General features: G+C 34.1%; 1 long non-coding RNA gene across 1 annotated transcript; it reads left to right on the forward strand.

Annotated features, from left to right (window-relative positions):
- Positions 1-31501: 31501 nt before the first annotated feature.
- On the forward strand, positions 31502-59300 carry LOC118762781. The gene is made up of 3 exons (XR_004998530.1): positions 31502-31545; positions 50360-50459; positions 59289-59300. It is a non-coding gene; the product is annotated as an uncharacterized LOC118762781 (long non-coding RNA).
- The last annotated feature ends 12789 nt before the right edge of the window (positions 59301-72089 follow it).

Here is a 72089-nt window from a genome sequence, read left to right on the forward strand (position 1 = left end):
GTTATTGTGAAATTGATTCCATTTCAGGATGAGAACAGTATAAGGATCTTTATCTATTTTGACCGACAGAGTTAAAAAATGATTTTTTGTAACTAAACACTTCGGACACTGGTAGAATGTGTCATATAAAACATCTTTTACTCTTAGCATTTTTGAGAAAAGCTTATATTTAGGAAGTTATTTCACGTTAAAGTTGTAGTATATCAGTAATTTCAACCAATCAATGACGTGTATTCAGCTGAATAAAATTACTGCTGTTGTTTGTCAACAAGAATTTATGGTGGTGTATATTTTGTTTGTCACTGTTATTTATGACAACCCTAACCCTAAAACCCTAACCCTAAAAACTTGAAGCTAAAACCAGTACAAACACACGAATGATGTCATAAATAACTGTGACAAACGAAAAATACACTGCCGATAGCAGTTGTTGACAAACAACAGCAGTAATTTTATTCAGCTGAATACATGTCATTGATTGGTTGAAATTACTGAAATATGACTACTTTAACGTGAAATAACTTCCTAAATATAAGCTTTTCTCAAAAACGCTAATAGTAAAAGATGATTTATATGACACATTCTACCAGTGTCCGAAGTTTGAAAGTGTTTAGTTACAAAAAATTATTTTAAAAATCTGTCGGTCACAAAGTAAAGATCCCAGTATAATTTTAATACTGTCCACTACTTCTGTCACAACAGACTGTTAGTGACAGCATACATTGACTGTAGAGCTGGAAGTAGATATATTGAAGTCATATATTTCAAGTCAAAAAGAAAATGTAAATTTCCATATTGTTGGTGTTGTCAAATCTTTAGAGGTCCAAACATCAGGTATACTTTAAATACCTTATGACCATATTTCTGCAAATATTCTGCCAAAATATTTTAGTTGATTTTTGCAATAATTTAAAATTTTGGGATGGAATTAATGAAATAAATAACTTTATTTTTCATTGTTAAGTTGGTGTTTGGAACAGAATAATAAAAAGTTCTCATTATCAAGTATCTTGGTTGTCTTCTACTATATCCCCTGACTGATCAAAGCCTTGGGAGTGAATTTAGAAGACTGAAACTAAAAGGAAAGCCCTTCACACACACACACACATACATCATGAGTCCACATTACCCCAAAAAGAGCATAGGGCTGGTTTCTCAGTTTCTCGTGTATACACGTTTCTCCCTGGATGGGGTGCCAGTCTGTCATAGGATTACTCATTTTTATCAGCTGAATGGAATGGAGCAACATGAAATGAAGTTTTTTCCTCAAGAACACAATGCATTGCCTGGTCCAAGAATTGAAACCACAATCTTATGATCATGAGTCCAACACTGTGTCCACATGAGTCATATACTTCCACTATATTTACACACACACACACACAAATAAATATATGTGTGTATGTGTATACATATGCATGTGTGAATGTAGCATGCTTGTATGTGTGTCTGTATGCATGTGTGTGTGTGTGTGTGTGTGTGTGTGTGTGTGTGTGTGAGCTTGTGTGTAAATGCACGTTCATGTATTTGTATGTTTGTCTACTTCTGCTTTTCATTTCATAACTTTGAAGCTGTGTGGAATAAGATATCTGTTGCCTGAGAAAAGCAGAGAAGGTTTAACATTAGGAAGGGTATCCAACTATAAAACAATGTCTCAATGACATGTTTCTCAAACCCATGCTTGCATTGAAAAACAGATGTGAATTGAACAAATTACTGAATGATAGTTGAAGGGTTAATGTCATCTGTTCTAGAGTCAAACCAAGTGACTTTCTGTCATTCTATAACTAATTTTTTATTACACAGTGTGACAGTTATCATAGAAGTTACACCTTGTTTTGTATCCATTCATATATAGCATATCTAACACAGCATTTAAACTGGCCATATCCAACCCAAATATTCTACCTGGTTATGTTCATACTGGCCTGCTATGGCCCCTCACACCTACCCTATAATGTCTTTGTAAAAATAAACAATCACAACATTGAAATCTCAAATCTATGAGATAATGCATGATGAATTCAAAACAATGTGAATAAATAAGCATTACATTTGCTAGAATAATCTGAGTGCTAAAGGGTTAAAAATGTGTACATGCTGTATGTTCTGAATATATTCTTAGAGCTGCTCCAGCATGGCCTCAGTCAAATGACAGAAACAAGTAAAAGAATAAAAGAATAGTGTTTTATCATAAATATGAAACTTGTCTTTCAGTAAACTAAGCTAAATTATTAATACATCCCACAAAATGTTTGATACATTAATTCTTCAAGTGTAATTAAATAATTCAAAGGCAAATTAACATTTGAACAAAATATCAAACTATTGCAGGGTCTATATGAAAAAAAATTATATAGAAGTATATTATTTCAAGTTTTTTTTAAAGGATTTTTACAGTCAAGTTGTTTTCAGAACTCTGAATGCTTTCAAAGAAATTGTTGCTTCAAGTCACAAATATTAAATTTAAACCTCAGAACTCTCATTACTAACCCATTTAGGTTTTTAATACAATTAATTTTTTGTGAAGTATAAAAGCATACCATATTGAAATGTTAGCTCTTAAATAATGCATGTGCGTGTGTATTTGTATGGGTATGTATATATGCATGCATAAATATGTGTGTGTGTGTGTGTATATATATATATATGTATACTCATCTGTATATAGATGTGTTTTGTGTATATATATATATATATATATATGTGTGTGTGCATATACACATATGTGTATATGCAAAAGAATCATGTGTTCACAACAAACAAGTCTGAATTTGTTTTCAAGAAACACGCAAAAAATAAACAATCAGAAGTAAAATAAATTATTAACAAAAAGATGATTAAATATTTGGTGTGTTTCTACATAATAAATAGTTATGAAATTAAGGTTAACATAATTAGCAAATGTTTTATCTAGCAGAATCTACTGCATTTTTAGTGATTATATAATGTTCATTAAACTAATTTCTCAGTAATCAGTAATGCAACAATCATCACCTAAACGTGTTTTCAAAAGAAAAATTTAGTTTCTAAATGTCTAGAGATGCTCTCCTTTAATAAAATAAAGACTTTCAACTTCATTATTATCCTTTATTACTAACTTCTTGATTTCTGCCATCAACATAATGATGATGATGATGATGGTGGTGTTTGTAGTAGTGGTGGTGATGGTGGTGGCAGTGGTGGTGGTGAGGATGGTGACAATTATGATGATGATGATAATGATGTCTCAATGCTCAGGTGATCTGAACAGGTTTACAAAAGCAGCATCTCCTTGTGTGTCATCTATGTTGTCATTGGCATTGCTTAATATCCTCAATTCTCTTAATAACCTTTACCAAAACCTTTCTCTAATGCAAATATTTGCTAGCATATAACATCTTAACTATTATATTTCATAGCTATATCTTCTATATATATATCAATTGATGATACTGATAATCAATGTTCACAAATTTGTTTGGGTATTTTCTACTAGATCTGAACTGTGAAAGTTTTACATAAAAATCCTGGTGTATCTAAACACTTGCTGTATTTTATATTCAGTCATATCATTAGCACAGTGATTTATTTGGCCTCAACTAATTTGCATTTTAACCTAGGCAGTGTTAACTTTTAGAACATTAAGTCAAGTAGATATTTTTAAGATTTTAATTTTAATTTTTTTCTTATAATTCTCCTACAGATTTTAGGGTTTAAATTAGATCCCCTGGACATCCAGCTTTGAATTTCTTTGAAGAGAAAGCAGTTATTGATAAACCCTTTATTGAATTTGTAGCTCTATCTTAAATTATTCTCTTTGTTCACCATAAATCAGATACCAACTTTTAAATCACTCATAAAACTTAGATACAACAAAACATTTTTCCACACTTAGGTTTCTCATCGCCCCACCAGTATGAAATGCTATGAAAACTTTATTTCAATCAAAAAAAAAAAAGAAATTGTTATTTGAGAAATACATTTCTTGTAGTTATCATAACACGAATTTGATAACTGTCTAATTTCATGATGCAACATAAGAGAACTTATCCTTGTGGAAGTTCATTTTTTTTTTAATCAAGGTTTGTTTATCATTTGTTAATGATAATTCATGTTATGAAATTTTACAACCAAAATCCTCAATTTCAAACTAATGATATGAACACTTGAAGATGTCCAAATGTTAGCAGAAATACTGCCAATAATCTGTTATCATGCTTGGTTTCATTACAAACATAACACTATCATCAAAATTTCCTTCATAACTTGATAAAATTAGGCAAATGATATATTGTAATTCCTCTGGTAGGAAACACACTCCAAAAATAATATTTCACATGAAAGCAATCCTATGAGTGTAATAAATATTATTGTTTCTTGACTTTCTTGATCTAACTCAATTTGATGAAAAAAACTCATTTTATATCTAATTTTGGAAAAGAAAAATTATTCTCAGTTTCAACAATCATTTGATCAATTGATGCAATTTGATGTCTGACATGCATGCTTCACAATTATATTTGGCTTAGTTTTATCTAAAGGATGCAACAAATCATTGTCTTGTTTTGTTTGATGGATAGCAACATTAGCACTGACCTATTTGAATAGTTGAAAGATTGGTTCAACAATTTACATTTCCAACAATTCATTTATAGTCTATCTGGATTTATTCCTTTGTGACTAGAAAACAATATTATCATTAAATGACTTAAGAACAGAAGACTCAAAGTGAGCTGTAAGTGAGAATACTGTAAACATCCTATGCCTAATTCTAATGCTAGAAGCTCATAGTTTACCATATTTCTGAAATGCTGTGTTTTTGTACATATTTTTTATTAATGTACTTCAAAGATTCTATGCAGACTAAAATAAATGAGTGTCAGTATGTTTAATGTATGGAACATTAATAAGCTGAAATATATTCAAATATGTAGTAGGAAATAGTAGTTGTTATTATAATTAAAATATTTTCTTGGCAAACACAAGAGAAAGCTCTGGACAGGCCTTTGTCTTATTTTAGCATACTCAGTGTCTTAATTAACAAAAGAGTAGAAAACAAATTCTTAAGTAAATATACAGGTATATATATTTGTCTGAGTGCAGGCGTGGTTGTGTGGTAAGAAGTGTTCTTCCCAACCATATGGTTCTGGGTTCAGTTCTACTGTGTTACAACTTGAGCAGGTGTCTTTAACTATAGCTCTTGGTTGACCAAAGCCATTTAAAAACACACAAAAGCCGTTGGATTCACTTCAAAATTTAATTTAACAGAATATTTTCATCACTTTGCTAGCACAGAATTTTGTCAATGAACAGGTCATGGTCTCAAAGCGACGAAAATATTTTGTCAAATTAAATTTAAATGTTGAAGTGAATCTAACGGTTTTTGTGTGTTTTTAAATAGCTTATAAACACTTTCAATGCTACAGTTGTTTAATTTCTATATATTTTCTTGAAATTCATGAGCTACAACTTTGGCAAGTTATAGTACTATACATAATTAAGAAAGGGAGAAAAAGGTTGAAATGTTTCCAAAATTGCCTCTCAGACTTGCCAGAAAAATAATACCAGTCAGTGATTGATATGTTTTTATGCTGATTTTATTTTTGCTTTTTAATACTTCCAAACACTAAATAAGTTGACACCTACTTACCTACTGCTTATCAAATGAATGGTATGGTATCTAAAAACCATTCTATCATAGACTGAACTTTTGAAATGATTTCATGTTTCTAGCAATGCCACTCTTTAATGAATTGGAATTATTAATAAGTAATTTAATAAGTAAAATAAGTAATTTAAGCACAATACCACCTAGTCTATAATTCATTCTGTATTAATTAATTAATTAATTCTTTGGAATTATATATTCATAAGAATCAAACTATTAGGTTTATCAGTTGACTTAAAAATTACCTCAGTCTTTATTCAAAAGCAAATTTAAAAAATGTCAAGCCATTTTATATATTTAACTTTCAGCTAATTTGGCAACTGATTATATCAGTCGCATTTAAACTCTAACTGTTCTTCCAATAAATTTATGTTTTTGCCATAATAAAAAATGTTAGAACATTTATTTTGTCACTAGGTACAAAAGTTTTGCTTCTTTAAATGATTTGGCTTAACTTAAAATTAATGTTTAATGTTTACTTTCTAAAATGCTTATTTGTAAATTTGGATAAAGACACCTTTCAACAATATGATTCAGAGAGTAACCTCTTCTTCATCAAGAACTTTGCAAAAATTGGCTTGTCGTTTAAACATGTACAATTTTGATTAAAACATCTGAAAATATATCTACTTCTGTTTTAAAGTCATTAATTTCTCTTTTGTTTTTCCATTTCATTTTAATAGTTTGTTGAAAATAACAAAATCTAATACAGTACTCAAGAAGATATATAAAGGCAGCATATGTGTGTGTATACATATACAGATATATATTTACATATATATATAGATCTCTCTCTCTCTCTCTCTCTCCCTATATATATATATATATATATATATATATATATATATATGGGTTTTATCTAAAAGATCAGTAAAACCTTTTCTTTTGTAGTTGTCAAAATTTATTCTCAAGAGAATTACTGCATTATTTTTATAATAATTATCTCAAATGCACAGATTTGTTTTAAACTTTTACAAAAGAAGTAATGAGTTGAGAATGAACAAAATGTCACTTGCTACAAAAATATAACACAAAAAGCAATATAAAGCCATTCAAATTTCCAGATATAAAAAAACATTGAAGAAACTAATAAAAAATGCAATATATTTCAATATTTAATTTCTAAATTTTCCGTTACAGTACCACCACAGTGAATGTACTGTACTTCATCTCTCACAGGTGAATAAAGAAACTGTTATTAAAATAGAGGTAATACTTATCCTCACTTAAACATGGATGTTCTATTAGAACATCCATTCTTTTATTTGTTTCAGTAATTTGACTGTGGCCATACTGGAACATCACCTTTAGTCAAACAAATCAACCCCAGTAATTATTCTTTGTAAGACTAGTACTTATTCTAACAGTTACTTTTGCCAAACTGCTAAGTTACAGGCACGTAAACACACCAACATTGGTTGTCAAGTGATGGTGGAGGGGAGACAAACACAGACACACAAACACACACATATATATATATATATACACACACACACACATATATATATATATATATATATATATACGAGGGGCTTCTTTCAGTTTCAATCTACCAAATCCACTCACAAGGCTTTTGTCAGCCTGAGGCTATAGTAGAAGACACTTGCCCAAGGCATCATGCAGTGGGACTGAACCCGGAACCATGTAGTTCATAAGCAAGCTACTTACCACACGGCCACTCTTGCATCTATGTTTAAATGGAATAACTGTCACCTCCTTGTATAAATACTGCCTCTGTTTGCTGTCATAATGTAAAAGAAAGTATGCTTTTTTTTTTAATTTCATTTAGTTTAGCGTAGGGCAAATTCTATAAATAAACAGGTGTTTCTTTTCTTTTCATCATTAAAAACACATTGGTTTTCTTTTTGGTTCTACAACTAATGTCTTAGTTATTTATTTCTTATTCATTTCATATTCATAAGATACACTGTTTTTCATGACTGTTTAATATATATTATAAATACTTGACAATATACTATCTATATATTAGATACTACAAATATAACAATATCTGTATATCTATGAATCTACCTATTTTTCTGTCTGCCTGACTGCTTTTTTGCCTGTTTATCTAACTATCTATCTATCTATCTATCTATCTTTATATATATTCGTGTATGTGTGTAATTAGCTTATTTGAGCATTTAATCTGTATATATATGTGAGAGTATGCTAAAAAGTTTGCTTTCCAATTACATGGTTCCTGGTTCAGTTCCACTGCGTGGCATCTGAGGCAAGTGTTTTCTTTTATAGACCCAGGATGACCAATTCTTTGAGAAACTGAAAGAAGCCCTTCACCTGTATATGTGTGTGTGTGTGTGAGTGTATGTGTTTGTGTTTATCTCCCATCACTGCTTGTCAACCAATGTTGGGTTGTTTATGATCCCCATAACTCAGTGGTTTGACAGAAGAGACTGATAGAATAAATACATGGGTTAAAAAGTAATTACCAGAGTCAATTTGTTTGACTCAAACAAGTAAAAGATATTATATATAAGTAATAATAATAATAATAATAATAATAATAATAATAATAATAATAATAATTATTATTATTATTATTACTATTATTATTATAACATATAGATACATAGGTATACACATACACACACACACACTAATCAAGTAGGAAGACAAACACATCACACACTCTTTCAGGTAGGTAGCCCTGTTCGATCTGTAGAAAAGGTGTAGGTAGAAACTCCATAAAATGTACCCAGTGTAAGCTATGGACACATAAGGGGTGCAGCAACATCAAAGGAAGATTAACCGAGAAGATAGCTTTTGTATGTGGCAGATGCACAGGGGCAATAAACACCACAGATGCTCAGAAAACAGATTCCATCACATGCCAGGGGGAGAAACTAGTAGTTGATAGCTTCTGCTACCTGGATGACCAAGTCTATAGTGGGGGGTGGATGCTCAGAGTGTATTACCACTAGAATAAGAATAGCCTGGGCAAAATTCAGAAATCTTCTAACCCTAGTGGTGACAAAGGGCCTCTCGCTCAGAATGAAAGGTAGATTGTGCGATGCATGTGTGCAAACTACCATGTTCATGACAGTGAAACATGGGCCGTGACTGCTGTAGACATGCGTAGGCTCAAAAGAAATGAAGCTAGTATGATCTGCTGGATGTGTAATGTCAGTATGCACACATGACAGAGTGTAAGCACCCTGAGAGAAATGTTGGACATAAGAAGCATCGGATGTGGCATGCAAGAGAGACATTTGCTTTGGTATGGTCATGTACTACGGATGGATGAGGAGAGCTGTGTGAAGAAGTGCCACTCCCAATCAGTGGATGGAATCTGGGGTCGAGGGAGACCCAGGAAGACTTGGGATGAGGTGGTGAAGCATGACCTTCGAACGTTGGTCCTCACAGAAGCAATGACAAAAGACCAAGACCTCTGGAGATATGCTGTGACTGAGAAGATCCTTCAAATAAAGTGAGTTCACAGCTGTAACCTACACCAGTTTTGCATAACCAGCCCACTCAAAAGTACCTTGGATTGTAGGGCGACATGCTGTGCTTGAGGAGACCTATTGGGTCAAGTACATCAACATCAAAATCAAATCATAATCAAATGGAATCTCTGGTTGTGATCTCCATGCTGGTGGCATGTAAAAAGTACCATCCGAATGTGGCCAATGCCAGCACTACCTTGACTGGCTTTCGTGCTGCTGGCACATAAAAAGCACAATCTGATAGTGGTCGATGCCAGCCCCCTCTGGTCCCTATACCAGTGGCACATAACAAAGCACCCACTACACTCTCGGAGTGGTTGGTGCTTGGAAGGGCATCCAGCTTTAGAAACACTGTCAGATCAGACTGGAGCCTGGTGCAGCCTCCTGGCATCCAAGACCTCAGTCGAACCGTCCAACCCATGCCAGCATGGAAAACAGACGTTAAATGATGATGATGATATATGTGTGTGTCTATACATACATACATGTGTATATATATATATATAATATATATATATATATATATATATATACATATATATATATATACATATAAATATACATATACATATATACATATACATATATACATATATACATATATACATATATATATATACATATATACATACATACATATATATATACATATATACATACATATATACATATACACATATACATATACATATATATATAAATATATATATACATATATACATATACATACACATATATATATACATATATACATACATATATACATATACACATATACATATACATATATATATAAATATATATATACATATATACATATACATACACATATATATATAAATATATATATACATATACATATATACATATACATACATATATATATATATATATATATATTTGCACAAGCATGGCTGTGTAGTAATAGTGCTCAGTTAATCACTATACATATAAATCATTTTCTGTTAAAATGTCTTATTGACGAGTTTTACTTCTTCATTTCCCTGAAGAGAAGATTACATTGTTTTACACCATTTTATTCCTTTGAAATAATACCAATGACATCTTCAAAACATGTGTCGGAAGTAAAAGAATTTGAATAACACCTGCGTTTAACTCCATTTATTTATTTATATATATATATATGTGTGTGTGTGTGTATATATATATTTACATATGTGTGTATGTGTGTATGAGTGTGTGTGTATACATGTATATGTGTAAGTGCATGTATGTGTGTCTCTTTGATTTCGTATAGCTCAATAGTTGTAAAATGATTGGAATTGTCATACAGGCAGTATCATTCATTTACAAGGAGAGTATTGGCATCATGAAGGGTATTCAGCTGTGGAAAATCTGTCTGAATAAATGCTGTTCAACCCATGCAAGCATGGAAATGTGTTTGTTAAAATGATGATGATGATGATATATATTTGTGAAGGTTAATGAGAAAAATAGTTTTTAAGAATTGAGTTTAAATTCTCACTAAAAACAGTTTATATAATATAGCCTTTTGAATTACTACATTTTGGAGGTTACATTTTCCTAAATATGTAAACAAATATTCCTCCACCTCAAATTACCATTTCTGAATGTGCAACATTTTTTTATACATACCTACCTCAACTTATGTAATGTTTTTCTTTTATGCCTGTCAGCTGTTTCTAGATAAATACAGTGATAAGCATTTTTTAAGAATGTTCAAATTACCAGATTATTTGTTAAAAAAAATGTCTTAATTACTAGGATTCAAAATAATACATTTTGATTTTACATTTATCTTTTACACTTTAAAAGATTTTATTATTGTAGATAAATGTATTAACTTTACTGTTTCTATATTGATTTTTCTTTTATACCATCTAGATCTAATAATAAAACAGTACTTTCTCAAATAAAATTACATTACATTTTCTCTTACAAATTAATTCAACAACAAAATAAGAAAACACTAAGACAGAGCTTCCCTTTCTGAACATAGTTATCTGAGTGAATAATGTTTGAGGTTCCACATAACAATATTAAAACTTAATTCTCCCATAAAGGTGATTATAGCTTCAAAAAGTAAGGAAAGAATTGAATGAAATTGAGGAAACAGAATATCAACAAAACAAAATAAGAACTTGAGAAACAAAGAAGCTACTGATTAGAATCTAATTAGAATAATAAAAATATAAGAGAAAGATGAGTAAAGCAAAAGTTATTCTGCCAAAACACATAATGTACTTTATTTTTTTCAAATTTAATTTTTGATTTTATTTTCTGAATTCCATCTGGCAGACTGTAGCAGTGGCTAATATTGTAGGCTCAAAGCTTATCTTCCCCTATATTTCCAAGTATGCCTTTATAGCAAGATTCTGATTCCTCTGGGAAAATATTTTATATGTTGTACATTTTTAATTTTGGATTCCTTTTTAAAATCTGATTTCATATTTACTTTTAGCAACATATTAATAAAAACCTTTATTATTTCTGGTTTTGTTTTTGTAAACTTTCATTTCAGCACAATAAATCATTATTTTATTTTATGCCATACTATATACATAATATTTGCTTTAAAGTTAAGGAAAAGCATTTACATTTCTGATAAAATTTCAGTTGAATGAATTTTGGGAAATAGCATTTATTTTTTATCCATTATTAATTTCTTCTGTGTACATATGAATGTCTTACTGGGATCCTAATCTCTGTCTCCGTAAAATAATTTTGGTTCAAGGCAGTTTTTTAGTGTTATTTATACAATTGAAAACTTGATTTGCATTTTTTTAAAATACCAGGCAAAATGTTAGTTAACTCATTTGTTTCTAAAATGAGTGTGGTTTCAAAAATAAAAGATTAGTCATTACATTTCTGAATTGTAGAAATATATGGAAGAAAACTCTGTAAGCTGATTAACAAAAAAAGTTTTACATTGTGAGAAATTAATTTTAAAAGATTTAATGAATTTTATAAGAGAAAATACATAATAATTATTAGATATGACTTTTTATGAATATTTTTATCTTAATTTGAAACAAAAATAAGCTCTGAGTTTTGGTTCTTTTATTAGACCTAAAATTTTAAATATAATAATTTTCCTTAAGAATTATTTAATGTGTCATAATTTAAAAAGCTTCCCTTGAGAATTAGATTTTGTAATTTTTTTCCCTTGATGGTTGCTTGTAAAATTTTGATTTTATTATTTAATGCCTGAACTAATAATTATACAAATGAAAAAGTCAACCATGAACCTTTCCATTTCATTGGATTTATTTTGATTTCCCTTTTTTGAAATCAAATCTGATGAAATCAGGTATTAAAAATGGACATTGTAATGAACAAACATTATGTTTGTTCTTTGTTTTTCTACAGTTGCATGCTTTATCAAATTGGTATGCTTCATATTAAAAAAAAACTAACAAAGAATTATATGAGGTTCACTGACTCAATCAATTACCTCTGTTGAAAGAAGAAAAGAAATCAGTTGTTTTTTAAATGAGAATTCTTTTTTATATTTTTATTTAATTTAATTTGTTCATTAGTGCAAAATTTGGTGCATATTTCTAACTGAAATGTTTCAAATATTAGTCTAAAATGTAGCATTCTGCACAAAATAACAAAAATGTATATACTTTTGAGTTAAAATTAGTGAGTTGCTGTGATATTTATTTACATTTCTTGTTATTTAACCTCCATCTACAGTATATTTGATATTCCAATCTTTCAATTGAGGTATAAACTAATTCACTTAAACATGCACATTTTAACAATTTAGGAAACAATTAATTAAAAGAACCAATAGAACCATGACACTGTTGAGAAGGGCTTTTTTGTCATGTTTATTATGTATATATTATTTTAAGTTAATGTTTGTGTAATTTTGTAAGCATGTTTGTGCTTAAAGTCATAAGGAAAAAATCTTTCAGCAAAAGCTTATAGGAGGTGTCTGAAAGCTGTAAGCTGTGTTAAGCTCTATAGGTGAATGTAACATGTAAGCTAACGATGAGGATTGTAGGAACATAGATACCCAAAGCAAGTGGGATGGATAGGCGAAGTAAAATTACCTTGCAACTGAATAAAAGTTTGCTAATTAAAACCTTACCACAGATATTGCACAAAAGCATGTCCCTTTTTCACCTTAGTCAAGAATGTTTCTATATTGAATTAAGGTTTGAACCATCATCAACATCATCGTTTTGATATCCACATTTCCGTTCTTGCACGGTTTGGATAGGATTTTTGAGACAGATTTTCTGCAGAAAAATACCATTCCTGTCATCAACCCTCATCTGTTTTCAAGTGAGGTAATATTTCCCCGTGAACAGACATGTTTACATGGAAAACTGGAAATGAAGGACACTGCTTGCATGACAGTAACATTTATTCACACCCACCATGTGAAAAGTTAAGTAAAGAGACAGTAATACACACACACACGGTTACATATAACAGGCCTCCTTCAACCTCCTTTCACTATATCCACCCATAAACTTTTGTCTGGCCCAGGGTCTCAGTAGAAATGTCAGTGGGATAAAAATGTGAATGAAAAGTGTTGTAGAAGAATTAAAAAAGTAATGTGGTATCTGTTTTAAATCTTACTCAAAAAGACATATTTATATGGTTTTAATCTGTATAGTACTTTAATGGAGAAATAAATACTGTAATGCTTGCATCATTATAAAATTATCAACAGTATAAAGGTTTGTTGTATTTGAATGCTAGTATTAGTAATGATAATTTCCCCAGTTTTTTTTAGGATGAGAGATGTTTTAATTTAATTTAACTGCTACTGTTGAAAAGTTTTGTAATGCTTATTACAATCACCAAAATAGGCAATAGAATTGTTTTGTGCACTAGAACTGATTGCCAATGATTGTATAAAGCATCTGTTTAAAAAAAAAACAGATAATTTTTGTATTCAGTTTTTAGTGTGAAAGAAATATTAAAAAAATGTTTAAAAATTTTTTTATATATGTTTTTTTTTCTTTTTAGCTGTTTATTATTAACCAACCGTGCAGTCAGAAGCTAATTTTCATTGATTTTTATGATACAGTAAACATCCGAAATAACAAAAACTCAAGCTAACGGAACATTTGAAAATTGTCATTCTGTAGAGAAAATTACCGGTAATGTGCTAATTTGTTTACTTTCAGCTTACACTATTTTAAAAATGTTTTTTTTTTGTTTTTATTGTTTTTCCAATTGCTTACTGCAAATTTACCAGCTAATAAAGAAGTATTCATTAAAAACTATTCTTCCAGTATGAGAAAGCAAATATTTATAAGATGATTAAATTTCATCTTTATTGTGATGGTCTGTGCAAGGAAAGAAAGATCAATCTACAACCTCTTTAAGTTTTTCCATAGTAGGAAAATTTAAAAATTCAACAAAAAAGCTATTGTCCTTTGTTTCTCATCTTATATTATAAATCAAGTATGGGCAATCTTCTGCACTTTATGATGTTTTGTGAAGTATGAATAATCCCCTTTGCTAACATTCTGTATCATAATCTGAGTTTTGACTTAAATATTTTTCAATGATTTACTTAATGCAATATAAGGTGTATACTGTATGGCGTATTTTAAATTATTCATTTAATGTTGTCCCATTTATGACAAAGAATATCTCATAAAACCAGTTGATTTTATATATTATACCCAGCAGAAGTGGCTGTGTGGCAAGTAGCTTGCTTACCAACCACATGGTTCCGGATTCAGTCCCACTGTGTGGCATCTTGGGCAAGTGTCTTCTACTATAGCCTCGGGCCAACCAAAGCCTTGTGAGTAGATTTGGTAGGTGGAAACTGAAAGAAGCCCATCGTATATATGTATATATATATATATGTATGTGTGTGTATGTTTGTGTGTCTGTGTTTGTCCTCCCAACATTGCTTGACAACCAATGCTGGTGTGTTTATGTCCCTGTAACTTAGTGGTTTGGCAAAAGAAACTGATAGAATAAGTACTAGGCTTACAAAGAATAAGAATAGTGTAAGCTGAAGTAAACAAATTAGCACATTACCGGTAATTTTCTCTACAGAATGACAATTTTCAAATGTTCCGTTAGTTTGAGTTTTTGTTATTTCGGAAGTTTACTGTATCATAAAAATCATTTGCTTGACCAAAGGTGGTGCTCCAGCATGGCTGCAGTCAAATGACTGAAACAAGTAGAATAGTAGAAGAGTAAAAGAATTATAAACTCTGAAATTAAAAGGATACTACTGTTGGTGATCTAAAAAATATGAGGTTCTATTACTTTTCTTTAACTCAACACAAATTTCAAAAATGGGGTGTATAAATTAGTTTAGACTCCCCTACTTTCTTCCTTCCATGAATGAAACTTAGGATTAAAATAGGTTTTTTTTATCTATTTCTGCCTTGGTTTTAGACTATAAACTTAATTCCTCATATAGTTATTGATTAATTCTGTTATTTATTGATGTGATGGGTTACACAAATCCACACAACAGATTTGCAAAAAGCTTTAAGTTTTAATATATCTTTCAAAGATCTGAAAAGACAGTGTACATAACAAATACATTTGAAATCATCATTATCATTCTTTCTTATCGTGTCATCCTCATTGTCATCCTTATCATCCTCATTTAAAGTCCATTTTCCATGCTGACATGGGTTAAATGGTTTTATAGGAATCAAAGTGTCCAAGGACCACATCAAGCTCCAATGTCTGCTTTGGCATGATTTTTACCACTGGATGCACTTCTTAACATCAACTACTTTACAGTGTAGACTGGGTGCTCTTGTCGTGCCAGCTATTGAGGTTGCCACACAATTCCTAGGACTATAAGCACTGGGGAAGTTGGGGGAATCAGCTTCGATAAGGGAATTACTATGAGAGGGGGGCAAGAGGTTCCTGAAGAGGGATCTGTGTGGCTAGTCACATCTTGTATGGAAACAAAAAATATTATTAGATAACATAAAAAGAATATAATATTAGTGAGAAGAATAAATATTTCCATTTTAAATCATTTTAACTTATGATAGGTAAATTTTTATAATCTTATTTAATGTCCTTGTTAAACGTCTTTGTTAACTTGTCTCTCTGTTATTATGAAGCAGGTACTTTCACATTTGTTACACATCATCCCTTTACATAAGCAGTCCATAATATATTCCTCTATTTTGAATACTCAGTGAATATTGCTAATTTTTCTGTCGTTTTCTTATCCCATTTCTGTAAGATTGTTTGGTAATTTCAATTCAGGTCTTGTATTTGTATTGCTTAGATTTTATTAACTCATTAGATTTTCATTATATTTCTGACACTTGTATTATATGACCTACCTCTAAGAAATAATCCTTTGTCACCACCAGACAATAATTCCATGCATTTTCTCACTTGGTTCATATACTAAAACTGATTCCATGTCTAATATAATTAGGTTATCTAAAATCCAATATTATTAGTTGTTAGCTCTTCGCTGTATTAGGCACACCATCACATGTGACACACTTAAAGTGTCAGCTCCATATAATAACTGTAAGCCAAAGCTGAAGCCTCTATGTGGTTACTCAACAGCTAGAAATACCAGACAAAGTCTCTCAGATGCACCACATCCTTTAAAGAGAAGCACATTTAATAGACAGTGAAGTCTCTAATATACACAATGATGAGATGGCCATAACTGGAATGTCTTTCAGCAAGGGTCTTTTCAGTCAGAGCTGATGTATGATTAAACAATAACTTTTTGACATCACACATTCCTGGTAAGAAAATTATTTCTTCTAGTCTAACTAAATGATAGTAGGTTAAAAGTCAAGGAACGAAGTGTGACAGTAATGAATTAGGCCTTAATTCAGATGTTGGCCTCAATCATTTTTGTTTTGTATGTATGTTTGTTGATATTCTCTCTGCTATTGCTACCATTTCTGAAACTGTATAATTAATACCATCTCTATTAGTGACAATTGATTAATAGATAATGTAAACTAATTAGCAATCTCAAAGTTATATAGTTATATACACATTGATTTCTCATTATAGTGTAAAAAAAATAGGAGAAAAGCCAGTTTGTGAATGGAAATTTGTGAAGATCCATAATTATCAAAGTCTGAACATGAGAAGTATCAAAAGTAACAAAGTGAAGGGAGAGTTTAGAAGGGACCCACTACACCTTGGGTGGAGAACCATTTTAAAGCCAAGGTTGAATTTGTGATGAGGAAATTAATCTTTTCATTTTATGAATTTATTGGTTTCTAGCTTATATTTAATTACTGCTTTGGTGTTAAACCTTAAAATGTTTTTTTTCTTTCCTGTTTCAAGTTGGTTTTTAGAGAATTTTGTGAGCATGTAGATCCAAAATTGAAATCAGGCAAAACTCCTCTTACAAAGGAAGAGTTTTTCACACTTGTGGGAAACCCCTCCTCTGCAAATGAAATTTTGCATTGTTGTTCACATCCAGCCATCTAAACCAACGAAAAGCACATTAGATAAAGAGTTGTGGATACCCTGTACCAGAAACAAAAGACATAATGTTTGCAACTATATTGTATTTGATCATTCCTTTGCTCAATTACAGTTCATCTGGGGCTAAAAAACCCCACAACTATGTAAATGTAACATTATTCCAAAAGCAGGTATAAGGCAACAACATGATGTGTCTGGTTATTAGCTAAATTTTTAGTGAGAATATATTACTCCCTGACGAAAGACAATGATCAGATAGATATGTTTGAATCTGCTAAAACATATTGAGAATGTGTGCCCCTTATGAATTATTGTCTGATTGGCAGATATCAGCTCACATCAGCAAATAATTAAGGATTTTTACAGCAGAGAGCTCATAAAACTGTGTGATTAATAGAGTGAAAAGCCCTGGTGAATGATAGAATCAGAAACAAACACAAAGACACTACTGCATCCAAATTCACAGACCTTCCTGAACTGACTGGGGACATCAAAACAGAGTGAAGATTGTTTAATTTAGTAGTTTTTTCTTTGGCTGTACTATACTGTGAAATGAGGCAGTTCAGTGTGAATCCAGGTGGTAAAAGAAACTCTCAGTTTTATCAGGAAGTTAAAGATGCTATCTGAGCAAAAAAGGCTTACAAAGTTGGATTTGGAAACAAGTCTCCCTTTTTGCTTATGCAGTATACTGAGGCACAAAAAGTTGCAGCAGAAACTGTAAAAATGTTTAAGGTTAAATTATGGGAGGATTTTGGAACTGAGATAGACTCTGACTTTAGTTTGACCAATAAAATATTCTGGTAGGCCATCTGCTGAGTTCTTAACAAGAAGCCCTCTTCCACACCTGCCATTAAGAACTTGGGCTAGGGCTCTTCTCTCTACTGAGAGGTAGTAAGAATACTTTGTTAAGATCCTAAATCCAGTCACAATAAAATCCTTTGGTAGAAAAGAGATGCATATAGGAGTGAAGACTAACCTTACAACAGCTGAAGCCACCTGGGTGATTAAAGTGATCGTATGTGACAAGGCCTCTGGGGAGGATGAAACTTGGTCAAGGATATTAAAAGCTTTAAAAAGAGGAAGTATTCTTTGGCCAATTTGTGTATGCTCGATAGCTTGGACATCTGGAAAGACACCAAAGCAGTGGAAAGTTGGAGTGATAATAACAAGGGAAACAAGAAAGGCTGCTTTAATTATAGAGAAATCTTCTTGTTGAGTCTCCTCAGGAAAGTCTATGCTAAGTGTCTGGAAAAGAGATGGAGGAAAATTGTTGAGTCCAAGATAGCCTAACAGTGTGGTTTCCATCTTAGCTACAGCACAGCTGACCAGATATTCACTCTAAAGCAGATCTTTGAGAAATCATGGAAATATTGAGATGTTCACTTCCTTTGTGGAACTTGAAAAGACATATGACCACGTGCCACAGGGATTACTATGGAGAACTTTGCAGAAGTTTGAGATTAATGAGCAGATTATTCATATAAAAGATGGAAAGCGAAGTTCTCAAAATGTAGTTCAAGAGAACATAAGCCAAGTATATTATTGAAGATATATGTTATGGTACATTGAAACAGTAGAATTTGCTACTGTTGGTACCAAAAGCATTATATAAACAGCAATTTGTTTGTTGATGGAAATGCAAAGTTCAAATACTTTTATGGATATAACTGCAGTGAAACTAGCTTTTCCAGCATATTGAACCTTAAATTTGCTACATAATGAGGTCTCAATGGATTATAAAGTTCACCATACTTTGGTAAAGTTGAGTTTTGCAGGAACTAAAATTATTTTATGGCAGTGGTATTAATTGATTTCAAATTTTGGTACAAAGTCAGTAATTTCAGGGGAGAGTGCATTGACTCTTCATCTCATCTCTTGGTATAGAGTTGCCCCCTTCTTTGAGGTTTATAGTCTTGCAAGCTGTATATTGATGGTGCTAGTGCAGTTGGAATATATAAAAATCACAGGAAAGTGTTTAAGATTAGAAAGGGCATCCAGCTGTAGAAACCATGTGAAAGCAGACACCAGAGAACAATACAGTCCTTGGGCCCATCAAATCTTGTTAAACTGTTCAACCCATGCCAGCATGGAACTTGGATGTTAAATGATGATGATGATAATGACATCCATCATAACTTCCAATTTAAAATGTTATCTGTATTATACAAATTAATTCTTGCAACCTCTTACCACTCTTGTCTAGTCTGTTATTCTTCTCCAATACCAATCCTTTTAACATCAACATGTCTGAGATCCCTTCTGGTTCTAGAATTATACTGCCTCTCATTTTTAAGTATTCATAATGAAGTTAAAACATTCCATCATAATTTCATGAAAGACATTTTTGCAGATAACATGTTCCAAACATCACCTTAGCAATAACAAAGTTAGTTATTTGATTAAGTCTCTCTAAATTCTTGATAATTTCCAAATTTTAATAAAAGTCATGGACAGTGCATTTTATTAGACATACTTTCACAAAAGAGTTAAATAAGCCTTGATTCTAGTTAAGGTTTTTATATGGTTCTTTCTCCCTCATGCATATAAATTATTTATCTTCTTGATTAGTAAACTGTTCTTTTCTGTTAATCTTTAGACACAGCCTAACCTATATCATGCCATTTTATTTTCTTGGAAATAGCAAAAAATACGAGAAGCTTATATCAAATTATTATCTGTTCATTTTGATATTTTACATAAATAAATTTTTTCTATGCTACGGGTGGAATGGCACATGCTTGAAATAGTTACTTTAAAGCTGGGTGCCCTACCTGTTGCTAAGCAGTCAACTATGCAATATGAAGAGAAACTCTTTTTTTCCATTCAGAAAATTTAGCTATTAGGTTTATAAGTTTTGCCCAAAAGTACATCAATAGCTGTGGTGGAAATATGGTAGCAGATCATATAGCTAAAAGTTCAGTATATTAAAGGTGTAATGTCAGCATCATTGTACCTTTAGAGTAAAATATGTAAGAACTATTACAAGAGTGCAAAGTAACATTCATTAAAAGCTGAAACTGAATCTACAGATTTTTAACTCTCCTGGTCAGAAAAATTTATTCTTTTATACCAGAGAAGAAAATATTATCAGGTATTCAACTTTTGAGTTCTAATATTGTTAGCATGATGTTAAATAGTTATTGTTCTGCATTCATTAGAATTTCTGTTTCAATCATAAAAGAAATAGAATGGTTTATTGGATTATTTCATGTTCCTTAGTACAATAATTATTCTGAATAAAAAAGTTAAAATTAAGCCAGCTTTCATTTTATGTAGAGATCAAAGTAGATTTCTTATAAACTTTACTATTACCAATTACATTCTGAGAATTACTCAATTGCATGTCATAATCAGGAAATCAGATTTTGTATTGAAATATTGCAAAAATAGAGTTTTTAAGGTTTTAGATATAATAATAAAGACTAGTATTCAAAGGTCAGCTGAAATACTTTGTACAATAACTGAAATGCAATTAATTTTGTTTCTTTTAGAACGATTGGAAAATAATACAAAAATCTTCAAAAGGGATTTAGAAGCACATAATAATCCAAGCATTAATTTATAGCATTTCCCTTTTATTTCATAAATATCCCTTAAATAAGCATTTCTCTTTCAAGTAAAACAGATTCTACTATCGTGCAGTAAAAACTGATGCTACAAAAATCAATCTGCCAAAGGTTTTCATAAGATAAGTGTTTGTTAAGCTGCATGTAGGTTTGTTAAGTTGTCATAAACTTTTAACAATAAACTTAAATATATATATTTAGTTTAAATTCCTTATGTTTATATATTTAATATAAATGTTTTAATTGAAAACAACAAGGGGACCTATGCATAGTTTCTTATCCTTCTGTAAACAAATGTTAAATCTCCCTCAAATTAAATCTCACTGTCTTACAAAAAAATGAAGGACACATGATATAATGTAGCAGCAGCAGTAGTAGTAGTAGTAGTAGACATCATTTTCATCATCGTTTTCCATGCTGGCATGAGTTAGATGGCTTGGCAGAAGCTGGCAAGCCAGAGAACTATGTCAAGCTCTATCATCTACTTTAGTATGGTTTTTATGACTAGATGCCCTTCCTTACACCAACAACATTACAGAGTGTACATGGTGCTTTTCATGTGGCACCAGCACCAGTGTGATTACCAAATAACTTGTAAGACCTCTCAGCTATGAGGTAGAGTAGTATTGAGGGCAATCAAATAATTTTGGCTGCAGTACCCTTTGATCAGAAATTTATTCAGAGTTGACCTGGTATTTAACAGCAAAATAATTCTTAATACTTTGTTCATATTAAGAGTAGCTTAGCTATTACAGGAGCAAGTTAACAAGGTTAGACTTTTATCTCTAGAATCACCACTTATATTGTTGGAGTTTCAAAATAGCTCACCTACACAAGTTGTAGTTTCTCAGCTTTTGCCAAGATACTAGCCTAATGTACCAAAAATTGCATCAAGTTTTTTTAAAAGATATGGAGAAGCAAATTCAGGGGTCTCATGAATGTGTAGGTATGCTATTGTTTATGCATCTCATAGATCTTGCATCCAATATTTGATTGCCTGGTTTTCTTTCAAATGAGTGGTGGTTGAGCATGGACTAGAAAACGAGTGTCCTTCATTTGTTCAAAAACTTATTGCTCTAACAATATTGGATTCATTTATTAAACTTCTTGTTACAATACTTAGATCTTGTTAAATATCTTTCAACTACTCAAAGGTTTTCAAATTTTCATTAGATTATTTTTTGAAAAAGCAGTTTTGATGTATTTTATGATGCCATCATAAACATAGCACTAAATATGTGTTTGTTATTGATACATATAATGAGTTTATGACTATGTATAATACATTTCCAGTCTAATTATGTATGAAAAAATGCAATACCACCAATACTACCAACTACATTATATAATGTGTTGTCCTCTCTGTTTTTCAGATATTATGGTGTAGTTTAAGGAAAGACCACTTAAAAGTTTCATCATTGTTGTTATATCTTTCCTGTCTTTGCTGATTTCCATGACAACAGACATTTCCAACTTACGATATGTCATGGGGGACATAAACAACTCAACACTGGTTGACAAGCAATGGTGCAGTGACAAACACACACACCACATGCACACACACATTCATATATGATGAGCTTTCACACAGTTTCCATCTATCAAATCCACTCACAAGGCTTTGGTTGACCAGGGGCTATAGTAGAAGACACTCATCGAAGGTGTTGCACAGGAGGACTGAATGCAAAACCAAGTGTTTGCAAAGCAAGCCTCTTCATCACACAGCTGTGCCTATACCTATACATATATACTGTATCACTGTATTGACCAGTAGATGGACAATTCATCAACAGACAACATATAGACAGGACAATTGTGCGGTATGGTGCAGAGTCCTGTTGCCAGACACAGGGTGTTCCAGCAGCCACCTTCTTGACCCAGGGCAGCACAACCTCCTCCAGACATTTGATGTAGGTCTCCGTGTTGAATCTGAGGCCATGTGGGAATTGTCTGTCGGCTAATTGTCTGTTGATGAATTGTCTGCACAAAGGTATTGACCAGAATATCATATATTGATGTTCATTGCTGGTCACAAAGAGCTTTCAATTCTTTCTTGATTATGCTGTTTTTTTTCCATCTTGTTCCAAATTGCTTAACTAAATCATCTTTCCTTATCATGGAAGGCTTCCCAGTGGCCTTTTCAAGCCTCTTGGAAATCACTCAGTAACTGTATGAGTCCATGTGTTGCTTGAAGACCTTGCAACATGTCCAGTCCAGTAGAACTTGTGCTCTCGATATTTTGTGATCACATTTTGTTCTGTTTTTGAATCATCTCATTTTGAATGTGCTCTTGTAATGATATGTCTATCATGGATCTTTCTATGGTGCTTTTGTGTCATAGTCAAGCAATGATCTTCCCCCTTCATAGTAGCTCACATCTCACTTGTGAATAAGACAGCAGGGAGAACAGATTTATTGAAGAATCTGGCATGTATGGTCTTGTCCAGCATTACTTTGAGCATATCCTTTATTGAGGTAAATGCTTTTCATCCTGCCCTTATTCTCTTCAAGATTTCAGCATCCATGTCTTGGAGCATATTCATTGTATGCCTTGTGTAGACGTACACCTTAACATCTTTGATTTCATTACTCCCCACCTCTGTTTGGTTTTGGGCTATGTTTTTGAACCATATGTATTTTGTTTTCATGCAGTTCATTTTAAGGCCTTTTGCTGAGCTATGGATGTCCAGCTCTGTCAGCATGGTCTGCAGCTGATCTGTGGTTTTGGCAATGAGTACAATGTCATCTGTGAATTGGAGGTGTGTTAGTAAGTTGCCATTGATGTTCACATCACCTGTCCAGTCAATGTCCCTGATGACCATTTCTAGACATGTGTTGAAGAGCTTTGGCGAGATGGTATCCCCTTGTATTGGAACACTTACTCGTGTCAATAGCAGACCTACATCTATAGTTTATCCAAAGTTTGCATCCTTGATCAGTTTGGTGTATTGTGCCTTGACACCTTGTATTTTCAGAGATTTCAGTACTGCATTCATCTCGACATTATTGAAAGCCTTAAAGAACAAGAAACAAATGAATATGAGCTGCCTCTATGCATCACTTTTGTTGATTACACATATTTTATATAAGTGAGAAACAATTACATTTACAGTAAAACATGACAGTCATTGATGTACAAAATGAAATTTTCAAGTAGTTTTCATTTGTCTAAATTTGCTTTGCTACCTGTACTTATGAAGATATATAGTATCACTAGTTCCACATTTTACCCTGAATTTCTTCTTGGTAAGCATCCATCATAGAGCAATAAGATAATTAAATGCAGTTTGCAAATTGAGGGTGATTTGACTGCTAATTCAAACACAATTATCCATCAGATTGCAAATTTTCAGTGAACATGAACTGTACATGTAAACATTGGGTTGTGAGGTGTGGTTTGAGGGAATATGACTCCTTGGTTGGTTCATGCACACATATATCTCCATAAAATGATAGTTTGTGAATATAAGGGAGCCTTAGCTACTCTTCCTAACGTGTCAAGCTACCCTGTAGATACTCTTTTGTGGATTCTTATGCATCTGTTTAAAAATTATATGTGTGTATGTAATAATCATACAAATAGAGAGACAGAAGAGATGGAATGTGTGTATGAGGCTGTGTGATAGAGACAAAATGAGAAAGTCAGAAAAATAAGGGATGAGAGAGGGAGAGAGAGAGAGAGAATGAGTGAAGGAGACCATCAGATACATAGTATACACACAAAACACTTGTTCACATCATGCATAGACACATATACACTTGTAACGAAAGAGTTATATGATCATATTTGCAACCATAGTGATATATGCAGCATATCGAACATCAAATGAAGAATCAATTTTGCTTTATTATAGAAATATCTCGAAAAAATTTTGAAATATTTCAATAGCAACAAACTTATATTTTATTCAAATACTCACCATGTTTATGGCTATATTCTCTTGACCTACGTATGACTATATGTTGAGTAACCATTATTTCATGCTTGAAATTTTTATTATTATACTAGTGCATGACCTGTTGTTTTATGCCTGGAATAAGTATGACTTTGCTTCATTGAAATATAGGTATGTATGCAAGAAAGAATTATATGTAAAAGAAAGTAAAACAATATTGAAGTAATAGAAATATTAAATACATCAAAATACATTTTAGTGTTTAACAGTTTTTAACTGGTTTTTGTTTCTGTATACAATAAACTGCAGTCAGGTAATTTTGACAATCAAACAATGTCTGAATATACAATATTTTTTTTAAAGAATTTAACATTTTCATAATTGAAATGTCCTTCAGATCCTCTTAGTGTAGTAAATTGACTTGGCACACAAAAATCTTTATGCATGATGGATTGCCAATTCTACTGAGAGCAACATATAACTGATTGTATGTGAACATGTTAGTAAGGAAATAAATTTCACATTTGGATTGACTTTGTCCTTGACTTTTGCATATTGACATTGTGAATGCAGGTCTGACAGGAAATCGATGCTGACGTAAAGTGAAGGGCAAATCCATATATACGATGGATGCAGGTTGGTGTGAGAAATAAACAAAGTATGTTCTGTATAAACACCAGTCATCTTACTGGCTTTGATGAAGTCAAAAGAACATATCCTATTCAAATGGCTGCATCTTTGATCAAGGTCTATCAACAAATTATGGGAGCTCCAATTCTAAATTTGATAATGTGAAGTGGCACGTTATCAATAATGAGAAGATTAAGAAATTCATGTGGATATAGAATAACTTAGTCATCATCAGCAATGAAATCAACACTTTTAAGAATAATAGTATCACCTTGAAGTTTGTTCATAATTTCACTGTTAAGTCTGTTAACTTATTCATTTTTTATCATTAAAATATCTCTTAAAGAGAGCCACAGGACATTGTGGAAATTATTTTGTAAGCGACTGTGTGGTAAGAAGTTTGCTTCTCAACCACATAGTACTAGGTTCGGTCCCACTACATGACATCTTGAGCAAGGCTACTATAGCCTTGAGCTGACCATAAGTAGATTTGGTAGACAGAAACGAAAAAAGCCTGAAGTATATATATATATATATATATATATGTATATATATATATATATATATATATATCATCATCATCATCATCATCATTTAACGTCCGCTTTCCATGCTAGCATGGGTTGGACGGTTCAACTGGGGTCTGGGGAGCCCGAAGGCTGCACCAGTCCAGTCAGATCTGGCAGTGTTTCTACAGCTGGATGCCCTTCCTAACGCCAACCACTCCGACAGTGTAGTGGGTGATTTTATGTGCCACCGACACAGGTGCCAGACGAGGCTGGCAAACGGCCACGCTCGGATGGTGTTTTTTATGTGCCACCGACACAGGTGCCAGACGAGGCTGGCAGACGGCCGCGCTCGGATGGTGTTTTTATGTGCCACCGACACAGGTGCCAGATGAGGCTGGCGAACGTCCACGATCGGATGGTGTTTGTTACGTGCCCACAGCACGGAGGCCAGTCGATGCAGTACTGGCTACGGCCACGTTCGGATGGTTTTCTTGTGTGCCACGTGCCACCGGCACTGGTACCACAAAGATACAAATTCCATTGATGTTCATCTATTTTGATTTGTTTTGATTTTCACTTGCCTCAACAGGTCTTCACAAGTGTCACAAGAAGGAAGGTAAGCACAGGTGGACTGACTACGTCCCAGGTAAGGCCACGGGTTATGGCCTGACTAGTCTTGCCGGGTCTTCGGATGGTGTTTTTATGTGCCACCGACATAGGTGCCAGATGAGGCTGGCGAACGGCCACGATCGGATGGTGTTTGTTACGCGCCCACAGCACAGAGGCCAGTCGATACGGTACTGGCTACGGCCACGTTCGGATGGTTTTCTTGTGTGCCACCGGCACTGGTACCACAAAGATACAAAGATATATATATATATATATATATATATATATATATATATATAAATTGCTGAAGAATGGTATCCTAAAGCCACTTGGTTATGCTGGTGTACATGCCAGGCTCTGTCTTCCTCATTTTCACCTTACACCCATCTATGGCACTACTTGGCTGCTGTACTTAACTATGAACAGAATCAGCACATATTACACCACCACCCTTCCGTGCCTTCAGTCACTGCTCTCTCTCGCTCTCCTTCCTCTGCTATACTCCATTCTAAACACCTCTCTTATCTGCCATCATTCTCAATATCCTCCCATATCTATCATCAGGATCCACCCACCTATTTACTATAGCCTCTTATGTATCCCTATATCTTCTTCACTTCAGCTCATACCATGCTGTTCCATTCTCCATCTTGAGCCATTCCTATATCTCCCTCACTTCATACTAGTATTTCCCATCATCTGCATCCCCATCCTTGCCCATCACTTACAGCATTAACCTCTACCTCGACCATCGTCTTTTTACTCCCATTTCCCACTCCTATGAAAGCATCCACACACTCCTTCATCCCCTCCCATAACCCACTGTCTGTATCCTCTCTTATGCTCACCTTCTTACTCCTTGAGAGTTTACTTTAGCATCCCATCACTACCTTCTTCTTGTCTCCTTTGGCCATGTATCTCCTCTAAAGCAAGACACTTGTGCTTGTCCTATCATAATTTAGCTTTTCAACACCAATTATAAAGCCACTCACCTCCATTTCCCCCTTTCAGATACTTCCTCTTAATAATGGATGCTTTTCCCTTTCCTTTTCCTCTGCTTTTATATGTCTTGCAAGTTTCATGGCAATGTCACTAGTGCCAGTGGCATGTAAGAAGCACCCAGTACACTCTATAAAGAAGTTGGCATTAAGAAGGGCCTACGGCCATAGAAATCCTGCCTTTCAAGCCCTTTGATTCCAGGTTTTGTTTTCACTCCAGAAATTTCTTTTCTAATTCTAATTCCAATTCTGATATGAGTGCAAGTAGTTCTCACGGGCAGCTAGTTTTAAATTTATTCAATCCACTGTTATGGTCTGGAGAACAATAATGAATAGGAAGGGGCTGAGGATTCCTGTACTCTAAATTCGTCACTGCATTTGTGAATAACTTTCACCTTACTTACAGTACCCTTGTACATGGCTTTTACAACTTTAATAAATCATTTGTCTATCTCTTGCTTCCTCAGAAACCACATCACAAAGCAAGGGACTCTGTCAAATGCTTTCTCTAGGTCAGTGAATGTTAGGTACAATAGTTTATTCTTAGCTAAATACTTCAGCAGTTGTCTCAGAAAACAATGTAAGCAGTACTTCTCACTGGCTCAAAACTGAACTGCATTTCATTCAGTCTAACACTGTTCCAAATTAATTGGGTTACAATCCTTTCTAACTTTCCTGACCTGGTCCAGGAATTTGATACCACTGTAATTACTTCTAGCTAAGGCATATCCTTTATCCTTGTTGCAGCTGACTATAATGAAATATCTGATTAACTACATGGGTGACAAGACTGTGTTCTACTCTGCCAGATATTTTAGTTATAATTCCTGATGTACTAGGCACTTGCCCTGTCTTCATATCCTTAATTGCCTTAACTATCATACTGCTGTCAAGTAGGATAGCTGGTCCCTGTTGGGTTCACATTTGGGAGACTCCTTTTTTCCCATTCATTCTCTGCAGTTAATAACCTTTCGTAATAGTACGTTCATGCCTCTTCCTTTTCAAAGTCAATAAGTGCAAGCATACCATTATCCATCTGTACTTACCTCCCACATCTCGATTCTCTCTGATATGCTGTCTAGCAATCCAGAACACCTAATGTCTCTGATATTCATGCTGTAAGACATTGATAAACTTCATCCTTTCTGTTTTTTCTCTTGCTAAATAAACCTGTCACCAAGCTTACCTTCTAGATATCTGATATTGCTTTTTGCTGCCTCCATTTTCCAGTCTTTCCAAGCCTGTCTCTTCATTTTTATGGCTCTGTCTACCTCACTATTCCACCACCAAGTCAACCCTCAGTCTGACTGAAACTTTGCTCAGCCACAGATTTGGTTTGTAGCTTTTTGTAGGTTGTCCCGTAAGACCTTCTAATTGCTCTTCATGTTATATGTCACTGCTTTCTCTTTCCTGTTAAATGCTTTAATCAGAACATTTTAAAATTTCTGATTGTTTAATATATCTTTATAATAATTGTAAATAGAAATAAGGTCTCAAATGTCAATCATTATAAGAATACTGACAACAAAAAGGGAAAAAATATAAATAACTGTGAATTGACAATTAAATGCATGACATTTAATGACAAAAAATATTACTACTATTAATAATAATAAATCAGTATCTTCAGCTAAAAATATCAAAAGAAAGTAAGATATGATGAAAACTAACAGCTATTATGATAATAAATTAGGATGTATAATGTGGTAAGAAGCTTGCTTCCCAACCACATGGTCCAGGTTCAGTTCCGCTGTGTGGCACCTTGGGCAAGTGTCTTCTGCTATAGCATCAGGCCAGCCAAAGCCTTGTGAGTGGATTTGGTAGACAGAAACTAAAAGACGCCCGTCATATATATATACATATATATATATATATATATACACACATATATATATATTTATATATGTGGAGGCGCAATGGCCTAGTGGTTGGAGCAGCGGACTCGCAGTCGTAGGATCGCGGTTTTGATTCCCAGACCGGGCGTTGTGAGTGTTTATTGAGCGAAAATACCTAAAGCTCCATGAGGCTCCAGCAGGGGGTGGTGGCGATCCCTGCTGTACTCTTTCGCCACAACTTTCTCTCACTCTTTCTTCTGTTGGCCTGCTCGCTTAGCCAGCGAGGTGGCATCATTTGAAGGCTAAAACAGTGCGAAGCGCATTGTGACCAGCGATGTGTAACAACATCTGATAGCCTGGTCGGTCACGGTGATCACAGTGATATATATATATATATATATATATATGTATATATTTGTGTGCATATGTGTCAGTGCTTGTCTCCATTACTTGACAACCAATATTGGTGAGTTTATGTCCCCTTAACTTAGCAGTTCAGCAAAAGACACTGATAGAATAAGTACCAGACTTACAGAGAATAAGTCCAGGGATTGATTTCTTTGACTAAAAGGTGGTGCTCCAGCATGGCTGCAGTCAAATGACTGACACAAGTAAAAGGATAAAAGAATAAAAGTATATCTATATATATATATATAAATGTGTGTGTGTGTGTGTGTATATATATATATATATATATATATAATATATAATATATATGTCTGTATGTCTATGTGTATACATAAAAGTATGTGTATGTATGACAATGTATAAAGTTATATACACTTATATATGATATATATATATATTATATATATATATATATATATACATATGAATGCTTATATGTCCTGTATATATATATATATATATATTAATTATAATAAAAAGTATGGAGACTTGCACATCCACAAGTTTATTTTATAGTTATATACAGCATATTATAATGACCTACATGTGTTTCAACTGCAGGGACTACTCACTGTTGCAAATGCAACTTTGCAATTAGTAAATAGTCACTACAGTGGAAACGTCTGTAGGTCATTATAATATGTTGTATATAACTATAAAATAAATTTTGTGGATGTACAAGTCTCTATACTCTTTATTATTATTAATATTAATATATACTCCAGACAAGTTTGACTGCCAGTGAAGAGTACATGGAATTACCTATTGAAAGCATTCATGGAATGACTAACAACTAATTGTAGTCACAGACATTTGATACTGATTGTTGTGGTTAGCTGTTAACTGGACCTTAACTGAGAGCTAATGTTGTACCTGCTCAGATAATATATCCCTCCAAACTCATATATACATATATATATATATATATATATATATATATTAGCGGTGTGCTTGCACACCCTGTTCTGGGCCCATGTATTGGGAAAATCCACTTTCTCTCAGACATTCTCTACATGTAATAGCCTTTCACAGTAGCTCTTCTATGTTTTCTTTATCAATCACTAAGTGCAAGCATACTATTACCCATCAGCACACACTTCTCAACTACATCATCTCGATTTCTCTGATAAAATGTCTCACAATCTGAAACACCTGATTCCTCTGATCTTCATGCGGTAAAATATTAGAAAATATCCTTGTTTCTACTTCTATTTTTGTTATGAAAATGTGACACCTTGCTGCTCTTGCTGCCTAGTATATTTCTCTGATAGCTCCATTCTTACAATCCTTCCAGACTTGTCTTGTCACATTTAAAGCTCTGTCAACTGCACTGTTCCACCACCATGTCATCCTCAGTCAAGCAAAGGACTTTGTGTCAGCCACAGATCTGGTCTGTAGTTCCCATAGGAACTTCCAGTTGTTGTCTATGCTATATGTCTTTAACTCTTTCGTCACTCTATTTATTTTGAGATGCTTTGTGTTTCTTTCAATTACTTTAAATATAACAAAGAATTTAGTAAAATAAGGTAGTTATCATTCAGCTAGTGTTAGAAACATAAATTGTGACTAAGGTTTAGTGGAAGATTTTAATTCAAACCTTATGGAAATAAGACATTTATAATCAGAGCCAGAACCAGTTTCAGCCAGGTTGGTAACGAAAGTGTTAATTCCTCCTTTTTGTCAAAAGCTTCAATCAGAATATCTCTAAATTTCTGCCTATTTGCTGATCCTCTGAGTTTCCACATTCTTCTTTTCTAGACTTCTTTGAGTTCTTTTAACTACTAACTTATCTTGGAGAATACATTCTTTACAAAGGAAATGAAAAAGACTGTGCTGCAAGGAAACAAATTGAAAATGATAGCATGTAGCAGTGAAAGCTAAAAAGCTTTAAATGAAACTGCAGGACAAGAGTTATGAACAAAGTTTGTGTGAGAGAGAATAGACAACTAAAGGGAGGAAAACAATGAGGAAAGAAAAGCAAATATCAATATACTACCTAACAATAAATGGGAATTTGATTTAAACAGAAAATAATCCAAGGCTTTCATTATTCAAAGGACTATGGTTAACACATTTGTCTATAACTAAATAAGCATTCTAAGTAATTTTGATGTGATAAATAGATATAGAGTAAAAATTTCCAAAAATATTCTGAAAGTATTTCAGAGAAAAACTTTGTAATCATTTATTTCTAATGAACACAATGGAATAGGCACACATAATCTCAAAGTACAGCTTTAAAATATCTGTATTTTGTAAAAGCATTTCTGAATTATTTACAGACAACAGAACTTATTAAAAGGGGTAAGTAAAAAAAATGATAGAAACAGTCAAATTGGAAAAAAAAAATTTTAATGTGAATTAGATACAAAAAATTTCGGATCTTGTTAAATTTCTCCCAACCACTAGAAGTTTTTCAGATTTCCACCCGATTATTTTTAAAATATTTTGTTTTGTTGTAATCTTGCATGCTGATGATGAAAATAACATTCATTTTTTTTTCTAGAAATTAGCATCAAAACAGTATTTTTTAAGACTTTATCTAGTGAAAATCTGAAAAACTTCAAGTGGTTGGAAGAAATTTAACAAGATCCACATTTTTTCTTCAAATGACATAAACACTTTATAGAACAGTAAAGAATTAAGGAAAAAAATGAAAGCAAAGACATTTCCGTGAATTTTTTCAGGCCTGATGCTGAACTAAAAAAAAAAAAATTCTTGCAATTTTGTAAAATATGAAAAGTTCTTACTTTTCATTGAGGAAAGAAAAGCAAACATCAATATACTACCTAATAATAAATGTGAATTGGATTTAAGCAGAAAATAATCCAAGGTTTTCATTATTCAAAGGACTATAGTTAACACATTTGTCTATAACTAAATAAGTCTTCTAAGTAATTTTGATGTGATAAATAGATATAGAGTAAAAATGTTCAAAAATATTCTGAAAGTATTTCAGAGAAAAACTTTGTAATCATTTATTTCTAATGAACACAATGGGATAGGCACACATAATCATATGTAAATTTCAAATGGTAAGAAATTGTGTTTTGACCATAGCCAGTAGCAAATATTTAAATTTGAATTAAACACAAGAAATTTTCTTTTCAAAAAGCATGAAATAAAAGTACTTTATAGAAAAGTAAAGAATTAAGACAAATAACAAAATCAAAGACTATTTCAATGAATTTCCTTGAAGACTTCATTCGTATTAGAAAAAAAAAGGTAAATGTCTGCAAATATTATAAAATATGCAGAAATTCTTACCTCAAGGTATTGTGTTTTAACCAATACCAACAGCATAAAACTTCAAAAACAACCTAGTACTCCTAGGTTAAACACAGTTTAGATTCTTGACAAAATCAGAGTAAATGAATAAAAAGAAATGAAAGTATATTGACTGGAAGCTGTGACTGTGACGTCCCATAATTCAGTGTATGTTTATTAAGGAGATTTTTAAGAAATTCCTTTCCCCCTTGTAATTCATGATTAGCATTTTTGAGTACAGCTTAATACAGTAGTAATATTAAGAAAACCTCTATTAGATGTTGTTCCTTCAGTGCTGCCTGCCCAAAAGAATTTGCACCTATGTTCTTTGTCTATCAGAAATATAGTTAGCTAACAATCGTCAGATTTACAATTATTCCAACACATCTTCAGGTTCTATTTCAAAATATTATATATCTAATTATACATCCCTTTAAAAATAAGCAATACAATTAAGCATTAAAGATTAAAAATTACGAATTAAAAATTAAGAATAAAAATTATACTTTGTTATATTAAGAATTAAAATTTATAAATTATACATTATAAATATGAATTAGTATATATATCAATCATGTAAAAACAAGTATATAAGTATATGTCAAATACAGAATGTGAGATATAAGATTAAACATCAGAATAAAAATGTCCCTGTTTAAATGTGATATATAACAAGAAAAATTCAAATACATATCTTTTTTTTTTTTTGCTGGTTCTGAAATGGTGATTTGAAGAAGATAATGGAACTATGGGTGATTAATACCAAGGAGAGTAATTACACTATATATGTGTATATATATGGGTATACAGTTTTGTATATGTATATATATATATATATATATTGTAATCCTCCAATACTGAAACACGTGTAGTTCCTTCACATTTAATAAATATAAGTATTAACTAAAGTATGATATAACTAATGAAGTATATTATATACCCAGCTGGTAATTTTGGTTATATCCTTTCAGTATTATTTCGTGATGTGCAAACTGATGCTATGAGTTTACTGTCAGATATACTCATTAGGTTATTTTTGTATTATCTGAAATAGAATACCCGCATATCGATTAATCCCCAAAAATTGAATATTGACTTTTATCAGATACTTTGTATATTTATAGATAAATATATAAATATACGATAAATAAGACCTTAAAGTATGATATGTAGATGCATATAATGCTGTAGGTTGCACCTGATTGATTTGGAAATTTGTTTTCCCAAATTATATATATGTGTGTGTGTGTGTGTGTGTGTGTGTGTGTATACACACACACATGCAGGGTGTGGTGAATGTATTGTCTAAATTATGCAAAAACGAAAATATCTCTGACATCTCATTTTAACAGATATATTTACCAAAATTACAAAAAAATATCTTGAAATACTAAAGAGTAACTTTATTTCATAAAATCGCCATTGGCTTCAAGCATGGTCTCCAGACGACTTTGGAATCTCCTGCAACTGTTCTGGATGGTCTCCTTGTTTAAGTTAGTGAATCCTGCCATAATCCTTGCCTTCAATTCAGTTTTGCTGTTACAAGGAGTTTTGTTGGTCTCTTGTTCAACTGTGCTTCACACATGATAATCAAGGGGGTTGCATTCCGGGGAGTTAGGTGGTCAGATGTTAGGGGTGATGTGGTCACAGAAATTGTTACAGCCATGACTGGGTTCTCCTGCTTGTGTGGCTTGGTGCACAGTTCTGTTGCTAGACATAGGGTCTTCCAGCAGCCACCTTCTTGTCCCAGTACAGCACTACTTCCTCCAGATACTTGATGTAGGTCTGTGTGGGGATATGAATCGTGGCATAACGTCGCCATCACTAGTGATCACTCCAAACACCATGATATTGACTGGGTGTTTGATTTTTATCACTCTTGATACATGTTTTGGGGACATGGCAAGCCAACAGTTGTTCTGCGTGTTCACCATCTGTTCGTATTGGAGCTTCCGGCATGAATGCCAAACACTATAGCTTGTCATTTTAAAATTTTTGGCAGAGTGAATTGTGTCAAGGTGCTGTTTTTCTGACAGATGGTGCCCTACTGACCCTACTGTATTGTGTACAGACTCAAGAGCTGAAAGCTTCATGTGTTGATACTTGAGTCATTCTGTTGCTTTTGCTAAATATTATTAAAAATATACATATACTCATATTTTGAGTTCTATTTTTCTTGTTTGCATCATCCTACCTGTATATGAATGTATATATAAATCTATGTATGTATGTGTGTGAGAGAGAGAGAGAGAGAGAGAGAGAGAGAGAGAGAGAGAGAGAGAGAGAGAGAGAGAGAGAGAGAGTGTACTACATCAAAAGATGCACCGAAAGGCATGACAACTTGCCAGATGGTATGAGCATTGTAGATCAGTTCTGCCCTCAACTCCTAGCTCTAATGTAGTTAGACATTATAGCTCCAGAAAGATTAGAATGTGGAGTTCATGCACTACATATAGAAAGGGAACACAGAAATTGTAGTTTGCATTGATGCTTTTTATAATGTTTCATGAAATTGGCAGAATCAATTATGTGAACATAAAACTCAGTTACATGAGCAAATGCTGCCAGTCTCATTCATTGCAATTTATATATACATACATACATACATGTGTGCATAATCTTATGTATACACAACTGTGTGTGTGTGTATATATATATATATGTGCGTGTGTATGTGTGTAATGTTTTTCACTACTTCCATACTTTTATGTTTTAATGTTTATTAATAAACTGAATTAATTTTATTAAGGCTTTCAATAATAACAATGGCAGTAACAACACCACCACCAACAACAACAACAATATTTGTACACATTGTCTCTGAGTGAGACTTGTACAAATACAAAGCAAAAGCCAAACATAATGATAATAATAATAATAATGATAATAATGATAATAATAATAATGATAATAATAATAATAATATTAATAATAATAATAATAATAATAATAATAATGATGCTTTCTACTATAAGCACAAGGCCTGAAATTTTGGGGTAGAGGGATAGTCGATTACTTTGAACCAAGTGCTCAACTGGTACTTTATTTATCGATCCCAAAAGAATGAAAGGCAAAGTCGATCATGATAGAATTTGAACTCAGAACATAAAGACAGACGAAATACTGCTAACCATTTTGCCCAGCATGCTAACGATTCTGCCAGCTCATCACCTTTATAATTAATAATAATAATCTTTTCTACTCTAGGTACAAAGCCTGAAATTTTTGGAGAGGGAGGGCCCAGTCAATTAGGTCAACTCCAGTATGCAACTGGTACTTAATTTATCGACCCCTCCTCCGAAAGGATGAAAGGCAAAGTTGACCTCAGCAGAATTTGAATTCAGAACATAAAGACAAATGAAATACCACCAAATGGCAGTGCCCCAGCATGGCCACAGCTTGTGAGCTGAAACTAGATAAAGATAAAAGATAAAGATAAAGCATTTCGCCTGGTGTGCTAACATTTCTGCTAGCTCACCGCTTCATAATAATAATAATAATAATGATAATAATAATAATAATAACAACAACACAATTTGCTAATAAATGTTAATGCTCTTCATCAACAGCATCTTTACTGAATTTTCTAAAGTCCTAGATTTTCAAAGTAAGTCAAAGAAAGCAATCTTTCAGTTGCCCAAATTCAAGTTTATGAACGAGTTTCTTTCCAAGGGAAATATCCCTATAGAAATGGATTGTTCAGTCAAACATTGAGAATATATTTTTGCTGGTCTCTAGTATACTTTTTAATAAAAGAATTAGCATACATTTTTGTCTATTTTTTTTTTCCTTTTTAAATTACAAACTAAGATTTATTGTTACCTTTCAAATAAGCATTTCAGGATCTTTGCTGTTGTTCAAGTTGTTAATATAATTGAATATATTCAATATTCATATAAATCAGAGAGAGAGAGTTAATGTGAAATCATTATGAACATGATGATGACATTCATCATCACCACCAATTCCATGACCGTTACCACTATTACACATCAGAATTAGCATCGTCATCACCATTATCATCATAATCATCATCACCATCATTATTATTACCCAACCCAACCCTCATAACCGTTAACATCATCACCATTATTGTTACCTTCACCATCATCCCCACATCAAAATTAAATCACCACCAACCAACTCCACCCCACCACCACCACCACCACCAGCTGCAGCAGTAGCAGTAGCAGCCACAGCAGCATTATTTTATTTTATTATTTTTTTAATATATATTGAAAGTCTAATGATATAATGTCTGACATCGTTTGAAAGGCTATGCAAAACAACTATTGCATATGCCTATAATGAATTAATTTATTTTTTCAAAGGAATTTCAGCATAAAGCATTCTGATCAATATTTTCAATTGTTCAGTTGATAGCATGATATATTATTAGATTAGGATTATATTTAATAACATAGTGGTTGCCTTCAAGTTCTGCATCACTCAGCTTGCTTATTCACTCTCTACGGTATTCCAGCTGTTCTCCTCCCTGTCAGCCCTATTTCTCTGCTTCATGCAAAGATGCCAATAACTTCCTTATATTGAAAATCAAAAGCGACACTTACCAAAACCTGTATGCTGCTGACTTTTATATTTCTGAATTTAGAATGGTAATAAACAAATAATTTATTATTATTTTTTTTTAAAGATATTTATCTAAAAGAAATAAAATAAAAGAAAAGAAGGAGCTACTGAAGAAAGTTAGGCAAGTATTTAGAAGCATGTTGTAGTATTTGAACTACTGATCTTTTATTTTATATTAAATTCATCATCAAGGCACATAATGCAATCAGCCAACTATCAGTTTTTTATACTGTCTGCTGTGAGCCAATGGGAGAGCCTCAATGTGGTTGCTCAGTCAGCTAGAAATAGACAGCATCTTTTTCTTTCAGCTCAAATTCTATAGCCTTAAATAAAGGACACTTAAGACAGTGACATACTCAACGATGGATTGAACATGGTTAGACAGTCTTTGATCATAGGTCTCATCAATCAGTACTGACCCGATGGCTAAACATCATAATAATTATTTTTTGCATGATTGCAAAAACAGATTTCATTATATATCTAATGTCCTTTCCATCCCAAGATGATGGTGTATATTTTGATGGAGATTTGGCTACTATCTTTAGCATGACAAGTGATGCACATGTTCTCTTATTGGTTTGTTAAATGTATGTTGTAGTTGAACTAAAGGTTATTTAATAAAAGGTACACTGACTGTGAAGTTAGAATGCTCTCACTACTGGATGCATGGCTGTGAATTCAAACTTTAATCTTTATATTGTATCTTTAGACAAGGTGAGTAATGTCTCAATCTGCATCAGTTATATTATTGCACTTCAATGATAAAACGTATCACATTATGCTGTTTGTCATCAAGCAATAAAAAAATATTTTGGCCCATCAATCAAAAGAAGCTATTCCACCCATGAAGAAAATGGGCGTTTAACAATAAGTTATCAAGGAGGAAAACATAAAAATTGTTATTATCATTAACAATCTAAATTTGTAACAATCTAAAATTGATCACCTCAGGTTTTACTCAAATATTTGGTTTTACAGCTGGTGGTACTATGGGGGAAACTAAACACTGGTTGTTGTACTTCTGCATCTCCATTGTTAGTCTTTCTCTCTTTGCTGTTAAACCAAGAGACTTCTTTTTTAAATTTTCAAAAATCTTTTATTCAGAAGAGGTTAGAGTTCATGAGCTGTTACTGGGTCTCTGAGGTTGCTGAAAAGGAAAACGGCACCATTAGACTGGGGCCTGGTTCAATGTCTTGAGACAGAATGAACTCTGCTAAAGGTACCCAAGGGTGAGGTAATGATGTTAAGCTGAACAATGGATTATGTCTATCACCCAAGAAGATATTGTAAAGGAGAGAAAATATAATTGAAATAACCTAGAAAAAATAGATATTGTTTATGTTGCTTCCATAATATCTTTAAATCATCTCCAGACTAATGCCTGAGTTGGCAGTCATTTAAATAAATATCCTTTTGAGCCCTACATGGTTGCTTGACCTGCAAGAAATAACAATCAAAACTCCTTTATTTCATGTCTTACTATCTTAGAAAAGAAAGATACATCAGACAATGTGATTCTGAATGCATGATGAGATGGAGAATACAGAATGGACACCACCTGAATGTTATTAATCATAGGTCGACATGATGAAAGTCAGTTTCATGCTAAACTATGACAACTTGCATTATCTATATTTGAAGAGCTTACTTTCAAAGCCATCGGAATGGCTTTTGAGTAATTGTTTAAAACAACAACTTGAATATATCTGATTTTGATTGGAAGATTAAGATTCACCTACTGTCTGTATGGCATCTATCCCAAAGCCAGCAAGTCTTTAAATTACATCTGGTAGTGGGGCTCTGGTTTAGGAATCCAGGGTTTTGAGGAGTGTGGAACCATCTCTTAGCCACCTGGCCCCAGAGCAGTAACACCTGTCTGGGTCCCACTTATTGGTTAATTAGCATGTCACAGAACTACCTTTGGAGGGCCCTTTCAGCTCATTAAATGGATGCTCAGCTAAGAGAAAGTAACTCCATATGAGGGAGTGCTGGAAAGTTCCTGGCTTAAAGGGTATCATGAGGGTCTGGTTGGGGGCCCAGCCTTCCAAGTTCTTTTACAGGGATTAGAAAAACTGAAGGACTGCTGCAAAAAATTTCATGTGCATGAAACCAACAGCTTGTAGATCGTGTTTTAATCAATATTATGAAATCAACCAAACATGCACTTATACAGGTTTTGAAAATAAGCTCCTCACTTAATGTCCTTAATGTGTACATGATTATTCTTTATTAATCAGAGAAATAAAGTGAGTACTATTCTATGGTTTACTTGTTCCAATCATTGGACTGCAGCCATGTTGGTGCACTGCCTTGAAAAATTTTAGTTGAATGAATTTACCCTAGTATGTTCTTTTTTCTTTTCAAGCCTGGTACTTATTTTATCTGCTCCTTTTGCTGACCTGCTAAGTTTGGGGGACATAATCAAACACACACTGGTTGGGGGACAAACACAGACACAAAGATACATGCATGCTACTTATTTATTCCCTCCCGCTCATCCCTGTGGAGGCACATGGCCTAGTGGTTAGAGCAGTGGACTTACGGTCGAAGGATCATGGGTTCGAATCTCAGACTGGGTGATGTGTGTGTTTATGAGTGAAACGCCTAAGCTCTATGTGGCTCAGACAGAATGTAATGGTGAATTTCTGCTGACTCCTTCACCATGGCTTTCTCTCCCTCTTTCCTCCTGCATCTAGCAGTTCATTTGCGATGGACCAGTGTCCTGTCCAGGTGGGGAACCTATACACCAATGAAACTGGGAAACTGGCCCTTATGAACCAGGCATGGCTCGAGAAAGAACAAACAACAACAACGTGTCCCTGGTGACTGGTGAGAGAAAGAGAAGTTGTCTACAAACTGGAGATTCAACTTGAATGGTCACAACAGAGTGAACTCTAATAAAGCAACTCCAGGGCCAGGTTGAAGTGTTAAGTCTGTTGACAGAAGACACATTAACTCTGTCACCCAAGAACTCAGAATACAAAGAGCTGGAATAAATACTATAAAAGGTGTCTAACAATTTTGGCAATCCACTGCTTTGGATTGGTACTATTTTACAGTGATCTTGAAAAAGTGCAAAGTAAAGTTGGCTCAGTGTAAATTGAACTCAGTGTACTTGAATCCAGAACAAATTTAATGTTACTGATAACTTTAAGTAATACATCATCATCATTTAACTTCCGTTGGCATGTTGAAAGGCCACACCCAGACTCCAGTCTGATTTCGCATGGTTTTCTATAGCTAGATGCCCTTCCTAATGTCAACCACTCTGAGAGTGTAATGGGTGCTTTTACGTGTCATTGTCATGGGTGTCATCTGTGTGACACCAGTATCTACCAAAACTGCAATTTTGCTTGGCTTGATGGGTCTTCTCAAGCATGACATAATGCCAAAGATGTTGGTCATTGTCTCCGTGAAGCCCAATACTCGAAAGGAACTTGACCACTTTGCTTCCATGAGGCCCAGTGCTCAAAAGGAACTCAGCCACTCTGCCTCCATAAAGGTAGCATGCTGGGAGAATCATTAGCTTGCTGGGCAAAATGCTTAATGACATTTTGTTTGTCTTTATGTTCTGAGTTCAAATTTCACCAAGGCCAATTTTACCTTTCATCTTTAGGGTTCATAAAATAAGTACCAGTTAAGCACTGGGTTCAATGTAACTGACTTACCCCTCCTCAAAAATTGCTGGCTTTGTACCAAAATTTGAAATCAATATATGTGCTAATGTCGAATTTCCATAATGTATATATTTTGGTAGCATCATTCTGCAAGCTCAGGTTTTATAGTTTTCTAGTTTGTTTTAGATATCACGAACAAGGCTATACAGAAACACCACTTCAATATGAAATGAAAGTTCTGTATTTTACTAGAAACATTGTAATTAAACAGATAAGGAGAAAAAAGAAAAGAAAGAATTTGATTCAGCATACAGTATATTTATTAAAAAAGTGTATTCTACTATAATTCTGGGTTGATCAATACATTATTGTTGGTAGATGGAAAATGTTCAGAAGCTTGTCATATGTATGTAGGCCTCTCCCGCCCTCCCACTATCTCTCTTTCTTTCTTTCTTTCTCTACAGCAAGAGTGTCTTGTGGAGGAAAGTGGGTGAAGACCCACCTGTGCATTAGCCAAATCGACTACATCCTTGCCAGAAAAAGGGAAAGATGGCTGCTTATGAATGCCAAAACCTTCCCAGGCGAAGAATGTACCCCACAACATAGAATGGTAGTCAGTGACTTTAGGATCAGGACTAAGAGGACGACTAGAAGACGACCAACATGGAGAAGAAGGGTTGGAAGCTTAAAGATCCTGCTAATGGACAGAGATTTAGAGACATGTTACTTGAAGCCTTCGACGAAATAGAAGGGGGCATAGCTACACATGGGGTAGAAGATAACTGGGCGCTTCTAAGGGACAACCTGCTGAAAGCCACTGACCAGATCTGTGGCTGGTGCAAAGTCCCCACAAGACCCAAAATAACGTGGTGGTGGAACAATACTGTTGATAGGGCTATTAGACAAAAGAAACAGGCTTGGAAGGACTGGAAGAACGGTGGTAGCAGGGAAGTGTATCAGACTGCAAGAAGGGAAGCTAGGAGGCAGGTTTATTTAGCCAGAGGGGAAGCAGATAGGAAAAAATTTGCCAATGTCCTGCGCCGTGAGGATGAAAGACTTGAGGTATTTCGTATAGCAAGACAGTGTGTGAGAGAGAATCATGATGTGGTAGGAGAAAAATGTGTTCGCACGGATGACGGCTCACTTGCGCTAAATGAGGATGCAAAGAGAGAGGTTTGGAGAAGCCACTATGAAAGGTTGCTGAATGAGGAAAATGAATGGGATAAAGAGAGTCTGCCGAATGTTGACCCAACAGAGGGACCAGCAATCCGAGTTGACAGTTCCTTAGTAGATAAGGCAATTAAAAGCATGAAAACAGGGAAAGCCCCAGGCCCATCAGGAATTACTGCAGAGATGCTCAAAATATCTGGTAGTGTCGGCTATAGCCTAGTCACCCGTATAGTTAACCAGGTGATACACGAAGGAGTCATTCCCAATGACTGGTGTAGCAGCATAATAGTCAGCTGCTACAAAGGTAAAGGTGACGCCCTAGATACAAATAGCTACAGGGGTATCAAGCTGCTGGATCAGGTAATGAAGGTTACGGAGAGGGTTATAGCCCAACTAATTAGAGAGAGAGTTAGCCTAGATCAGATGCAGTTTGGGTTCGTGCCAGGGAAAAGTACTACTGATGCTATTTTCATGGTAAGACAGCTGCAAGAGAAATACCTAGCCAAAGACAAGCCCCTATACCTGGCTTTTGTTGATATGGAGAAAGCCTTCGACAGGGTCCCCCGATCCCTCATCTGGTGGTCAATGAGGAAACTAGGGATAGATGAATGGTTAGTGAAAGCTGTACAAGCCATGTACAGAGACGCTGCTAGTAAGGTGAGGGTTGGCACCGAGTACAGTGAAGAATTCAGGGTAGAGGTTGGGGTCCACCAAGGTTCAGTCCTCAGTCCCCTCCTATTTATCATAGTCCTCCAGGCAATAACGGAGGAATTCAAGACAGGATGCCCCTGGGAGCTCCTCTATGCTGATGACCTTGCTCTAATTGCTGAGTCTCTATCAGAACTAGAGGAGAAGTTTCAGGTATGGAAACAAGGTTTAGAATCGAAGGGCCTTAGAATCAACCTAGCCAAAACCAAAGTCCTAATAAGTAGGAAGGTAGACCAATCACAAACGCCTTCAGGTAGATGGCCCTGCTCGATCTGTAGAAAAGGTGTAGGTAGAAACTCTATAAGATGCACCAAGTGTAAGCTATGGACACATAAGAGGTGCAGCAATGTCAAAGGAAGGCTAACTAGGAAGATGGTTTTTGTATGTGGCAGATGCTCAGGAACAATTAACACTGAAGATGCTCTGAGACCAACTTCCGTCACTTTCCAGGGAGAAAAGCTAGAAGTAGTTGATAGTTTCCGTTACCTAGGTGACCAAGTCAGTAGCGGGGGCGGGTGCACTGAGAGTATAACTGCTAGAGTAAGAATAGCCTGGGCAAAGTTTAGAGAGCTCTTACCTCTGCTGGTGACAAAAGGCCTCTCGCTCAAAGTAAAAGGCAGACTGTATGATGCATGTGTACGTACAGCCATGCTACATGGTAGTGAAACTTGGGCTGTGACTGCTGAGGATTTGCGTAAGCTCGCAAGAAATGAAGCTAGTATGCTCCGATGGATGTGTAACGTCAGTGTTCATAATCGACAGAGTGTAAGTACCTTGAGAGAAAAGTTGAACCTAAGAAGTATCAGTTGTTGTGTGCAAGAGAGACGTATGTGCTGGTATGGTCATGTGATGAGAATGGCTGAAGATAGTTGTGTGCGAAAGTGCCACACCCTGGCAGTTGAGGGGACCTGTGGAAGAGGTAGACCCAGGAAAACCTGGGTCGAGGCGGTGAAGCACGACCTTCGAACTTTAGGTCTCACCAAGGAAATGACCAGTGACCGAGACCTTTGGAGGTATGCTGTGCGTGAGAAAACCCGGCAAGACCAGTGAGAACAGTCAAAATCAAGATCAAACCAAATTGAGGTCGATCAACATCAGGGCCCCCGTGCAGGTGACACGTAAAAGTACCATCCGTTCGTAGCCGTTCGCCAGCCCTGTCTGGCCCCCGTGTAGGTGGCACATAAAAGCACCATCCGTTCGTGTTCGTTGCCAGCCTGGCCTGGCCCCCGTGCCGGTGACACGTAAAAGTACCATCCGTTTGTGGCCGTTTGCCAGCTCTGTCTGGCCCCCGTGCCGGTGACACGTAAAAGCACCATCCGTTCGTGGCCGTTTGCCAGCTCTGTCTGGGCCCCGTGCCGGTGACACGTAAAAGCACCATCTGTTCGTGGCCGTTTGCCAGCCCTGTCTGGCCCCCATGTCGGTGACATGTAAAAGCACCATCCGTTCGTGTCCGTTGCCAGCCTCGCCTGGCCCCCGTGCTGGTGACACGTAAAAGCACCATCCGTTCGTGGCCGTTTGCCAGCCCTGTCTGGCCCCCATGTCGGTGGCATGTAAAAGCACCATCCGTTCGTGCCCGTTGCCAGCCTCGCCTGGCCCCCGTGCCGGTGACACGTAAAAGCACCATCCGTTCGTGGCCGTTTGCCAGCTCTGTCTGGCCCCGTGTTGGTGGCACGTAAAAGCACCATCCGTTCGTGTCCGTTGCCAGCCTCGCCTGGCCCCCGTGCCGGTGACACGTAAAAGCACCATCCGTTCGTGGCCGTTGCCAGCTCTGTCTGGCACCTGTGCAGGTGGCACGTTAAAAGCACCCACTACACTCACGGAGTGGTTGGCGTTAGGAAGGGCATCCAGCCGTAGAAACACTGCCAGATCTGACTGGGCCTGATGAAGCCTTCCAGCTTCACAGACCCCAGTTGAACCGTCCAACCCATGCTAGCATGGAGAACGGACGCTAAATGATGATGATGATGATGATATATATATATATATATAACCACTGGGCCGTGTGCCTGCACAAGGACGAGTGGGACGGAATAAATAAGTAGCATGCATGTATCTGTGTCTGTGTTTGTCCTCAAACCAGTGTGTGTTTGATTATGTCCCCCAAACTTAGCAGGTCAGCAAAAGGAGCAGATAAAATAAGTACCAGGCTTGAAAAGAAAAAAGAACATACTAGGGTAAATTCATTCAACTAAAATTTTTCAAGGCAGTGCACCAACATGGCTGCAGTCCTATGATTGGAACAAGTAAAACATAGAATAGTACTCACTTTATTTCTCTGATTAATAAAGAATAATCATGTACACATTAAGGACATTAAGTGAGGAGCTTATTTTCAAAACCGGTATAAGTGCATATTCAGTTGATTTCATATCGATTAAAACACGATCTACAAGCTGTTGGTTTCATGCATATGAAATTTTTTGCAGCAGTCCTTCAGTTTTTCTAAGCCCTGTAAAAGAACTTGGAAGGTGGGGCCCCCAACCAGACCTTTCATGATACCCTTTAAACCAGGAACTTTCCAGCACTCCCTCATATGGAGTTACTTTCTCTTAGCTGAGCATCCATTTAATGAGCTGAAAGGGCCCTCCAAGGGTAGTTCTGTGACATGCTAATTAACCAATAAGTGGGACCCAGACAGGTGTTACTGCTCTGGGGCCAGGTGGCTAAGAGATGGTTCCACACTCCTCAAAACCCTGGATTCCTAAACCAGAGCCCCACTACCAGATGTAATTTAAAGACTTGCTGGCTTATGAAGCTTGCATTTTCTGTTTGTCTGTTTGTGATTCTGCTATACCTCTTGTGTATCCATAGCTTACATTGAATACAGCATCTGGAGTTTATACCTACTCCTTTCCTGCATATAGAGCAAGGCCATCGCCTTGACAATACCAGTTTCCTGTCTTCTCTCCTACTTACTAATTTAACCTCAAGACTCTAGGATTAACTTTCAAGCTTAGAATTTTCTCTCTAATTCCCCTATAGAATCAGCTATAGAAACTAGATTATCAGCATTAAGGAAATCCTATAGACAGCCAGTCTTAAACTCCTCTGTAATGGCCTGGAGGATTATGATGAATAGGAGAGGAGTAGAGACTGGGCTTTGATGAACTCTACTCTCATGCTAAATTCTCTACTGAAATTTTTAACACTAACTTTACTCACTACATCTTTCAACATAGATTGTACAGCCCCAACAAACCTTTCATCTACATCTAGTTTCCTCAGGGACTATCAAATCACTGAACATGGTACCTAGTTAAATGCCTTCTCCAAGCCAGTGAACATCAGCAATAGTGGTTTACACTTAGCAAAGTATTTCTCCTGCACTTGCTGCTCTAGAAATATTGTGAATTTCTTCCAGGCATCATGCCAAACTGCATTTCATCTAGTTCTAGATGCTCTAACACCCATGTACATGCATGATATAATAATCCTCATCCAAATTTGCATTGTGTTTAACATTCATTTATTTAAGTTGGCTGATTCATTACATTAATCCTTTCGATACCAACCTGGCTGAAACTGCCTCTGGCTCTGTAGTACATATGCCTTGTTTCCATAAGTTCTGAATTAAAATCTTTCACCAAACCTTAGTCACAGTTTATGTTCTTAATGATAACCAAGTTATTTTACTAACTTCTTTATTATATTTAAAATTAATTGAAAGAAACATAGAGCATCTCAAAATAAATATGGTAATGAAAGGGTTAAGATGAAACTTAATGAGACAGTTTTGCTATGCACTTCCTGTCACCTACCTTCACCTGTTTTTCAAGTAAGGTATATCTTTTCTACTTGCCATTACATGGCAAAAACTGATGGGAATTTTGCTTACAGAAAAAAATAATAAACATTATCAAAAAAAATCACCATTTTTACTCAAACAATATTAATGAAGACACATGAAATCATGATTCACAGATGCATGCACATACACTCACACATAATGCACATATACACACATGCATGCATGCGCACACACATATCATATGTCCACACACTCACACACACACATACACGCTCACATGTTGATTATATCAAAAGTTAATACTTTGCTCTGAGTTTTATCATAGGGAGTTTATGACTGAAATGTATTATAAAATTTTCACAACTCATAACCTTTCTAATTATGTGTGTATGTGTGTGTGTGTGCATGAGCACACACACACACACAATGGTGGTGATGACTGCAAAGAAAGATTACTCCATACCTGAAGTGTTATTAGCTTGGTCAGAGTCATACACTATGTGTGGTACACACCACAAAATTTATCTCAGTCATTCAGCTTGCAATCTTTGAGATGGAAGTACTCTGAATTGGCTGTTTTCAAATGATGTACCATGGATTTAAAAGGCATATAACATATATATATATAGGTCCCAGAGTTTATTGTGGCATGTGTAAATGGGTCTGTGTGTTTTATATTTGGTATCTACCAATCAAAAACGGCCCACACACACAAACATATGTATATACACACACACACATAGAGATGTGCACAGAGACACACACACTCACACCATTCTGACCTTTGAGACCAGTCCCCAAAACCACTGAACCGTGACAGACTAACCCAGAAACCAAAAAATCCTTTTAATTCCATATTGCTCTTCCTTCCCCCACCCCAACCAACCTTCCACACTGTCCCTTAAAATAGCAAACAATCCTTAGCTACACACACGACAAAAAATGCCAGAAGATAGGTTGGTTCCTCTCGAATTCTTTGTAAACTCTTAAATGTATCTCCTTCTGTGTATATATATACTACCAAACAAACAGGATTTTTATTGAACTCCTAATACTTTTTGTTGAATATTTTCTTAAATACTTTCTTGTAAACTGTTTTTAACATTTTCTTATTATTATCAAAGAATGTATATCAGTATTTTGATACTTTTGTGACAACCAGTACTTAACACAACAAAGCTTTACATTTTACTTCTGACAATCTTTTTCTAAAAAAGTGAAACCGGTCAAGTGAATACACATCTCTAAAATTGCATTTTCAAACCTTCTTTCATATATATTTCCACTTGTGCAGTACCTTACAAGTTCACTTTGATATATATATATATGTGTGTGTGTATATATATATATATATGTATGTATGTATATATGTAGCAGCACATGCAGATGAAAATGAATTCAAAATATCATGTAGAGCGTAAACACTATTTTCCTCTAATGGAAAATTACATAAGAGACTAAAGAATTAAATGTATGTCATGAAATTCTAAGCCTTAGGGTCACAATAAATCCATCCATCCATCCATCCAGCTAGCCAGCTACCCACCTACCTACCCACCCACCTACCAACCTTTCTACCTATCTATTATCTATCTATCTAGCTGTTTGTCTGTCTGTCTGTGTATCTATCTACCTATACATTATATATATATATATACACTATGTATATATATATATACTTGGTGACCCTGCCAGTGCTGGTGCCACGTAAAAAGCATCCAGTCAACACTACAAAGTGGTTGGCATTTGGAAGGGCATCCAGCTGTAAAAACCATGTCAAAACTGACCTTGTTTGTGCACTAACTCCACTCTGTAGGGTGGTCAGTGTTAAGAAGAGCATTCAGCTGGGAAAACCATGCCAAACCAAGCCCAGAAATTTGTTCCAGTCTTCTGCCTGGTCAGCTTCTTTCAAACCATCTAACCCATGCCAGCATGGAAGGCAGATATTAAACAATAATGATGGGTGATGACGTAGGTTTATGTATTTGTTCTGTAAGATTTCTGGTGTGAAATTGCTTGTTGAAACAGGTATTGTTATATTTTGGGATGGTCATTTGTATTTTGTTATTTTTGCCAAATAAATGTACTATATATTTGTTTTTCACTTCAGATTTACTCTATTATTGTTCATATCCTATGTCCTTGGGAATACTTTCATCATACATCCTGTGACCTCCTGTTCTGTTTAGTCAATTCTCTATAAAGCGGGATGGAAAGTCTCTGAAGAGGTCACAGGATGTGTGCTGAAAGATTTCCAAAGGGCATAAAATATGAACAATAATAAAATAAATCTGATGCGAAGAACAAATATATAGTAGATTTATTTAGCAAAAAAAAAATGATTATCCCAAAATATAACAACACACATACACACACACACACACACACACATACATACATACATAGATATAGATATATATACATATATATAATTATCAAAGTTGGGAGATAAGTCCTGGTAGATATAAAGTACGTCTCAGAAGAGTACTGAAGAACATCTAGTATTTCCAACAGTTACTTTTGTCTTAATATATGATGTACATAGGTCCAGAGAATATAAAACAAAGTTAACAATGGAAAATTAGCATATTAATTAATTATTTATTTATTCTTATATCTATAAAATCCATAAAATATAGACATTAATAAATAAATAAAATATCTGATACATGTACCAGCTGATATAATTAATATACCAATTTTCCATTGTTAACTTTGGTTATTTATATATATATATAAATGTAAGATCCAGGGGTGTAGGAAGAAAGTTAGCTTGAAGTTATTCATAGTAAATATAAAAAAACAACTTGCAGGGTCAATAGTGGTTTATTTAGATATAAGGATGTGGTTTATTTTCATATCATCATATCAAAGAACAGTAAGCTGAAAAAAGTTCTTTTATATTCCACAGTAGGTGACCAGGGTTACCCGGTGTGTAAATAAGAATACAAGAGTTACAGAATGGAGTAGGAAAGATCCAAGCTACATATATTTCATAGTGAACAGAATCTCAGAAGTGGTAAAATCCAAGTGAGGTATATACTGCCAGCTACACTGCAGGCTAAGGATATTTTGATTAGATTAAAGGTTACATTGTCATAAGGAGGTACATGCTGATGCAAGGAAGATTCAGTCAGAATATGTAACCTTTAACCCTTTCGTTACTGAATTTATTTTGAGATGCTCTGTGTTTCTTTCAATTAATTTGAAATATAACAAAGAATTTAGTAAAATAACTTGGTTATCATTAAGCTAGTGTTAGGAACATAAATTATGACTAAGGTTTGGTGGAAGATTTTAATTCAAAACTTATGGAAACAAGACATTTGTACTCAGTACCAGAGCTGGTTTCAGCCGGGTTGGTAACGAAAGGGTTAATTCAGTTAAGATATCCTTGGCTTGAAGAGTAGCCGGCAATATACAATCACTTAGATTTTACCACTTTTGAGGTTACACTCACTATGAAACATATGTAACCTGGATGGATCTTTCCTATTCCATAACTCTTGAATATATATGCATATGTATGTGTGTGTATATATATATATATATATATATATAGTTATATTGTTATATTTGGGGATGGTCATCTATTGTCAATTAAACACATGTGCTATTTATCTTCATTTTAGCTTTATTATTATTATTATTAGTAGTAGTAGTTATTTGTCAGACTTCCTTCATCATTCTTTCTCTCCCTTGTGTCTCCTCTTGTCCTCTCTATTCTATTTTGACTTTCTGCAGTATGTATCCCTGTCTGCACATGTGTTTAAGTCTGTGTCTGTGTGTCTACATGATGTTTATAGATTTACGTGCATGTATGCATGTGAATGTGTGTATGTGTGTGTGTCTATGTGTCTCAGTGTTTAGTATGAGTATGTGTGTCTTTTGTACATATTTAATGGCTTGTATATTACACTGTTTGAATCTGTGTGTCTCTTATTTATTTGTTTATTTATTTATTTATCCCCCCACCCGCATTCGGTCTTTAGCTGTCAGGTTGCACTGTGTGGTGGAGTGGAAGGGGTTATTACTCCATTCACATTTTCTGTTGAGGCTGTCAAAAACCTTACAAACAAACATATATATGTGTGTGTGTGTGTGTGTGTGCATTTATATAAATAATATAGGTGCAGAAGTGGCTATGTGGTAAGGAGGTTGCTTCCCAACCACGTAGTTCCAGGTTCAGTCACACAGCAGTGCAGCTTGGGCAAGTGTCTTCTACTATAGCTTAAGGCCGACCAAAGCCTTGTGAATGGATTTGGTAGACTGAAACTGAAACAAGCCCATCGTGTGTATATATATATATAATATATATATATATATATATATATATATATGTATATGTATATATATATCTATGCATGTGTGTCTGTATTTGTCCTTCTACATCACTACTTGACAACTGGTGTTGGTGTGTTTATGTCCCTGTAACTTAGTTGTTCAGCAAAAGAAACCAATAGAAAAGAAACCAGGCTTAACATATAAGTACTGAGTTGATTCATTTGACTACAAATTCGAGGCAGTGCCCCACCTTGGCCACAGCCTAATGAATGAAACAGGTAAGAGATAAAATATATATATATATATATATATGTACACATTTATTATAACTGAAAGGCTCTGATTTCCAGTTCTCAGAGTTGCGCATTTCCAATCATCAGCTGGTGAGCTGAGCCTGTTTTTTTTTCCTGAATATCCATTGTCTGAATATTTTTTGAAATATGAAATGAAAGTTTGAAGGAAACACTTATCTTTATGTTCTTTCATTTAAAAATCATTTGTGAATGACACATGTGAAAATGACGGCATCAGGCTCACATGTTTGATTTCATTTCTGGTTTTTCTGCTAATATTGTTATAGATGTCAAAAACTCCATACAATCGTAGTCATGAAATTGTGTTCTTGCTTAAGCAGTGATCTAAAATAATACTTCTAGGTAATATTTTTAATTAATACTTTTGAAGGATGTTTTTAAAGACAATGAGTGTGTACACTGGTGTTCATTTTGTATACCCCTGTGCAGTAGTAGTTCTGCTTAGAAACAGAGCCTGGTTTTCTTTTCTACTGGTATTAAGTCCGGTAATTCATCACTTTAGGTGAATCAACAGATACACACATGTACATACATGCATGCACACACACATGTATACACACGCCCACTGTTTAATGACTGAAACCAATAAAAGAGTAAAAAGAGTATATATATATATTTTTTTTCTCTCTTTATTTTCTCTCCTTGTTTCTTTCTGTGTTCCTTTCTGTGGAAGAGCATAGGCTTGAAACGTTAAAGACTTTTTCACTTCCTGAGTGTTAAACTAATACATCTGTTTGTTGTTTACACCACCTGTCTTTTTGTTTTGTCTTTTTGTAAATTCTCCCTATATATATATATATATATATCATGATGGTAGCATGCAAAGACACCCATTACACTCTCAGTGTGGTTGGCATCAGGAAGGGCATCCAGCTATAGAAACTATGCCAAATCAGACTGGAGTCTCGCACATCCCCTCACCTTGCTAACCCTGGTGAAACTGTGCAACCCATGCCAGCATGGGCAACGGGCATTAAATGAGGATGATGATGATGATGAGGTCATTGCGAGTACCACCTGACTGGCCCCTGTGCCGGTGGCACGTAAAAAGCACCCACTACACTCTCGGAGTGGTTGGCGTTAGGAAGGGCATCCAGCTGTAGAAACTCTGCCAGATCAAGATTGCACCCCAATCATGTAGTTTCAGGTCCAGTCCCACTGCAAGGCCTCCTGGGCAAGTGTCTTTATCTATAGCCCTGGACTAACCAAAGCCTTGTGAGTGGAAATGGCAGCCAGAAACTGAAAGAAGCACATCGTATACACACACAGACACACACGTATGTATTTTTTTTTTTTTTGCTTGTTTCAGCTCAGAGCTGTGGCCATGCTGATGCACCATCGTTTGTATACATACTTATGTGTGTGTGTGTATACGATAGGCTTCTTTCAGTTTCTGTCTACCATTTATATATATAATATAAAATCCGTTCTGTCTGTCTGTGTGTGTGTCTTCTAGGATCTTAGACATCCTCCATCCGATTGTGCTCAAATTTGATGTGTAGATACTGACAGTATCAGGGTGTGTATAAGTCTTGAAAAAATTACAAAAATCGATTCCAGGTGAGAATGCGATCGATAAAGCTGTTTTTGTCCTGCTTTTCTTCCATCAACCTGTACATAACTGCACCTTCCATTTTTTGTGTTTTTATACTGGTTAAAGGCACGTTTCTCTCCTGCCAAGCTTACTGTTTAAACCATGTTTGTGTTCTCCTAGTCAACAGCTGGTACTTTAAACTCTTCGGTTGCATATTTGTATGAATAAAATCGTTTTTCTTTGGAATAGAAAAAAAGTATCTTTATTTCTTCTTTTGCTGGTGTCTCAAATTTAGGTTAAATCAGTGTTTCTCAAAGGGGAGGCTTATGGGACGGTCGGACAACTTGTTTTGAGAAAATTTTGTTTTAATAGTTAACAACTCAGCACTGTCCATTGGACGGGGGAGGGGCATTTTGCTCGTATATATATATATATCGAAGATCGAAATCGAATCGAAATCGAATTGAACCAGCCAGGACCCCTGGTCTGGTGGTACGTAAAAAGCACCATCCGACTCGTGGCCGATGCCAGCACCGCCTCGTCTGGCTTCCGTGCCGGTGGCACATAAAATACACCAATCCGACCGTGGCCGTTGCCAGCCTCGCCTGGCACCTGTGCAGGTGGCACGTAAAAAGCACCCACTACACTCACGGAGTGGTTGGCGTTAGGAAGGGCATCCAGCTGTAGAAACACTGCCAGATAAGACTGGAGCCTGGTGCAGCCTTCTGGCTTCCCAGATCCTCGGTCGAACCGTCCAACCCATGCTAGCATGGAGAACGGAGGTTAAACGATGATGATGATGATGATGATATATATATATATCTGTGTATGTGTCTTTGCATTTGTGTTTGTCCCCTTGACAACTGATTTGTTTATGTCCCTGTAACATTAGCAGTTTGACAAAAGAGACTGATAGAATAAGTCTCAGATTTTAAATTATACTAAGTATTAGCATTGATTCATTTGATTAAAACTTTTCAACATGGTGACCCAGCATGACTGCAGTCCAATGAGTGAAACAAATAAAACATAAAATATCAATCTATCTGTCTGTCTATCTCTACATATACATATACACTCATATATTATTGTTTTTATATTACAGTATACATGTGTGAGTGTGCTTATGTAATTTGGTATATATGTATATATTATTGTGTCTTTTATTCTTTCATTCTTTTGAGCCATTTGACTGTGGCCATGCTGGAGGACCACCTTTAGTTGGACAAATCGACCCCAGGGCTAATTCTTTGTAAGCCTAGTACTTATTCTATTGGTCTCTTTTGCTGAACCACTACGTTACAGGGACATAAACATACCAACACTGGTTGTCAAGCAATGGTGGAGGACCAAACACAGACACACAAATACATATATATATATATATACGTCAGGCTTCTTTCAGCTTCTATCTACCAAATCTACTCTCAAGGCTTTGGTTGGTCCGAGGCTATAGTAGGAGACACTTACCCAAGGTGCCATACAGTGGGACTGAACCCAGAACCATGTGGTTGGTAAGCAAGCTACTTACCACCCAGCCACTCCTGTGCCTATATATATATATATATATATATATATATATTTATATATATATATACACACACACACACATAAATCTATATCAAATTCTATAAATTAGATAAGATATACAAACTTAATGTAAAAGTTTGCAAAAGAATTACAAGTAATTGGACTTATTCTAGTTTCAAAATGGACATTACTATTATCTTACAACTTATAACTCTGCTGACCCAGTGCCTAGTCTAAACAACTTAGTAAACTGATGTGCATAGACTTAGGCATGTGTCTTGAATTCACAACAAAAAATCTGTAGCAGGCTTGAACTCTGAATGTATGAGTTAGTGGTTTAATACTTTTTCACTTGGCTATTTTGAGGTGTCAAACCTATATAAGACATAATATCCTATAAACTTTTCCATTCTTTTCATGGGTTATTCTGGCAAATATCTGATGCCAAACAAAACAGAATTGCCTTTTCCTCCTGAATAGTTCAATGACTTTGATTTTTCTTGACTAGCATGAGACCACTTTTTGCTTTGCTGCCAATTGAACGGGACAGGAAAATGTTGGTGTCTTTCTTTAAGATACAATGCAGTCTGTTATTAAAAACTGACGACATGTATTATGTTACATAAAGGGTGTGATATTATTTTCTGAGTTTTGGTTCGAAAACAAGGATTACAAAATGAATATATATATGCATGCAAATAAATAAAAATAACTTCTGTAAAAACTTAACTATATAAAGAATCTAATGAAAAAAGGGCCCCATTCTGTAGAAAAAAATAACGAATATCTTACTTTTATAAAATGTTACTTATAAAGGTAAATATGAAACCTGATATTTCTTTTTATACAAACAGGTTAGAAAAATGCACCACTTTTTAAAAAAAGGATTGACTTTTAGGATTAAATAAGTTTTTGTCATCAGTCTTGGATTAAATATAACAATTTTTTTTGTTTAAGAATCTTTTGTATAGTCACAAAAAATTGAAATAGACAAACTTATACCAGATAATGCTTGTCTGTCTCTCTTTCTGACATATATATATATATATATATATATATATATATATATATTATATATATATATATATATATAATATATATATATATATATATATAGATATAAGTATATATGTGTGTGTGTTGTGTATTCATGTATATATACATATACATAAATAAGTACATACATTCACACACACATCGATATATATATATACGAATATACATACATACACTCAATCATACACACATACATACACACACATACATGCACCCCCCTTCCAGTAACGATATATTCTATATCATTCATACACTCTCTCACACACACATGATAGAATAGAAATAAATTCACTTACAATCCTATTCTAGTCAAAAACACATCTACAAATATATAGATGAAAGAGTAAATGCATAATAAATGTATTCGTTTCCTCTCTTACAGATGAATGCATGAATCTCTCTCTCTCTCTCTTACTTTTCTTCCTTTCTACATACTTCTCAAACTAGAGCTCTCTTTTTTTTCCCACTTTGACTCTTTCACTCTCTCTATCTCTAACTCAGATATACACACACACACACACACACACACGCAAATGCATGTGTACACAAACACAGACACACACACACACATATACACACACACATACACACACACACATACATACAAATGCATGCACAGACATGCACACACATAAAAATTATAGTTGAAAAGCAAATATATATATATCTCTCTTTCTTTCTGTCTTTTTCAAATTCTACACATACACACACACACACAGACAAACACACACACGCACACATAACTGAGTGAGTGAATATGTTCTAACACACAATGTTTCTATTCCTCACTCATAACATGAGTGAGTAAATCTATGTATTCTTTCTCATATGAACAAAAACACATACATACAGATGAATAACTGCATGGCTTTTCCTCTCTCTCTCTCTCTCTCTCTCTCTCTGTGTTCTTCTCCTGTTCTCACATACACACACACAAATGCATATAAATATGCAAGTATGTATTCATAAAAAATATATATATTCATCCCTACAACATAGAAATATCTTTGCTTTCTTTCCCAAGGGATACATTTCTAATAGTAGCCATCCTCTTCCCACCAGTCGTTCCCTTACATTTGTATAAGCACATTTGTTTACTGCATGCTCTATGTATCTAATTCATGAATGACTACTTTGAATTTCATTTCTCTGTTTGCAAGTAAAATTCATTGAATTTTTCTGTTTAATGAATAATCAATATTTATTTCTTTATGGAATTTTTAGTCTTCACTGAAGTGCTACAGCTCATTTCCCTTTTTCCTATCCCTCAGAAATGTATAGGATGTCAGAATTATTTATTGGAAAGCTATAACAGTGGTGAAACCTGGGTTAATGTATCAAATCAAAATTTCCTGATATGAGATAAATCAATTCAAAGATTTTCATATTCTACAAAACAAAGATAATAGCACCATTTCAAGAGAGAAAATGAAATATATTCAAACATCAGCCAGCTTCTTTCTATTCTAAGTTGCAAACCCTTTTGTTTATGTTAACATCTTTATAAAAATTGACTGAATTTCTCTGCATCTTTTGGAAATAAAAATAATTTTAGACTATTGGTTCTTCAGGAAAATATTTAATATTTTTGTTATACAAAGAAAATCCTACAGTGGCAAACCGCGGAGACTTCCAACAGAAAACAACTTCCTCCTATTTTACAGGTAGATATTAATCAGCACAATTACATGAACCATAAATTTTCTTTTATAACTTAAATGTTCTACAAAAAAATAAATGAAATAATTCAATTGAAAATATATAAAATGTTTTACTTGGGCAAAAAGCCAATCTTTTGTCAAGGGAGTCAGTATTGATTGAGTAACCTACAGTATATCGGCTGTAATTTATTTTATTGATCTTAGCAGGATGAAGAGTAAAGCTTGAACTAAGAAAGCAGAGAGACAAAATTAAATACTGTAATACTCTTAAGTCTTTTGAAAGTATATTCAATTAAACTGACCCCAGTACTTGACTGGTACTTTATTTTATTGACCCCGGAAAAATGAAAATAAATTTGTTTGGTAAACAAAATTCTAATAAAGTAAATACATTTTATTTTCATTGTTTGACTTTTGAATTTTGTATGTAATTTTGATAGAGCTTTAGACAAAGTTTGCAGGCATGGCTATGTGGTAAAAAGCTTGCTTCCCAACCACACAGTTCTGAGTTCAGTTCCACTGTGTGGGCAAGTGTCTTCAAATATAACTTAGGGCTAACCAAAGCCTTGTGAGTGGATTTAGTAGACAGAAACTGAAAGAAGCCGGTCATATATATATATATGTTTATATCTATGTGTGTGTATTTGTGTCTGTGTTTGTCCTCCTATCACTGCTTGTTGTGTTTACATCACTGTAACTTAGCAGTTTATCAAAAGAGACTGAAAGAATAAGTACTATGCTTTAAAAAACATAAGTCCTGCGGTCAATTTGTTCGACGAAAACCCTTCAAGGCAATGCTCCAGCATGACTACTGTCAAATGACTAAAACAAGTAAAAAGAATAAAAAAAGAATATATATTTTTTATGCAAGATACTAATATACTTACAGGGTTTTGTTTTGTTTTGTTTTTAACTATGATGACTTGAGTATCCAAGCTCTACTTTTATTCTACAAATTGAGAGTTCCATGTGGATATAAGAAAATGTTTTGTCAAACAATCTGAAAAGCAGAATAATATTGATGTGAATTTCTGGTGAGTCAGGTTTATGATTCATGAAGATCACATATCTTCATTTTCTTTCTCCTTTAAAATCTTTTATGTTTTGTTCCTTTGAAGGAAAATTTTTGATGCGATAACTGAGTTCAAATTTTGTCAATTTATATGATTCTGATACCAGTAAAATAAGTTTCAATAAACAATGACAAATAAAGTTATCAATAATATAAATAAATATTTTTCGATCATTTTACTCTTGGGAAACCTTGAAATTATATTATATCTCTTAGGGAATCCCTGTGTGAAATTATTATATATGTTTATTAATCTATTTATTTCTCTTACATAAAGTCTGGTTTCATAAGAGATTAAACAAATCATAAAACTGTCTTTGAAAGCTACCACAAAGAAAATTTATGAAATTTTATCTTAATATCTTGTTTTAACTAAATTCCCTTACAAATCCTTAGTTGAGGTCATTTTGCCATAAGATTGTCTTACTACTTATAGATTCCAGTACTTTGAATATGTCATGCATGTATACTAGAATTACAAATACAGAAATAAACACAAAAAGATCCAAGGGTGCTTGTGTTTATTATGAGTCTATCACTGCTTCTTGCACAACCCTCTCACACAAAACCCAAGAGTTCCGGCCAAACTTGGGACATGCTGATATAAATAATGGTTTCAAATTGTAGCGCAAGGACAGCAGTTTTGTGGGGCGGGGAGAGACTAGGTCGTTTCTATTGACCCCAATGCTCAAACGGTACTTATTTCATTGACCCCAAAAGGATGAAAGGCAAAGTCAGCCTCAGTCGAATTTGAACTCAGCATTTTACCCAGTATGCTAATGATTCTACCAGCTGGCTACCTTTATGCTAATATAAATAATTCTGAAAGTTATGATGAAGCTGCATTCCTGCTGAAGAGCTTCAACTAAGGTGGACAAAAATAATATTGGTAATCAAATAATATGTTTATCTTACTACATATGAGAATGAAAATACTTTGGGTTATTAATGCTCTTTATTAAATTTGCTTTCAAACACTTAACTATTAATAATATTAATCCATTTTAATTAACCTATGTCTACTTGTTACATAGGTTAATGATTAGTATTTTAGTTAATCATTAGTATTTTAATTAACATTCTATTTTTTTTAATATTTGATGAATGAAGGAAGAGTAGATGACATGTCCCTTTATTTTTTTCAGGGTCTCCAAGATCCTTAGAATGGTCTTCACAACATTCATTAATGAGATTAAATCAGCATATTTGATCATTTTATGCAGTTGTTATTGTTATTTAACTCCAGAAAAACTTTGACTGAGCAGACATATGATAGAAGACATTCCAGCAATGACTATCTCATTCTTCTGTTATAAATTGCACATCTAGGTTTGCATTAATCTTATGTATCACCCTCTTTCCTAGATAGTCAGGTATAATTTAAGGGTGACTGGGTTGCTATTTCAAACTATTAACAATCATAAAAAGGCCCCTCTGTGCAACATTTCATGTTATAAACTCCCACTTTTTACCAAAAATCTCATCGAATTTTCTTTCTTATAATCATTTCCTTTTTAATTTTGTTTGCAGTTCACACAATTTTAGCACAGAATATTGATTTATAGCATTGGTGCATGGGTCATATATTTCAGAGGAGCATGCAGTCAATTATATTGTCCCTGCTACTTGACTCGTCTTTGTACTTTATTAAGTCTGAAAGAATAAAAGAAAACGAAAATGATTCTGTGGAGATTTGAACTCAGAATGTAAAGAGCAATAATGAAATAGTACAAGAAATTCTGCTCAGAGCTCTACCAATTTTGCCAATCTGCTGGCCTTATGTTAGGCATATTAAATGTATCAACCTTCTCAAGCTTCTATGTGGAGGTACATGGCTTAGTGGTTAGGGTGTTGGACTCATGATTGTAAGACTGGTTTCAATTCCTGGACCAAGTGATGTATTGTGTTCTTGAGCAGAGCACTTCATTTCATGTTGCTTCAGTCCACTCAGCTGGCAAAAATGAATAAACTTACAATGGACCAGTGTCCTGTCCAGTAGGTAATATATGTGCCCCAGAAACTGAGAAAATGGCTCTGAGAAACTGAGAAAATGGCACCAGAAACTGAGAAAATGCCCTTGGAAGGACCTCTGTTTTTTATCCTATCTTAAACTTCAGCCTGAGGGGCTCAGTAAACTACTCTGCCAGTATACAAGGTTTTGAAAATCATTTTGTAAGGCTTAACATAATTCCTTAATGAGCAAGAGATGTTTATTTCAAATGGTTCAACTAATGAATATTAGATGTTTTCCTCTCTAAGTACACACACACAAATGCTACATACACTCATACATACATTCATATGCAAACACACACACATAAACATGTATATACATGCTATATTCATATATATATATATATATATATATATATATATATATATATATATGCTACGTACATATATACACACACAAACATTCTCAAATATACAAAGAATGGAAGAGTTGCTCCAGGATGAATCAAGAATGCCAAGGGCATTGTATGAGATATCTGAATCAATAAAAGAAAAGTGTTGAAATTCTTTTACTAATTGGATGCTTTACAGGTAAGCTAATACCTGCTACTCAAAGCTGAATAAAGTAAATTATATATTTAAAAGGAAAAAATATTGTTGGACATAGAAATGGTAAATTAAATTTAATCTTTCAATACACAACATGATTAAGTTCTTTCAGAAATAATGAATGAATTTAAGAAAAAAATACCTATCAATAAAAAAAGATCAAAATGCAAACCAACAAATTTAAAATGAGCAAAAAAGCTTTATCTAAATTATAAATAAAAATAAAATGGTTTGAGAAAGCTTGAAGGGAAAGTATAATCAAGAAATGAGAATGTCAATAGATGTTTATGAAAGAGGAATAGTCAAATGAACTTATAAATCTATCAGAACTTTTAACTCTTTAATGATCATATTTTTTTCTATGAAGGAAGAAATTCTTTGCATCAAATAAAATGTGATAAAATTTGAAGTATTTTATGCATTATATTCCCTATTCTTTCAATGTTGTTTGTGTGTGTTTACATAAATGTATGTCTAAATTTTGGGATGCACAAGTAAAAAAAAAATGAAGAAGAGAAAAGAAAAGAAAAAGGAGAACAAATTACTGATGGCTTTTATTAGTTGAGAATGGAACAGCTTTTACTTGTTTAGTTCTTCCATAACTGAATATATCAATATCAGAAATTAGGTGTACATCAACTAATAGGAATGTATTGAGCTAATATACACTCCCATTTCTCTATGGCTTTCAAACAAAACTCACTAGCATATTCACTTCTATAGGTTTCCATATATATATATATATATATATATATATACATATATGTATGTGTATGTGTGTATGCATATGTGTGTGTATAAATAATACAATGAGTAAGTATAACTCAATGTGAAGGTATGGGTGCTTTTAGAATATGATCCTTTGAAATCTAAAATTAGTCACTTTATTTAATGAAAAATCAAAATGTTTATAAATCATCAATTAACTTAATCTAAGAAAATGTAAAGAAAATAATTTAAGAAAAAAACCCCAAAGATCTTCTAAAACTGTCTTCATATTTTCTACATTTTTTAAATCTTAATATTAATGCCATGAGAAAATGTTCTTTTGTTAGATGACAGATTTAGGTCATGTCACGGCATATAAATTTTACTTTATTTACCCTTACTTTTATTCTTCTGCAATTTTACTCTCATCATGTTATATGTCATTTAAATTCAGGTCACTTTTTTAATTTTTGCGATAGTGTCTCATCTTTATTCATTTCTAAAAACAATTATTTGATTTTAACATGATAGATATTGTCACCAATGACCATAAAAGAGAAACAATTTCAGTTGATGGTCGTCATCGTATGCTATAGAAATAGAATAATTAGACTCAAAAATCAAATTATTGAAACAGCAATTTATATTATTTGAACCACGGCAATTTTTATAGTTTTTTTATTTTTATTTTTGCTATTTAATTAGCCTTCAATCCACTGGTAGCTCCCATTATCAAGTTTATCAGTTACACTGTATTAGGACCACCTTTCTCTATTAATTTATCTTGGAATGTTAGGTTAAAGATGGTTTTCAATATAAGAATTGCCTTATAGCTTCATTAATCCAACAAATAGTGAGATATATTTATTATCATTTATCAGAATTGTTCAGCATGCATGTGAACATATAATATACATTCTGGCACTTCAAATGTTGTTCACTATATATTCTGTAATGTATTTTATGAGACAGCAAAAGATGATTAGATTGAAGAAAATGAAGGTTAATAAGGACAGTAACTGTATTTTAGGGGGTTGTTATTTCAAAATATATAAAATAAAAGTAATTATGTGGTATTATTTTTATCTTTTACTGGTTTTAGTCATTAGAGTGCAGCCATGCTGGGGCACCACCCTGAATTTTTAGTATTTATTTTTAAAGTCTGGGGCTTATTCTATTGGTCACTTTTGCCAAACTGCTAAGTTATGGGAACATAAACACACCAGTACCAGTCGTCAAGCAGTAGTGTGTGTGGTGGTGGTGGGGGGGGGGACACAGACACAAAGATACAAACATATCTTGAGGTGGACTGTGAAATTCGATGTGTATATATTTGTGAATATTTGTATGTACTTGCATTTTGCGTGTGCTTTTCTGTGGGCATGTATAGATAATTTCATTTATTTCACTCAGTATGTTTTGCTGATGAAGGATTAGTTATCAAACTAATCCAGAAATTGATCAATCCAAAACTATCTGAATTATTTTATGAATTTTTTGTCAGTCTGCTTTCCTGTTTTCAACCTGTGTATATATGTGGAGTAAATATTTGAAGTGGTTGGACGTATTTGGTGTCTACTTTCAGCATATAGGGATGGTAGCTTCTGTACCCTTAAGTATAATTGTACCCTGTACAAATCTATCTCTCTCTCTCTCTTTATATATATATAAATATATATACATACGCAACAAGCTTCTTTCAGTTTCAATCTTTCAAATCCACTCAGAAGGCTTTGAATGGCCCAAGGCTATAGTAGAAGACACTTACCTAAGGTACCACACAATGGGACTGAATCTGAAGCCATGTAGTTGGGAAGCAAACTTCTTACCACACAGCCACACCTGTGCCTACTGTTGAATAATTTTTTAAATATTTACATAAATGCAAAAACAATCTTCCTTACATCTACCAAAATATGCTTCTTATTGTTATCAAAGTTAAAATAGTTGTAATATAACTCCTCTCTAACTCCTCCCTGTATGGTCAACTCCTGTTAACACCAAATCATCTAACCTCATGATTCATGTTTCAGGAGAATTGTACTTAAGAGTGTACCAACCACACACAGTCTATTTTTTTGACTTCTTTTTATATTGATATTTTTAGAATACATTATGTGATTTCGAAAGTAAAAATATTCATAAATGCAGTCTCAAAATATGTATTCACAAACATAATTCTACTGATTGACCAAAGATAATATTTTAGGAATGAAAAGAATGGATTTTGAAGTTACTTCTTCAAGTCTATGAAAGTGGTGAAAATAATTTGTATAGGCTTAAACACAAGAGCCTCCACTCACTGCCTTCTTAGTTTCTTTGAATGTCTTTTCAATAAGATGGAATGTGTGTATACATCCAACCATACATAAATAAATACATCCAAAAACATACATCTTTACACACACTCACGCACAAACACACACATATGCACATACACTACACACACAGACAGACAACTCGCACATTATTCTCATTATTTTAATATTTCTTCTTTTCCATCTTGTAATGGTTTGGATGGATCTGCACTATTTTCTCTTTCCCTTATCTCCTGCCTCTCTCTTGGCATACATGCATGCATACATACATACATACATTCATACATACATATGCATGTACATATATATATACATACTCACACACATACGTATATACATACATTTATATGCATGTACATATATATATATACATACTCACACACACACATACATGCATACATACATACATATAATCATATGCACATACATACATACGTATATAGGTATGTATGTATGCATGCATGCGCACGCGTGTGTGTGTGCATGTGTGTCTCCTTGCCTTGACATTATATGACTAGTGAATTATTGTCGCAGTCATTCAAACAATACCATGTCATTGATTTGTAATATTCAGCAAGAACACATCTGGTCATAGGAAAATATTATTTTACTTGGAAACAGGTAATGGTTGGCAACAAGAAGACATCCAGCTGTAGAGAAAATCTACTTCAACAAAATTCTATTTCCACCAAGCAAACATAGAAAAGTGAATGCTAAACAAGTAATGATGATGATACAATGGGCTTCTTTCAATTTCTGTCTACCAAATCCATTCATAAGGTTTCTGTTGGCCCTGGGCTATAGTAGAAGACATCTGTCCTAGTTGCCATACACAGTAGCATTGAACCTGGAACTATGTGGTTGGGAAGTAAATTTCTTGCCACACAGTCATGCATATATATATATATATATATATATACAGTAATCCTTTGCTGTGGAGGTGCAATGGCCTAGTGGTTAGAGCAGTGGACTCGTGGTCGTAGGATTGCGGTTTCGATTCCCAGACCAGGCATTGTGAGTGTTTATTGAGGAGGCTCCGGCAGGGGGTGGTGATGAACCCTGCTGTACATTTTCACCACAGCTTTCTCTCACTCTTTCTTCCTGCTTCTGTTGTACCTGTATTTTAAAGGGCCAGCCTTGTCCCACTCTGTGTCATGCTGAATCTCCCTGAGAACTACGTTAAGGGTACACGTGTCTGTGGAGTGCTCAGCCACTTGCATGTTAATAAATGAGCTGTGATGTCACTGGTGCCAAGCTGTATCAGCCTTTGCCTTTCCTTTGGATAACATTGGTGGCATGGAGAAAGGAGGCTGGTATGCATGGGTGACTGCTGGTCTTCCATAAACAATATTGCCCAGACTTGTGCCTCGGAGGGTAACTTTCTAGGTGCAATACCATGGTCATTCATGACTGAAGGGGGAGGTGTCAAATCACTCGCCATATTGTGGTACAGCTATCGTGGTTTATTATTTAACTTTACATTGATTCCTCTGTGGTATTGTGTTGTATTTATAATAAAATAAATATGCACAAATTATAGAAATAATAAAAAAAAAATATACAGTACTCTATTGTTTCTACTTCGTGGATTTTCACCTATTGCGGGGGTTTTGGAACATAACAGCCATGATAGATGAGGGATTACTGTGTGTATATATATATATATATACAAAGAGCAATAAAGATTCAAGTTAATTTAAAAAAATTTACTTGAATATGGTACCTAACTTAGATGCACCAAAAAAAAAACTATACTGATTTAACAATACAGTAATGTGGGGTGATTATAAGCGAGAAAGAAGCAACAAGAATGGATAGGTTTTTAGTACGATCGTTTCATACAAGGACAGGTTTTATTAAAAGTTGCAAAGATTACAGCATATAAACGAGTCCCGTACTCATCAGCTAAAATACATGTAAGTTCTCTAGACATCCTAGTGTTTGAGGCTATACTCATGAAGTAATGTAGATAATTAAACAGATTTCTAAAGTTCATTAAAGTTCTTTAAAGAACTTTAATGAACTTTAGAAATCTGTTTAATTATCTACATTACTTCATGAGTATAGCCTCAAACACTAGGATGTCTAGAGAACTTACATGTATTTTAGCTGATGAGTACGGGACTCGTTTATATGCTGTAATCTTTGCAACTTTTAATAAAACCTGTCCTTGTATGAAACGATCGTACTAAAACCTATCCATTCTTGTTGCTTCTTTCTCGCTTATATATATATATATATATATATAATGTATTGCTATTTGTGTGTGCATGTGTGTGTGTGTGGGGGGGGGGTTGTGCGTGTATTTAGGAAGGGTATCCAGCTGTAGAAACACTGCCAGATCAGACTGGAGCCTGGTGCAGCCTCCTGGCTTCCCAGACCCCGGTTGAACCGTCCAATCCACATGCTAGCATGGAAAACGGACGTTAAACGACGATGATGATGATGATGACACACATACATGCACACACACACAAATTAGTACACCATCACACAGTATTTTGGGGGATAATTTGTTATGTAAAGCATACCTACCTATTGATTAGTAAAATTACGATTTCTTGGGCCTTACTGTGAAAAGTAATCAAACTAGTTACACCACAGATTTTATTCCTTCTTGGACAGAAAATGACAAATCAATATGAATAATTTCTACTCTTCTTAAGCCATCAACAGGGACAGAAAGTCTTTCTTCTTTTCTTGCAAATATTACTAATTCATAGATATTCGTAGAAACTCAGATTCAGTTACACTTCTCTGTCTAATTTGCATATCTGTATATACTGAGTTCACAGATAATTAAGTAATAACGTTCTAAGCATCAATTTTTTCATTAATTAAATAATTAAGCTGTGCAGAATATTATAATATTGTTAAAAATACTTATGGTTTTTATTCAATTTTCATAATACTATTTCTATTAATTTTAATTTATTTATATATAATTTACATTCCTACACATTTTTCCAAGAACGTTTACTTTTCCTGAAGTTGAATGATCAAATCTTTTGATATCTTCATTAGTCTTGCATCTCTATACTAACAAACAAAGAATCAAATGAATAAATAAATAAAATGCATAAATTAACCTCTAGAGAACTTAATAACTTAATGTTAAGTTCTCCTTCTTAACACTCATACATTTATTTTAATACTTCACATATTTTAAACTTAAAACCAAATCGGTACTTTTATTGTCTCAAACATAACTTTATATTTTCAGCAATAATTTTATTGCAGTACAAAGCAATATAAAATTTTCACATATTTTCTGATTTTAATGTTCTTTTCATAAAATCAAAAACTGAAATTCTATATCACTAAATTTCTGAAACTATAAGCAGCATCTTAAAAATATTTTCTTTTCTATAATTTTGCATAGTTAATTATATTACCAACTGTATTCTCTTTATTGCTTGAAACCTTTATAATCAATGTCATTGAGATTACAGGATGCAGTATTCTCAGGTTGACCGTAAATGGAAATAAAAGAACTTACTACAATATCTGGATTGGGAAAAAAAAGTAAAACCATAAGTGGACAAATGGGTTAATCTATTTGTATATAAATATTTCTTCAGAATGATCTTCTCTGAAACTTGCAAAGAGAGTATTATGATTCGGATTGGAACAAATATGAAATATGGCTTTTAATTTATATACGTACATATATTTCCATGGATTGATCAAACCTTTAAATCCAAATGCATATACATACAAGTGGACAAACAATTTACCAGCTGTATGCTTTGTTCAATTATTGAGAGTTCAACAAATGAAAATAATAAATTTACTTCACACAGTTTCTAACAGGATGTGATCTATATGATGAAAGAGGGAAAAAAATCTGATAACTTGGAAGCTAATCAAAGGCTTGCCTAATATTAAATAATCATTCCTCAGAAACTCATCATCTCAGATTTAAAGAAAAGTTGGAAATAGGATGTTGAAAGAAAGTTATTACTGCCAAGTGAATGCACAATATTGGTGAGAATGGTTTTTACAAGGAAGTGAAACTGGAGTGGAGACTCACTTCACCAAGATTTTGCCACTGTACTGCACATACGGTCTAAGGTGAGAGAAACTTCTTATGACATAAAACTGTCAATACAAGAGTTGCATGATTAAAAAGAAAAATAATGAGTATTCTAAATTTCCAGCATAAATATTAAATAAGTTTCAAACTTAATGTGGACTAAGGCTTAAAAATAACACCTAAATCATTATCACTTCTGTCTGTCTACATGTAAACTTAGCTGTAAAAATGGTGGTAGGAAAGTTTTGATGGTGGTTGTAGTATTTTAGAGGTGGCAATGATGATGGTGTATATGCTAGTAATGATAGTACTTATTAGTGAGGGCGCGTGGCTTAGTGGTTAGGGCATTCGGCTCATGATCGTAAGGTTGTGAGTTCGATTCCCGGCGACGCGTTGTGTCCTTGAGCAAGACACTTTATTTCACGTTGCTCCAGTCCACTCAGCTGGCAAAAATGAGTTGTACTTGTATTTCAAAGGGTCAGCCTTGTCACTCTCTGTGTCACACTGATTATCCCCGAGAACTACGTTAAGGGTACACGTGTCTGTGGAATGCTCAGCCATTTGCACGTTAATTTCACGAGCAAGCTGTTCCGTTGATCGTATCAGCTGGGACCCTCGTCGTCGTAACCGGCGGAGTCTAAGTCTAAGAGAGAGAGTACTTATTATATGTGTCATACCAACATACATAAAACATACAAATAAACAATTACATACGCTCATAAGATGCAAATTACATTTGCAATTTAAAAAGTAAGCCACAATTTGAAGAATAAGTATTTTTTTTTAATTTACTGTTTAACACATGTCTAATTACATGTCTATGTGAATTAAATTTTTTGTGTATGAATCTTCAAATCCTTTTATTAAAAACCAAAGTACATTAGGTAAAATTCAGAAATATAGTTACTTGTCAATCATTCAGATGTTTTTTTAAAGAATTAAATAAAAACAAGAAATGTAAATTCTAAAGTTAAAATAATTTTCCAGTAATGTTTAATATTTTAATGTTGATTTTCAAATTGAGTTTTGTTAATTTAAAACTTCACATTCATTATATGAGCCTAGCATTTCAGCCTGTCATTTTGTAAACTATGAATTCATACTTTGAAGAATGTGTTTGCCATTAACTATAATAGCTTATATATATATATATATATATATATATATACTTATATTGCTTATGTATTTTAAGGATATATTTCAATGCCTATTTCCAATCCAAACACAGATATGACATTTCTACAAATTTAGATATTGCATATAAACGTTTACATCATCATGTCTTCCTTACATTATTATTCATCTATGAATAGAGAAGATTTGTTTTTCCAGGAAATATTTGCACAAAACATGAAGCAAGATCATTTAGCATTTCTGAGATCATACAATTGCTCTTATGTTCTGTACATTGTTAATACTAACTATACACTCTCCTCTGTAGATTATACAATTCTTTATTATTTTATAACTTTCTGTGCATTTATACCATTCACATGCTACCTTGATGCTTTTCATACCAGATTTACACTGGTTTTATGATATCAGAAACGTCTTCCATCAGTGATGTAACAATTTAATCTCCAACAGCTCCAAGACAGGATCACTATAAGTACATAGAAAATAGTGTTGCATTACACACTTCCTGAGTTGGAAACAACACAATAAAATCTATACAACTGTTCTGGATAAGGGACTTTAAAAATTCTGATGATTTCTCATGGCAGTTTCACATATGACGAAATTATATTACAATGACTATAATGGCTATTTTTAAGACCAGAAAATATTTCAGGTCTGATAAATTTTCACCGTCTCTAAAACTCAGATATAAGGCACATTGGAATAGTGGGCACACGCACACACACACACAAGCACAAACATATAGGCTCAAGTGTGTGTACATATTAATACTGCTATATTCAAGAATCCTTGCCTGCATCCAAAAGAAGGCTAGGCATGTAGCTAATTGTATGTAGCATATTATACATCACATATACATACATATATGCTTCTTTATTGCCTACAGGGGGCTAAACATAGAGGGGACAAACAAATCGACCCCAGGGCGTAACTGGTACTTATTTAATCAACCCTGAAAGGATGAAAGACAAAATCAACATTGGCAGAATTTGAACTCAGATGGCTATGTGCAGACCCTTCTGAAGTTCCAAGTGTTATGCATACAAAATTTCCTGCAACTGTCATGGTTTTAGGGATTGTCAGCAATGAAGGATATGTGATGCCTCCTTACTTCTTTCCACAAGGCCTTAGAGTTAACTCTGCCACCTACATTGAAGTCCTGGAAATAATTGTTAAGCTCTGGATAGACAGTGTATGCAATGGAAGGTCATATGTGCTTCCATAAGACTGCACTATCACACATGGTTCTAGTAACACAGGAATGGATGGCTAAAAATTTTCATGATCATATAAACCCTAACATTTGGCCTCCTAATTCCCCACATCTGAATCCATTGGACTATTACACATGAAGCGTTGTTGAGAGAGAGGTCAATAAACATGCCCATCACACTAAAGATACTTTGAAAGCTGCCATAGTCAGAGTAATGTCCAAAATGAACCAGGACCACTTGATTTGAGCATGTAGATGATTTAGATCTCATATAGAAGCAGTTGCTGAAGCTGAAGGTGGCTTTATTGAATAACATTATAGAAAAGGAGGTTTATTTTTATCCTCATAGCATTTTTTTATAAATGAAGTTATTATCTGTTATTATATATCTGTTTTTTTTATAAACACAAATCTTTCCTCAAATATCTTACACACCCTGTATATAAAATATATATATATATATATATATATATATATATATGTAGCGATGGTATGAGAGGTATTGGTATCTAGAAGACCCAATATGTGTGTGTGTGTGTATGCACATATATTCACACACACACATACATTATACATTATATATTAGTTTGGAAACAAAGTTCTGTTACATTTTTGATATGATCACTTCGGGGGTACGATTTCAATACTTAGAGTGAAGTGCATAAGCTTTACATTTTAATGTGTTTCTGTCTTTGCAGATCATTTTACACAATAATAGTAAAAATTTGCGCTATATTATTCCTCTAAATGAGTTTAGATCAAACCAATGTCAGACAAAATGAGCTCTTCAAAGGATGGAACCAGCAGGAAATTTAAGTGTCCAGATATGCCAATAATGGTTTGGCTGACTTCTCTTGGGACATTTTTCCCTCACAAATTTCTGTCAATCTGAACGACCAAATTTTGTGACTGTTGAGAATATACAGAAGATCTTGATGCAAGTAACACTCCGGTCATAAAATACCCTTTACGAACTAGGAAAAATGCCAAAACTTGTTATGTGGGTCTTTCAACATCTGACTGTTTCCGCTACTTAAAAAGTTGTTCTGCTAATGATTGAAAAAGAGACTTGGTACCAAACCTTTCTTGAGCAGAATCATCACATCTGATTAAAAGTATGTTTTCTAAAATCATATCCAACATAAATGACGATAGTAAGCACCCAATCAGAAAATAGAATCCATCCCAAACCAGGAATACAACTAAAATGTTTATGCTGTCTGTTTGGTGGGATATGAAGGGTGTCATCTATCATAAAGTGTTAAACCAAAATGACACTGTTAATGTGGAGATGTGTTGTCATCAACTGGAAGCATTGCTTACAATTTGCAGAAAAAGCACTTATTAGTCAGTAATGCATAACCACACATTGCTCAAACCACCATGGCTCAGTGGTTAGAGCATCAGGCTCACAATCATGAGATAGTGAGTTTGGTTCCTGGCCTGGGCTCTGTGTTGTGTTCTTGAGCAAGACACTTTATTTTACATTGCTCCAGTTCACTCAGCTGTAGAAATGAGGTGCGATGTTACTGGTGCCAAGTTGCATTGGCCTTTCCTTTCCCTTGGATAGCATTGATGATGAGA

The sequence above is a fragment of the Octopus sinensis genome, linkage group LG3 (genome assembly GCF_006345805.1).
Source record: "Octopus sinensis linkage group LG3, ASM634580v1, whole genome shotgun sequence".
NCBI lineage: Eukaryota > Metazoa > Mollusca > Cephalopoda > Octopoda > Octopodidae > Octopus > Octopus sinensis.